Below are 72,089 nucleotides of genomic sequence, written 5' to 3' on the forward strand. Positions count from 1 at the left end.
ACACACATAGATATCTCCCTATTTTCATTTCACCAAAAACCCACATGCTATTATAGATTGGTTGATCTATCTTTCTTTAAAGTAAAGAGTCAGTAGACAAAATAGCAATCTACTTTTAGTTGTTTGTTTATTATAACATCCCCCTTTGGTTTTTTTCTTATTATGGCAATGTGCTTTGAAAACTTACCCAATATTAACAATGTCATTCAAATAAAAAAAATAAGTGAGTAGATTTTTTCAAAGTACAATGCCATAGTAAGAAAAAACAGAAAGTATTGTACTACACTGTTGTAATAAAATGAACAAAAAAATATTAAACTTTCCTCTATCCGTCCTTCAAAAGCTTTGCCGAATACTACCATAGTGTAAAATATAAATGAAGATAAACGAAATATAAAACCTGCTGTTCCATTTTATCATATACATGATTAAAAGATAACTTGAAAATGAAAGAGAGATAAGTAAAGATCTAAATGTGTTAAGTTTACTTTAAAATCCTTTTTTCTTCCTTTAACGGACTTGCACTCTAAATAGGTAGATAAATAATAACCCATGTTACCAACTAATCTTGATAAAAGTTTCATCTACCCATTTTTATTTAACCAAATAATGGAAAAGTTCCTAGTTCTCTAAAATAACTTACATTTAGCACCAAAGACTTGCCTTTTCGATAGTAGTGCATAATCTTCAAGTAAAAAAAACCACTATTTAGTTTACCTGCAACATTTAACTATCAAAAACTTATATATAGATTTTTATATTCTTAATCTTTATAATAAAGATATTAGATATCATACACAATCATTGTTTTTTTTTGTGTAAATCCACTTACCCATCCACCTGAAACATAAAACGATTCATATTATAAACAAAACCAAAACCAAATAAAACTTTATTTACAAGGGAAAATTCATAATTTACTAAAACTTCAATTGGCAAAGACATTAGCAAGCATCCACAAGTTCAAAGATTGGTCCCATGAGATTGATACCATGGTAGTAGTTTCTAGGGTTTTAGAGAGATATTAAAGAGTGTTTGGGGTCATTATAAAGATGCTAGTGATGGTGGTTGAAATTTCACCAATATTAAAGGCATTTACTGTGAGGATACTGCATAAACATCAATATCGGTTAACATGAAAACTTAACAACAAATAGGAAGTAACAAATGGTATCGAGCCATGTAAGAAAGTGACAGAAAAATGATTAAGGCAGATTTTCAGTGTAGAATAACTCCATATAACATGCTTACTTAGATAGAGACCATAATCGAGAATGTGAAGAAACGCCAATTGAAAATAAAACATAAAATTGATTTAATCTAACAAAGCTAAAAGATAATACTAACCTGATAGGCTTCAAATAGTAATAAATTTCAAACCCCTGCAAAAATAAAATATAAACATACCAAATGGGAAGGTATTCAATGTTTCTTTTGAATCCGAAAAATTAATTAATGGAACATTTTAACAGCAATTTGATGATTTCTAGTGAGGAGCGACATCGAAGATGCGACAATTGATATGACAACTATTGTCACACCCCCGAACCAGACGGCGGAAACGTCCGAGGGCTCGCGTGACTTAAATTGAAATATCATCACAATGAATATACATGAAACATAACATAAACATCACCATGCATTAATACATTACAACTGACCTTGTTCACATCAAGTACATTGTCTAAATATTACATATCCATAGCATAAATTTTTTTGAGAGTCACAAAACATAACATCCTAACACACTTGGTAATTTTCTTCAGCTTATCTGTTACCTGAGAATACAAGTTATTTTGAAAACGGTCAACACATATAATGTTGGTGAGTTCATAAGCAGGTTTGATATGAAAATGTTTTGTGTAGTTTGTAAAACCCAGAAAATCTGATATTTTCTGAAACGACAATTGTTTACGAAATAGGTGTGATGATCCATAAGTATATGCGTGAATGATTTCAAAACATGTAAAAGTAGTATGTTTCTCATAATGAATTCTTGTATTATAGTTATCGAAAGTAAAAGTGAATAATGTTGTTTCCCCGGAAAACCCGATGTTTTCCGATATAAATAGTATGATCGTCTTGTATTATTGTATCGTCACAACGAATGAATATGATTTCCCATGATTACTTAGATGGTATTGGATCTCTATGTGAGTCGTTATAACCATGCATAATAATGACTATTTCATCTGTCTTGACATTCTAGTGAAATTCGGTATTGAATTAAGATTTTGTCACCCTAGACTGGCCGAGTCTAACTGTAGCGAACAGCTTAGGTGTGGAGGAGTCACCCCCGTATAGATCTATACACAAACTCTCGCTCTCCCTCCAGGAGACTTTGATTATAACTACAAACTACGACCGACACTTATTGGTGTCGCCCGTTATTACTCACTAAATCCAAATGAAATTGAATAACCTTGTTTAACAACCTCATTTATGTTTACTTGAATAAAAGGTAAGCCTAACAGACGAAGAGAAGAGGACTACGGGGGCCCACTAATCATGTATGTTATTATAGGATGTCGAGTATGCGACGGACACATTAGCCCATCACACATATGATTGATTTGGACCTTACTAGCAATGCAAATGGGCCACTACGACCCAATAGCATGTAAAAGCCATTGAGGGTCCATTAGGCATGTAATTGGGTCACCTGAGGCCCAATAAACATGTGTAATTATATTAGGCCCAATAATCATGATATTGGGCCACAAAGGCCCAATAGCACGAATAGAAGGTATTTGGGCCCAACCATTGAATCGCTTATGTTTTATCGAGTTTAAGTTCGTATTGTTGGTATTTGTTGTATGCTAAATGTTTATTCACAATGTTTTTAAAAAATATCTTAACGTTTAAATTATAACGAAGCTTTAGTTATATATATATATATATATATATATATATATATATATATATATATATATATATATATATATATATATATATATAGAATCATGCGTTATAAGCTTGATATTTTTAACCCAAACATTCATAATTGTTTATTTGGCCCAAAAACATTTAGATTGACCATTTTGGCCCCTTTTTCTTTAAAAATGGCACTTTTAGTCCCTTTTTATGAAAATTGACATTTTTGGTCCTTAAACCATTTTTCTTGACATTTTCCACCCAAACTTTATTTGAATAGTAATTTCAGTCCAAAACTATTGCATTTGTCATTTCCAGCCTTTATTTGTAAAAAGTTTACATTTTTGGCCCAATTTCCATAAGTTTTACAATTTTGACCCCAAAATCAAAAACTTTGCATTTTTAGTCCAATTTGGTAATAAAATCATTTTCAACCCCTGAAATAGTTTATTTACGTTTTAGACTCATAGTTTGTTAATTTTTACATTTCAGCCCCTCAAAACTTCATTTTTTCGCAACCTTGGGCCCAAAAACTCGTGAGGCCCAATTTAAAGCCCAATAAGCTAAAATTTATGTTTTTGACCCTTTCGGAAGTATTATTTTCATAAAAATCAGCTTTTATACAAATAAATACCTTATAACCCTTATAAAACCGATAATTATCAATTTACACCCAATCTTTGTTATTTTTGTAAAAAAGACACTTGTAAAGTTCTTTGGCTTTGTTTTTCACTTTTTAAGCTTAAGGACCCTTAGATCTATGATGTATGTTGTTTATTATGTTTTTGTTTATGATTCTTTCACCCTTTTTGCTATAGATCTCGAAATATCACAAGTATTACATATTATCACAACAAAAAACTAAAGAAAACACACATAACATGCAAACACACATAGATCATCACATAATACTTGTATTCTCCCCCAAAAACAAGTAAAAATCGAAAACAAGGGGGTATGAACTCACCTTGCTTAGTTGTTTCGGTTTTGAAGAAGATGTGAAGAAGATTTTTGGTCCTAGCAACACCTTGATGTGGATCTCGAACTTGAGATGATTCTAGGAGTATGATTACCACAAATGTTTAAGAGAAGGGATCTAACATGAGAAAAGAGTTATATAATTCTTGGATATGTATAACTTACCAAGAAATGATGATGTTATTGTGAAAATCCTCTTGATACACAAGCAAAACTTCGAGATTTTGGAAGGAGAAGGAAGAGAATACTTGAGAGAGTTTGAAGGAAGTTTGAAGGTGTGTGTGTGTGTGTTTTCCTCTTGCTTTCAGCCGAAGAAGAAAAAGAGAGGGGGGAGAGTTGAAGTGATGGGTGTATGGATGCATGAGAAGTGAATGGTTATATGTTGTGTAATAAAGAGGTGGCAACATAAAGTCAACTCTCTAAATCTCATTTTTTTTATATATAAATATAGTTGGGCCGAAAGGGAGAAATGAGAGAAGTGGTTTGGGCCTTTAGTGCTTGAGTCTGATAATATGAAGCCCAAATTGATGGTTTTCGGCCCATTGGGACCTTAGGAGGGTTTACGGCCCAATCTTGCATAAAAGAATGGATTTGTGGCCCATTAGGATTAATTGGATTTGTTATGGCCCAACAAGGCCCATTAAGGTAAACCAATTCATTTGGGGTCCATTATGGCCCAAAATGTTAAGTTTCATGAAAGTGGGTCCAATTAGGGCCCATTTAAGGGTCCTAAGCCCAAAATATTCAAATTGGAAGCTTATTGGTCCATTAGGCCCAATAAGGAAATCCTAGTCCATAATGGACTTAAACCAGGATTTTGAGGGTTTCCAATCTTTTGTTGACCATTTGAAGTGTTTATATAGAGTGTTTGATGAAATTTTGTTGTCATTGAATAAACATCATGCATACTTTCAAGTTTTGGCCACAAATGTTACTCTTGTTAATGTTTACAAAAACCTTAGAATTCCTAGTTGTGACAACTATAGCTTGAAATTTCACAGTTTAATCATTTTTGACTCGACTGAAGTTTAAAAGAGAAGACAAACCTTGAATTTAGGTTGAGGGTTTCCAAGTGATTGCATTGGCTGTATCATCCTTCCGAGATCAAAACCCCCCATTGGAAGGCTAGGGTTTTAAGTTGTGCATTGGTGGAGAGATTGTGGTGAGATGGTGGTCTGATGGAGTGGCGGTGGTATGGGCAGGGCATTCGGTGATGCCAATGATTGTGTTTTTAGGTTTTCTTAAGATTTATCGACGATTTATAGGTGGACGCCATGAGATTGTATGGGAGATCAATGTTATGTTAATCCAGGCGAGATTTCAGATGCGGAGATTGGGTAGTGGAGTTCTTATGGGCTCATATTGATCGATTCAATTGGTTTTTTTGACCAATTCAATTGGCGACATTGAAGGAATACAGTTTCAAGTTTGACCGATTGATTTTCTGATGCGGTTTAAATTTGATTTTTGTTGACTAAATAAGATTTTGATGCATAAATTGTTTGTACAAATTGCAGTAGAGCTTGTACCTCTTAAAATTCAGCATTTAAGGCTAAATGTTTATTAAGGTATAAAGATATATATATATATATATATATATATATATATATATATATATATATATATATATAGATCCGGTAAGAAATTTTTTTTGGTAGGAAGGTAAGAAGTTTTTTTTCTACATATTTTTTTGACGAACAAAAATAAATGAATCACTAGATGATTCATTTGTAAGATGATTCACAAGAAAAAATTCCCAAAAAAACATCTTTATGACTCATTTTTAAGTAAATTAAGAAAAAATTCACTTTTATGACAATTTTAGTGAATAACAACAAAATCATTGTATAAATGAATCATCGAGATGTTTTTTTGAGAATTTTTTCTTGTGAATCATCTTACAAATGAATCATCTAATGATTCATTTTGTTTGTTCGCGAAAAAAATATGTAGAAAAAAAACTTCTTACCTTCCTACCAAAAATTTCCTTCTTATTTGATCTTAACTCTATATATATATATATATATATATATATATATATATATATATATATATATATATATATATATATATATATATATATATATATATATATATACACACGAAGTCCTTTCTTTATTATATACCCATCTTTATGTCTTTTTAGTGAATCTTAGTGTTTTTCTTCTTTGAAATGAAGGTTAACCTCACTATGTTGCTGATAGTGTCATGTTACATCTCTATGTTGCTGGTAAGATGACATTTTGTTGCATGTTGTTTATAGAATCAGATATGTATCATCATTTTGTTATTGGTAATGTTTTTTCTCACATGGAATTTCTCTTTTTGAAGATAATAAGTTGTTTGTGTCCAAATTTCATCCTTTAGCTTGTGTTGTTATTTTCAAAGATTATAAATATGATATCATTTTCTAATAACAGATTAAAATGTTTGGTGGCATTGGGAAAAATGACAGGAGCATGATTGGATGACCCTACAAGGAATCAAACATCCTCTTACATTTACAGGTCACAAAATGTACTTATACTCTATAATAGCAATAAACTTTAGATTATTTGTTTATTATAGTATTCTACTTTAAAAGTTGGTTGCTATTCCATAGGATGTCATAATAATAAGCTTATATTTGAAAGTAAAATTATGAAATTGTACATAATGTAAAAACTTATCTTTTGTTACTTTGTTGCATCGATCCTGGGGGTACAACCTAAAAATATATTTGCTAAGCAACCACTGAAAATAGGTTATGAGTGATTCTTCTTTTTATGTTGAACTTAGTTTATTATAGTTTTTTTCCTATTAATTGTTATATTATAGCTAAATATATCACAAATGGATAGAGAATGTGATTTCTAGACTATGATATTTGAACTCATTCATTTTTTGTTCAACTGCCATGGCATCATGTTTTATTCTTTTTGTCTAATATTATTTTTGTAGCATCATGTTTTATTCTTTTTGTTTGATATTATTTTTGTATTTTTCACCCGCAGATTAAAAAAAAATGGAGAAGAAATTATGCTTTACTGATCTATTTTCTAATGTGTTGTCTCACATGTTGATAGGAGTTGAGGAAAGATTGAAACTTTGGAAGTGTTGCCAAGGGATGAATGATAGTGCTCAAAAGAGACCCTTTGGTCTGTTATCAAGTTCGCGAAATCATTCTTGCTAAGTAGTGCAGTGGATTCAAATGCGCCTACACAACATATTTTTCGGTTAGATAATCAAATTCTTAAGCATGTGGTGTTGGTTTTTGAAAGTGAGTAAGGTTTAACTTTTTATTATTAATTTTTCTTATTGTCAGAATTTTATTTAATGGGTATTGTAGAGTTTTAGATGAAAAAAGTTTGTGGTGGGATCATAAGTGGGCTGCTTTTTTGGCAATTGAGATTATCTGTGAATATTTAAAACAACTGAGGAATATACTAACTGTGAATGTGGTTTTATTTAGGTTTAAGGACCAAATATCCTTCTACATTTGTGGAAATTTGTGTTCCTTACAAACATATTATATTCTTATGTTCACTCATAAGTGTGTATATGCTTTAAATGGACAATGCAACGCTAAGAAAATCAAACATGATATTGGTGAAATTTAAACGATTAAAAGTATAATCAAATACTTATTATTACATATCACAAATGCGATAAATAAAATATAAAGTATAAACCATATATTTTCAACTGAAAATAGTAATATATTTTTTCTTCTAACTAAAAAAACTATACATTTTTACTTTCAATTAAAAAGAACAACATATTTATATCCTTTAACTACATTAGACATATACTTTTATTTTAAATCCAAAAAGAAAGGGATTTACATTTTAACTCAAACAAAAACATAATTTTATTTTTAGCTCAATGTTTTGTACAATTTTATTATTATTATTATTATTATTATTATTATTATTATTATTATTATTATTTTACAAATTTATGATTATAACTATCTTTTGTTTTTTAATTAAATGTCTTTCACATATAGAACACATTCTCGGATATTCAAATAAATTTATATATTAATTTTAAATGATCAATATAAAAGTTTAAACAAAAGTTATATCTTATTAGTTTAATAATATTTTGTAAATCTTTTACCCGTGGTTTCCATGGGTTGTAACCTAGTTTGTTTTAAAGGCAGACAAACTAATAGTCTTTCCATGTCTACTACACAAAATCAAAACATAAAGATAAATAACGCAAGAAACAATTTCCCTACAAATAACAAATAACATTGAAACTAGAGTAATTTTTTCAGGGAGATGTCAAGTATAATGATGATTTAGGAGACTTGTTAATAGAAAAAAGTGGATGTGTATTTTTTTGCTTTTTGTAATGTACATGCATGTTGGAAGCATCCAATCAACCATTCATACATGAAAGGTTTATTGCATTTAATTTAAGCATTCATTCATCCGGTCCATAAAAGTCCTATAGTCATAACTCTCTAACTCTCTATTTTGAGTTCATTCCATAAATCCCGTCTTTTTTACTTTTATTGATGTCATAAATTCTTCATTTGGTCTGTAAAGGCCAACATGAAAATTTCCCTCACTTAATCATTGTGACTCAAAAAAGTAAAATGTAACACCCATACTTTTCAAACCCAAAATTTACTGTGATTGTACAATATTGTGGTAATAAATCACAGTACAAATAAGGTCTTACAAAAACCTTTCCAAATCTTATCAAAGTTTATAAACATTTGGTGTTACACTATAATATTAACAACCAAAGTGAAAGAGAAGATTTTACAACCTTCTTTAAGTCCATCACAGTCATTCACCGACAACGCACTCTATGCTTCAACTTTCATTCCTGAGTAAGTTCAAAACATAACCTAATTATACGACATAACCACACAAAAATGACCTATGTTGTAATAGACACCTTCCAAATAAGAGTTATTTATCAAGTTGATTTATTTTAGTTGGAAGAAATGGAGTTTTTATGATTCGTGGCGTGAATTTTATTTGGTGTGGCGCGTGGCACGTTAGTATGTCGCGATGCAAATTAAGTGATAGCCGCGACATTGAGCATCTATGTACACAAATTTCTAGATCTTAGATTATGGGCCCTATATAAAGGTACCAACATTTAGGGTTCTCTCTTATCATCAACGTGCACCCCAAGATCCAAAATTTAGCCTCCTTGTGCATTTTTGAGAGCGTGTATGTGTGTTTAAGAGATTCTTGGTGTTGAAGAAAGTTCTTGGAGCATTAAGAAGCCATTTTCCAGCTGAAATTTCCATCTTTCAGACCCATTATAAGCATTATGAGTCATAAATTTGTCTGTTTTTCACTAAATTTTTCATAAATCTAGGCTTGGGAAGAGGTTTTTGTCATTTGGTCCATTAGACTTGATGTTCTTAAAGTTTGAGGAAACTCCAAAACCATGGATGGGTTATAATATGATTTCTGGTCATTTAAGAGTAGAAAAGAGTGTGCATGTGCTCTCTTTGAGCCATGCATAAAATCTTGGCCATTATGGGAAATTTACAAGTTAAGGTTTTTGATTGGGATTAATTGAGCCATATATGTGGATAAAGTTGGAAAATCTATCCATTAGACCCTTGGTTGATTCAAATCTATAAGTTAAAGTTTTTGTCTTAAAGGATTAAGCACTTAATTGAATAAGTGCATCTGCCTAAAAAGCACAAAACAACCATGAAGGGGTCACTACACGAGGTTTGAAAGTGAATCTCCGTTGTTTTGTCGCCGTGTGATTGTGACGCGAACTTAAGTTGGGTAAGGTCGCGGTGCGTAGACCGTTGAATTTGACCAGTAGACCTTTAACCATTGACTTTAACCAATTGACTGTTGAGCAGTCTGACTTTTGGTCAAACTTTGATGGACCCGAGCTACAAAGTGAGGTTTGATTTCTATTTGATTTAGGTTGTTTGTGTAGTTGGTTCTTTTGAGAACTCATGTGAGTTTGTGATTTCATCTCTTCATATTTAGGTGAGTTTTCTCACAATACTATGTGTGTCAGTATATATCATTTTTATGATAAGATGTAAGTATTGTTAGTGTATGATTATAAAAGTAGACTAGATTAACTTTGTGTGTATGTTTATTGCTTGATTGTATGATGCTTATATTAATCATGTTTGAGGGGTTGATGGTGGAAGGATGCTACCTTATGAACCTAGATACCTACTATTGATTACAGAACGATGCTAGGATGTGAGTTAATTGTTGATGACATAGCAGTGTTTGGATATGAATCAATTGTTGATGACGGAACGACGCCAAGATGTGAGTCGGATGTTGATGACGGAACGATGCTAGGTCGTGAGTCGGGTGGAATGACACGAGGTCATAAGCTATTTTTTGTATGCATTGTATGTGTATTGAAGTATGTGGTATCTTGGGAAACTAATTAAGCTTTGTTCTTAAAATTGTTGATTAAATGTTTTTAGGTAAGTTATGGTGTCATGGGGAAGGGCCCAACGTGACTGTACCACATCTGTATTGACATTGATTTTATAATTTAGACTTCCATTGTTTTTGTGATAGTTTTAATACAGTTTTATGATATGTTTTTGAGATGATAAAACAATTTGGTACCTTAGTCTTTTATGAAAAAATGGTTTTGGATATTTTACTTATGTATTTTTAAAAGAAAATTTTGGTTTGAAATTTGGGACCTTACAACTTGGTATCAGAGCCTTAGTTTGAGGGTTTTGGACAACCATTATGTGAGTCTAAACTCAAACTAAGATTTAAAAGATCTTATAAACCTTTTTGAAAAGTAAATTTTTATAAAAGTTTTGAAAGAAATTGGTTGGGTAGAGAATATGGAGTCGTTCTCATTGCATGTTCTTGTCTGATTCTTGCTTTGAGTCTGTGAACATTGTTCTCCAATATAACTTAAGTTTATAAAAAAAGAAATATGTGATACATACAGTTAGTCGATGCTAAAAAGAAAGTAATTCCCAATATATCCATATTTATTATATATGTTGGTATATCAATTATTAGAAATGTATGCTAGAATGTAGGATAAGGATATGCTCAATAATTTCATGTTAGAATTGTCTGAATAGTAAGGATGCCTTGGTGCCTTATGTGTTGCTTACCTTATGATACTCGAAGTCCATGCTAATATTGATATGTTGTTAAGTGTATGCTAAAAGGTTGTATGGAATTAGGATCAGATAGACTTAGAATTCTACCTTATTGCATGTTCTTGTTTGATTAGGGCCTTAGGGTTGTGGAATTTATTTGAATGTTTATCTCATTCTTGATTACGTACAACTACGCAATCATAAGATGACCTGCCGATATTACCGATATTAGCAAAAGCTTATTCCATGATGAGGGCCGTATGGAATCCTAATGTATAACGTTTGCATTTTTGGGCTAGACATTTAAAGTATAATAATAATAATTATACATTTTATCGAACAATTAAAATCGTTGATTAGAGTAATTGTTCTTCATATGTGTTGTGAGAAATAAATATTTATCGTATACACGTTAAGTGGACAAATATTAGGATTATATAATATTTGTAGAAAACCTTAATATAAAATTTATCGTTGAAGCGATAAAATATATTTAGGATAAATAATCTTAGCGAAAGTTGTAATAGTCGTAATCATGAGCGCGTGTGTCACAACTAGCATTTTTGCTAGGAAATTCTACTCTCATGAAATCATTCACCTAGTGTAATAACTTGTACTCTAAGAGAATATCATACTCTATGCTCGTTCAAATACATCTCATGTGTTCAGCTAAGGGCTGAAAACCCTAAGGATCCCGGTTTAAGTCCATTATAGACTAGGATTTCCTTATTGGGCCTAATGGACCAATAAACATTCAATTCAACTATTTTGGGCTTGGAAACCCCATTTGGATTCTAAATGGACCCAATTCATAAATCTATAACATTTTGGACTATTTGAGCCTAGAATGATTCATTCTAACCCTAATGGGCCTTATTGGGCCATAGCTAATCCAATTAAACCTAGTAAGCCATAAATCCATTCTTTTATGCCATTTTGGGCGGTGAACTACCCTAAAGGCCCAATGGGCCGAAAACTTCTTTATGGGCCTCATAATTTCGAGCAAGGAACAAGACAAGGCCCAAGTTTCCCCATAATTGCAATTCTCGGCCCATCACTAAAAAAAGAAATGGCTAATTCTCCAAGCCATGCCACCTTATTTTTATTTGGTGGACAACTAAGCATATTACACCTCAAAAAACTAAGTCATCTCATGTTTCCATGCAAAATCATCTCACTCTCTCTTCTCTTTATCCCTTGGCCGAGAGCAATTACACACATACACACACAAATCAAACAGTCTCTAATAACACCCAAGAACATCCTTTTTCCTTTCCTCTCAAATTTTCGAGATTTTGAGCATCTTCAAGAAGGTTTTCACCACCAAAAATCATCATTTCCTTGGTAAGTCCTTACATATCCAAGTTGTATAACTTCATTCTCATGTTAGATCACTCCTTCTAAACAAATCTTTGTGATCATACTCCTAGAAACCTCCTAAGTTCGAGATCCACTCAAGAAAGCTTGCTAGGACCAAAAATCCCTTCATTTCTTCTTCAAAAACCGAAATATCAAGCAAAGGTGAGTTCATACCCCCTTGTTTTCGGTTTTCATATGATTTTTGGGGGAGAATGCAAGTAAAATGTGTAAATCTATGTGTTATATGCATGTTTTGTGTGAATTCTTAGTTTATTGGTAAAAATGTGTTAGATCTTAGCAAATCTCGAAATTTTAAGTAATATTGAGCAAAGATCTATGAACTATCACATTATATACATCACATTATATACATCACATTATCAAGCCAAAAGTGATTACATGTTTAAGATACAAAATATTTCAACAAAAACCTTGTTAAATGTCAAAAATGTCAAGAAAACAAAAGATAAGGGCAAAAAGTGACATTTATGTTTTTATAGGGACCAAACAGGTCCTACTTGTATAAAAAGGGATTTTTATGATAAACATACTTTCCAAAGGGCCAAAAATGTAAATTTTAGCTTAATGGGCCAAATTTTTGGGCCTCACGGTTTTGGGCCCAAAATTGCGAAAAAATGAGGTTTTAGGGATTAAAAATGTAAATTGGCCAAAGTTTGAATCATAAATGTAAATAAACCAATTTTTGGGGTAAAAATAACATTTATTCCTAAATTGGACCAAAAATGTAACTTTTATCAAAGATTGGGCCGAAAGTGACAACTTTTACAAACAAGAGGCTGAAAATGCAATTTTCTGCAAAACTAGGCCATAAATGTCAAAATATAAAATTTTGGATTAAATTTGTGAATTTCTAAACATTTGGGACAAAATTGCAAATTTTTATAAATTATGGACTAAAATGTCATTTTTACAAAACTTTGGGCCTTAATTGAAAATTTGTAGGATTATTGGCCAAAAATGTCATTTTTACAAAAAGAAAGCTTTTTATCATCAATCTAGTAAACCTCGAGCTAAAACAAACAACGGAACAAAACAAATGAACGAAATACGTCGATAACTATTTATTGGACCTAATAGTCACGTTACTTGGCCATTAGGCCATAAGGGCCCATTTAAGTGTATATTGAGCCCAATGTTTTCCATGACGTGTTTATTGGGCCTTGCGACCCACTTACATGTTAATTTGGGCCTAAGTTATGGATTACATGTTTATTGGGCTCTTGTGGCCCATTTACATGTCTATTGGGCCTAAATTACCCTCTTACATGTTATTGGGCCTTTGTAGTCTAATTACATGCTAATAGGGCTTGGAATGGAAATTTCACATGCCAGTAGACTGTAACTATACCTTTGCGTAATCATTAAACTTCGTATACTTATATATGTACCTTTCGAATACGAAAACATACCACATATACGTAAACATTAAACATAGTACAAAAAGGGGTTGAGAATCTAGTGAGACATGTTGGTTGGCACCTCTGAGTGTACAATCGTAGCCTGTAGTTATAATCAAAGTTTCCTGGTAGGAAAGCGGGAGTTTGTGTATAGATCTATATGGGGTGACCCCCCACGCCTTAGTTGTTCGCTACAGCTAGACTAGGCCAGTCTAGGGCGACAAAATCTTGAGCAATACCGTCATTTGGAAAAATGCCAAGACGGGCAACCTATTCATTATCATGCATGGTTATAACGACTCATATAGGGATTCAATACCAAAAATTTAACCTTTCGAAGATAAACTCTTCGATTGTGTCAATGCAAAACGACTTATTTAACGATACAAGAATCTAGACATTGTTATAAAACAGAAAATATCGGATTTTCTGGGGAAATTATTCATATACATTTATCATTTATTCACAATACAATGAATCTAAACTACACCCATACAAGTTATAACTATGAAATTCACACATGCATTTATACTTGATTTTCACATAATTTTCAGACAATTTACAGAAAATATCGGATTTTCTGGGTTTTTACGAAAGATACAAGACTTTTATTCAACCATTCTTATGAACTCACCAACATTATATATGTTGACCGTTTTTAAAATAACTTGTATTCTCAGGTAACCGTTAAGCAGGAAGGATATGCAAGAATGTATGGATTTATTTTGTGTAACATCATCTATCGTACTTTTAAAAACTTGAAACTATGTAACTTATAACAATGTACTTGATGTGAACAATGCTAGTTGTTATATGTAATGTTGGTGATGAATGTGTTATATTTCATGTATATTCACTGTAATGATATTTCAAGATGAAGTCACGCACAAGCCCCCGGACGTTTCCGCCGTTTGGTTCGGGGGTGTGACAGCGTGGATATAACGAACACTTAAATCTGACTTCGTATGAGAAAGTTATGAATTTTCTAAGTTTCGCGTTCAAACTAATACGACAACCTGTGTCATAAAAAGTGAATCGAAAATAGGTTGCTAATTAGCCTAAGTGGTCTAAACGAAAATCGCAGTAATCATAATTAGGAAAACATTCATATAAAGAACGCCTAAATCTGACTTCTTATAAGGAAGTTATGATTTTTCGAAGTTTCGAGTGTGACACAGTACAATAGTGTGCGACACAAAAATCGAAATAAAAATGTTGATTGTTAGCCAAAACAATCTAAATAAATGTTGTAGTACTCTTCAATATGAATTTGACAATATAAAGTATAACACCCCGTTTCGGAAATAAACCCTAAATTCGGGAATATATTTTAAGTATTATTTTATTCCGATAAATGAAATTTAAATAAAGGGTTTAGTGAGGAAGGGTACTTTCAGGGTTTGTTGTGTAAAAAATATTTGAGCATGCGGCTAAGGATAAAATATTTGGACTTATTTTGTAGCTATTGGGCTTAAATTGAAAGGATTTTGGAAGCTAAAGGCTGAATGATAATTTGTGGATCTATTTTGAAAAAAAATTAAAGAGGAGGGACCAAAAGCATGTTTTGGCTTAATAGTTTGAAAATGGACGGGCATAAACCCGTCACCTCCTCTCATTCAAACCCTAACCTTGCTTCACTTCTTTAGTCGCCACCTTATCACCCCTTATCCTCCAGCCGTCGTCCTTCCATTGTTGAAGCCGGAAGCCGCCGCTCCACCACTGTCGACGAAAAAAAATAAAAAAATACGAAAAATATAAAAAACAAAAAAAATATAAAAACAAGTTTAGTTTTAACTAAAAAATAAAAAATAAATGAAAATAAAGAAGTTAAAAAACATAAAACCGAGTTTTGGACATATGATGTAATTTTTTGCAAATTATAGAGACTAAATTTGAGCTTTTATGACTGATTTTGCAAAAAAATTAATAAAGTTAACCATAAAAATCTTTAAAAGGGCTAGAGTGATAACTCTATGTCCCATTTGTGGCCAGAGTAAAAAAAAAAATTAATAGAACTTTTCTCAATTAGGTGTAAAAAGTATTGTGGCTTTTACGGTATTTTTCCTAACAACGTCATTGATATATTTACAAAACATATATTTATAAAGATTTCAAATATATTGTTGTATCATAGGTAACGCTCGGAATATGCATCTATTTATATATAAGACAAAGGTCAGATAAGTCAAAGTGGAAGGAGTTATTTACTTATCCAAAGACTTAAATATATACAGACTAAATTGCCAAATTGGTCATTCTCGTTTACCAAAAAGTGCATTTTGAGTACAATTTTTTTTTTCCGTATTGTTAGTCCAAAACTGAAAATATCATAATTTTGATTACTCGAAAATTTAAATGCATTTGAAAATACTATTTTGCTCTCCTAATTTTTTTTTCTATTTTCTTTTACTCATTTAAATATTTATATAATAATTAAAAAGAATAAAAAAAAACTAATAATCTCTCTTTTAATATTCCAGCGCCGTTCTCTCTTCTCTTTACTACTGCAGCACCACTGCCGCCGGTGATGGAGTGTTGACGGAATCATCCCACTTATGACATCCCTTTCTCCAAGGTCAATCAAAATAAAAAATAATCTGTTAATATAATAATATAAAATTTACAATTGTGAGTCACGATGCCAAATTTGTATTTGTTTGTTTATAAAAGTCCTCTTTAAACAGTGTAAATATACACGAAAACCGAAAGAGAAGAAAGAAATGGAGAGAGTTTGTGTAACAGGAGCAGGAGGTTATATCGCGTCATGGGTTGTCAAGCTCTTGCTCTCCAAAGGTTACATCGTCCATGGCACTGTAAGAGATCCAGGTAAGATTTTTCATTCAGATTCCTTCCTTCTACTATGTATTTACTTTGATTTTGGTTTTAATTAAACTTGTAATTACTTGATTGTTTCCCTTTCTGCTGAAAACGGATGAATATTGTTTATGATACCTTAGGCGTTGGATGTTTATTTACTAGCTATTTCCTACTTTCTGATCGAAATTCTTCACCAACCGACCTTTATTCATCCTCATTCATCGGCCATTCGCTGGAATCCTCTTATTCCTAGTTAGGTTTGTAGTTTATGTTGAAAAATTAGGCGTTAAGTGCTTGGGATCTATCATCGCCTGCAGCAGATTATGCTAAAATTTGATGATCGGGTGAAAAATTATGCCCAGAAAGATTTGCCTTAATATTGATTTGAATCTCCCTTGGTCATGCTCCGGTTATTTTAAATTATAGTGGTCGTGTTGAACAGGATGAACCATACTCAATACAATAATTTTTATTTTAAATTATAGTGCTCGTGAATTTTGGCAACAGATTAAAAAAGAAACATGTCAAGCATTTCACAAATCTGGAGTTATGCCTATGGAGTTATTTTAATATATTTTGATAAAAGTAGGCCCACAATGAGCCGGTTCTATGGAGAATAATGATATCCACATTTTGTAGGTGCCTCTTTTTAGCACAAAGGATTTCTTTAAATAAACCTAACAATTTTTATTTTTATTTTTAAGAAAGAGCATGCTTTTTTTAGCTCACTTTGATTTTCTTACATGACACAAAGTTACTTGACCTAATTTCCATAGGGGTAGGTAGTGGCTATCAACTATATGATTGAATGAGGCTCAAATTGTAAAATTTTGGGCTTCATTTTCTATGAAAAAAGTGGTCCTTTGGAACACTAGGTGAAAATGTTGATAGCTAATAATAAAAAATTATGTTTGGTAAAAATCAGCTATAAGCTAGACGTGAAGTATAAAATGCCATAAAATGATATGTAAAAAATATTCAATATTATCAGATAAATACATAATAACTTGATAGATTTCGAAATACAACATTGAATGGAACTAAATATTATAATTATTAGATCAATAAAAATACATTATTATTCTTACATATAACACTAATTCTTCATACTTATGAAAAATCCTAGAATAAAATTAAAAGAAATGGTAATTTGAAAACATGAAAATTTATGACCATTACTTCTACTTGAACGATTGTACATTTGTACTTGTATTAAGAGGGTGTTTGGGAGTGCTTAAAAAAGTCTTTATCCAAACATTAGTTTTAGCTTATACATGTGTAAAATTGGTAATAAGTTAAAAAGCTTCTTAAATAACCTTAGCTAAAGACCCTCTAAATAAGATGAAAATATGCAAGTTTTTCAAGTATAATGTTTCTTCACGACTTAGAGAAATGGAAAATTTAAAATTAGTAATTTAGTATCAAATACAGGCGGCATTAACTCTAAAGAAACGAACTATTACCCAAACACTTTAAAAAGCAAGCAAAATTATAAATCGTCAACTTTAATTTTTTTTCCCAAGTGGAAATTCAAATATCATCTCATTTAGTCTACACTTATTACACGGGCGGCTGGCGGAACATGACTATACAACATAGTGACATCAAGTTGATTTACAACAAATTATGTTATATAAACACTTTGGACCTAAGTTGAACCATTTCAATTTTAAAATGTAAATAAAAAAATCACATCTAACTAAACAAGTTACAAAATCAAATAGTTGTTCAAAGTTAAGACAAATACAACTACAAATGCAAATCAACCGTTTAAGGGGAATAAACTTTTTATAGTTAATAAAGAGTATCTTAAGAAGAATTTTAGAAATACTCCATAAGCTCGTTTAAATATTATTATGAGTAGCCTAAATACTTAGATGATATGTTTTGTCAAACATTTACATCTTTAAAAAATTCGAAAAATAAACTAGTTGCAGCGTGCTAAACCTATTGTGTGTGTGTCTATTTATGTTATGTACACTTAACCGCTTTATTCAATAATGTTCCATTTTACTCTACATTATATTTAACCTTTCAAGCTTTATTAGTTTTTTGAATAATTATTCTTTTCTTCATTTTAATCTCCATTATTAAATATTCATATTGGTAATGGTCATATGATATTTCAATCAATTTTTAATTATAACTATATACATAATATTTTTATCAACATTTTTATTTGGAAAAAAACAGCCTTGGCATATTACATCTACTTAACTTCCTACGTATTGAAGTATATTAATTATATTTAATATTATGTTTAAGTAATTTTTAATTTTATAAATATCACACATGCTAAAAAGATAACAAATTAGATTAGGGGACTTTATAAAATATTTCAAAAAGATAAGGGTAAATTAGTAAATTTAAAAAAAAATTATAAATGGGCAATGATTGGAGAGAAAGTTTAAGTTAATAACTTTTTATTTGATATAGTTAGTGGAAATGTGATGCGAACAGAGCAAAAAAAAAACTTTATACATGAGGTTGATAATCGGAGGTTCTCTAAATTAACACTTTTACATCTATTTTTAATTTTTTTTTCCCATTTTCTACAATCCATTTTATTATTAGTTGATCATGCTTATTTAGATTATTTAATACCACAAAATCACTTTTAAAAGGTACATTCAAATTTTGCTAAGGATAAAAGTGGTAAACCAACCTAACATTTACATAAATTTTAGTCATTGTCATATGTTGTTAACAACAAGTCAACCTGGTACAAACTGTACAATTTTATAAACTAAAATTAAAACGTGTGAGATATGTTCAAAGTTGCATAAACTATATTCAAGTTGCCTAGCGGTAAGGAGTGATCTTCTCAAATGATTTTCACAATTTATTTTAGAACATTAAACTTTATACAACCTATAATTGTATTTTTAAAATTTTCTTAAAAATAACTTATTTTTTCAGGTAATGAGGAAAAAAATGGTCATTTGAAGAAACTTGAGAATGCTGGAGAGAGGTTGCATCTCTTCAAGGCCGATCTGTTTGATTATGAAGGCCTCTGTGCTGCATTTGCTGGTTGCACTGGGGTTCTTCATATCGCATCTCCTGTTCCTGGTACACTTAAGTTTGATGATCCTCAGGTAATCTCTTTTTCTATATTTTTAAGTGTGAAAATGGATCAACTTGGGTTGTGTGCCATTGCTTATGGTAAAATAGAAAATTTTAATTAGCTAAAAAGGAACGAGGCAAACAGGTTAAAAATCAACAAATAACGTAATTAGATGTTTATACATATATATCAAATGGGGTTACATATTCATTTAAATGCTACTTGCAATTTAAATAATGTATTGACACTAATGACATAAAAGTGAAATGATAGATCCTTGTTGAATCTATCATATACCCCAAGCATTCTAACAGATTCCAAGCAACAAAACACTCAATAATACCAGAAAATTAGGATAGAATTCCCATTCATTCGAGAGGAATGGGACTCTCCAAAAGAAGAGCAAAGTTCTTTACAAATCAATTCTTAGCTCCCGACTCCCTAAAACAAAAGGACTATTTATACTACGACTACAGAGAAGACAAAAGAGAATAACAACCAACATAATCATGTGCTGACCCCACTAACAATTGTTTCCACCCATGATTGGCTGCAGACTCACTAATTAACAAATAAAAATAAAAGACCAAACTACCCCTTTGGCCAAATACCAGCAAAGTTGGGGCTTATCATGAAAACACGAGGAGCAATATATTTTTTTCGTACCAATATAAATGCAATATTTAACATAATACACTGTTTAATCAGACTATTCGACCATTAATTGGATGTCTAAAATAACCTTTAACAAATATGACACATGGAGGTATATTGTAGACTAAATTAAATTCTAGTTTTATTGTGGGGCAAAATGTTAAGTTTAAAACCAAAGATTTACCAGTTAAAAAGCCTTTGGCCTAGCGGTATAAGAAGTGTTGGAAATGTGTCCCTCCCTTTAGAAAAGGTTGCAAGTGCCCCTGCACAAAAAAAGTTGCGAAAATCACCCTATTTGATCTTCAAAAATGGCTGCATCTTCATTTCTTGTTATATTTTTATACAAAATATATTACTCCTAAAACTAATCTATTCCTTACAAAAATAAATATAGAAAACTAACTATTTAATTATTACATACCATATGAATAAATAAATACAAGGTTTGAGTACTATCGTCGACAAAAGGTGTAGATTTAGGAGTATGATTAGATGGTTGTGTGAGTTAGGTGTCGTTTGTTTTTTCGACGCGAAAATGCATGAAGCCCGCGGACCACCTCTGCAATCCTCTGTAACAGAAGAGGGGGACCAAACGGCTGCAACATGTAATAAAAACTCTGTTTGTTTTTTAACATCTGCAGACTGTTGCAATAAGTTAAAGTAAGGTGTGAAGAGGTTTGAAGCAGAGGGTCAAGTGTTACGCCACGCAGCACACGCACAACAGTTTTTAAGTCAGAAGTCTTTTGAAAAACAAACAGCTACGAAGGACCAAGTGCTGCGCGGCGCAGCAATAAATGGTCAGAAGTGGTTTTTTAGAAAAAACAAACAATATCTTAGTCGTTTTGAAAAAAAAAAACCCTGAAAGATTACCAAAAAGTAAATATCACGTTACTAATACTATAGACAACCAAAAAAGTTGTATTTATTTTATGATTAAATAAGTATATAATCTTTTGTTTAGTATTCAATAACATGTACTTTATTTAACAAATAACAGTTACAATAACATTTTTCATGACTTCAATTATTGTCGTCGTAAGTTCAACGAATGATATAGGTACACTCTTATCGGTGTGGGGAGCTTTTAAAAAGAGAATACACATCATTTTGCAACAAAACTATTTCTTGACTTATAATTGTGACCTTCTACATCTAAATAGTTGTGAAAGAAAGTGATGGCACATTAAGATTTCAATGTGGACAATTTTATAAAAGTTAGGACTTAATGGTTTCCCCAATCTTTTTAAGTCATTTTGTCAACATCATGTCAAATCCAAACATACATATATAGGTTACCGGATCAAGTCATGTTCATATTAAGTTTGTTAAATAAAATCTTAAATACACTTGTATAATGACAAAATTGGTAGGACCTTATAATATTCTTGTATTATTACAGACGGAAATCCTCGATCCAGCTATAAAAGGAACACGAAACGTATTGAATGCATGTTTGGAGGTTAAAGTAAAAAAGGTTGTGGTTGTTTCCTCGATGGTTAGTGCTATGTTAAATCCTGAATGGCCACAAGGCCTTGAAATGGATGAAAGTTGCTGGGCGGATGTAGAATATTGCAAAACCAACGAGGTACTTATTTTGTTAAACTTATTATTTTTTATGTAAATAACTTATTTGACATTTTTTACTATTGATTTTAGAGATGGTATGCTTTATCCAAGACTCTAGCCGAACGTGAGGCTTTGGAGTATGCCAAAAAGGTTGGATTGAACGTTGTGACTATTTGTCCATCAGGTACCATTGGGCCAATGTTACAATCAACAGTAAACGCTAGTAGTTTGCTTCTCTTGAGCTACATAAAAGGCAAGTGCTTTTGTTTGTTAACAGTTAGCATGTCATTTTGGCTTTCGACCTCATAATACTTTAAAAATCAAATAAACCAATTTCGAAGTGAAAATTGTAATGGATGCAAATGTCGTAGAAGAGATGGACTGTGAAAAACATTAACTTTGACTTCTAAAGTGAAAAGCATAGAAATAAATAGTTTTTTGACTTTTAAAGTCGAATAAACTGCTTTTAGAGTTCATAAAATCAGTTTCTAGTAGCTAACAGTGAAATTAAAAACTAACGATGAAACTAAAAATTAAAATTTTTATGACACAAATTTAATAGATGTTTTGTGATGAAACTAAACATTATGAGTTATATGACATAATTCAACAATATAGATGGCATGATTTTATTCATTATCTCTTTGAAGATCTCGACGGAAGAAGTGATGGAACAAAAAAGACGGATGATGCAGAACGGGCTGTTGTAGATGTACGTGATTTGGCCAACGCAATTGTCTTGTTGTATGAAAAACAAGAATCCGAGGGGAGATATATATGCTCTTCATACTCTCTTATGACAAGGGAGTTTGTTGCAAAGGTGCAAAACATATTTCCTGACTATGATTATCCCAAAAAGTAAGTTCTTTCTAGCATTTTATGGTTTTAAATATAGCATATCATTTATATGTAAATATCTTGGGTGTAACTCCTATTATGACTATGTGGGGTCCATCTATGCTTGAATTTTCTACAAAAAGAATATTTTTCTAACAACCCCCGAGTCAGCCTACACTTCCATGTCCCAAAAAAAACCTAAATCCATATTTTCACTTTGAAAATTTGTTTATTTAACTAGCACAAGAGTCATAAGCCAAATCCATATTTTCACAACAGCCTGAATGGTGAGTAGCATAAAAGTCATTGCCCCAAATTAGGCACATTACATGTATGAATTTCTTCAAATATAATTTTCCTTTTCTTTTATATGTTTTTGAGGTCCTCATATCAGGATCATTGTGGTGATAAATTTTGCTTGTGGAATTACAGTTTTACAGAACCAAACAAAACTGAACGTGCGATATTCAACACGAAGAAGTTGTTAAATTTGGGATGGAATTACAGGCCATTGGAGGAAACCATTGTAGACTCGATCGAGAATTATGAAGAAGCCGGTTTATTGAATACAGATGGCATATCCCTTAACATAAAGTTTTGAATCTTCTCACATCTTTATGTTCGAATTCACAGTTTTATAGCGTGCCTAAAAAAATAAATGAAACAATATCCTTATTTTATGAATAATAACTAAATAACCTTTTGAATCCTAAACCATAGGGTGGATGAGCATGGGACAATTTTTTTTTTTTTTTTTTTTTTAATATTGTAGACTTCTTCTAGATTGTAGAGAAAGGTTAGCATATGACTTCTAAAGTCTTAATAGGATCCATGTGAAAAGAATTCTATTTTTCTTTACTGTTTCTAAGACTTTCTCTCCAATTTTGAATAATTCCTATAAATTGTGAAATTCAAAGCTTAATCATTTGTATTTATTTTTGAATGTCCAAAGTGGAGTCTTGAGTAGTTTCTTAACTAGAAGTGAATTAAGTGAAGTAGCTGCAAACATACATTTCCATTGACGATCTAGTCTTATTCAATAAATACTATATTGTACAAGAAACACAACACAATTGAAAATTATATTGTAATTTGCAGTTAACAAAGTCACCAACAATAAACATGAACTAGTGGGGATGCCCATGATTATAGGGACCAAAATTGTAAATAATGAAAATTATAAACTATAGGAACTGAAATTATAATTTTTGAAAGTGAAAACTACACGGACCAAATCTATAGGGACTAAAACTATAACTATTTTCAATTTACAACTATGGACCAAAACTCTAACTAATGCAAATAATAAACTATAGGGAGCTAAATGTAATTATTGAAAAGGATAACTACAGGAACTAAAATCTTACTTATTGAAATTTAAAACAATAGGGACCAAAACTGTAATTATTAATCTAGGGGACTAAACATATAACCTATTCCATTATACCAGGGGCCATTTCTGTAATTACAGCAACGCATGTTACCATGTTAACATGAATCACAGTCGATCTGCGACAATCCTCCTTAATGCTAAGGGGTATGGTGAGGGGCTATTTGTCAAGATCTGAATTCTTAAGATCTGAAAAATTAAGAGGTCTGAATTTCTAAAAGGGTCTGAATACTTAAGATCTGAATTTTTAAAAACTGTTTGGTTGGATCCTCTGAATTACAGATCTGAATGATAAAAATGATCATTTTACCCTTATATATTATCTTTTTGTTGAATCCAATGTTTTTATTTATAAAATAAATGAACTTCTTGTGAAGAATAAAAATATATATAAAAACCATATAGAATCCAAATTAAACATAAATAAAAAATTAGCACATAACATCAAGAATTAACACATAACATAAAAAATCAGCACATAAAGTCATAAACAGCAAAAATCAGCCATTGGAACTCATTCATTCACAAGAGGTAACAACCCAAACAAAACACCATTTGTTCTTCTTCTTTCACAGCTAGAGGCTGTTGGAACAGCCCATGACCACCGTACCAGCCTCATCCTTCTCCTTTGACAGTCGACAGAAAACCCACAAACACCCCTCCTTCCATTGAAGACCATAACCCAAATACCCCCTATTCGCACAATGTTTCCAGTCGACCCCTCTTCTCCACCTGTTCACGATGAACACATCAAAACCAAACATTCCATACCCTCCTTTGATTTCTGTCAAAACAAACAAAAAAATGAAGCTAGTCGCTACTTACCTTGCCCAATCAAAGACTTCTTTTTGGTCTGCCTTCGTTTGCCCTACGCGACCGGCCAAAGACCGGAGACCCCCTTCCCTTCGTTTTCTTCTGATCATATTTTAGACAACAGGGAGCATCTTCTACACTTGAAATTGATTTCCGTTTTCACATCTCAGAAAATCGCATTCATATTTGATACAATAAACTCACAACAATTTTCGATTTCACACCATGAAGACCCATTATCTCAGTGGGGGATTCGACTCAGAGCTTGGCTAAGGTTTGATTTCAGCAATGGGATGGTGTGCGACGTCAGCTCTGGCGGTGCGAGGGCGTCGCCGGTGCTCTGTGACTTCAAAGATGCAGAGACAGAAGAGATGGGGGGTTGGTGTTCGATGGGCGGAAGAAGAGAGACGAGGGTAGAGTTAGGGCAAAAAGGAAACACGTTCTTTTTTTTCCTTTCAGATGTGCCTTTATGTCTGACCGAATAAGATTATATTTTCAGATTCGGATGCAAATATAAGAAGTAACCAAACGGTCTGAACCAAAAAGATTCAGATCTGTCTCTTATTAAGAGGCATTAAGATGCTACCAAACAGGGCCTCAGCCTACTCAAAAAGTGACGCCACATCAGTGACATATCACCTCCACTACCAACCTACTACCAACCCACTAACTCTTGGAAATGGTTACCACTCCACATCATTTTTTCTTTTTATTTTTTTATTTTTTTTTACATTAGAATAATTTAAAAAATAATTATTAAACAAAAATAAAAACATAAATATTAATTAAAAACATTTTACATTAATTTTAAAAACAGAAATTTAAAATCTACATTACTTAAAAAAACATAATCATTTAAAACCTAAATTACTAAAAAAAACATAGACAATATTACTCGTCGTCCTCCTCATCGTCATCCTCGTCGTCATCCCCGTCGTCGTCATTGCCACCGTGTTGCTGGAATTGCCTTTGCCATATATGCTCAGTCAAATAATAACGTAAATTGTGATGTGTTTCACTGTTTTGTATTTCCAAAAGTCGTGTGAAGTATGCAGGGCTGCCGACTTGTATTACTGCAGGCGGATTAAGAATATCTTCCGGATTATACATACAAATAGTCCTACCCTCTTCTTCAATTATCATGTTATGTAAAATAACACAAGTAGTCAACACCTTCGTCAATTTCACCCTATCCCATGACTGTGCCGGATGTTTGATAATGTGCCACTTTTGTTTGAGGACCCCAAACGCCCGTTCCACATCCTTCCTTGTCGATTCTTGTGCCAACTTGAACAATTTTCGTTTTTCATCGGCCGGAAATGAGTACGACTTGACAAACGTAGCGTACTCGGAATATATCCCATCACCAAGGTAATACCCGTAATTATATTGATGTTCATTCACAACGAACGGCATGTTTGGTGCTTTACCCTGCAAAATATCATTAAATATCGGAGAGGCTCTAAGCACATTCAGGTCGTTGTTTGACCCCGCCATACCAAAGAATTCATGCCAAATCCATAGGTCATGTGATGCAACGGCCTCTAGTATAATAGTCGGGACGCCATGATCACCTCGTGTGAATTGACCTCGCCATGCATTGGGACAATTTGCCCACTCCCAATGTGTACAATCAATGCTGCCAAGCATTCCTGGTAAGCCATGTTTAGCTTCATGTGCGACATACAACTGTTCGATATCATTTCTAGTTGGATGTCGCAAATATATGTCACCATAAAGCTCTATGACATACTCACAAAAAAGATAAGCACATTCTCGCCCAGTCCTCTCGGACATTTTCAGATACTCATCTGAAGCATCTACTGCTATGCCATATGCCAATTGTCTAAGGGTTGTTGTGCATTTTTGTAGGGTACTAAAATCACGTTTACCTCTTGCATCCCATCTCAATTGGAAAAACTCAGAATTGTTTTCCAAATCTCTAGAAATACGTAAAAATAAATTTCTACTAATACGAAATCGGTCTTCAAATTTTGATAGGTCATACAAACTGTCAGGGGCAAAGTAATCACGTACCAAAAGCTCGTGTGCCGCCATACGATCTCGAACTATCAAAATTCTATGCCTCTTCTCGGTATTTGAACTTTCGCCTCTTTGTTGCACCCTATTGCGTGCCGCAGACAACAACGTGTGCAACACCAAGTCATCTTCATCAGAGCTATCATCATCGGATGAAGAAGAAGCAATCGAACCCGCAAAATTATTCATATCTATGTTTGAAAGAGGGAATAGAAATATGTTTGTGATGTGAATGAAAATGTGTTTGTTTATGTTGTGTATGTATTTATATATGTGTATTAAGTTTTTTTTTTTGATTTTTTTTTAACTTGGTAACGGTCAAAAGAAAGAAAAAAGAATGGTCAAAAAATGGTCCACCAATCGCATCACTCGTCTTCGTCCGTAGCCAGCCTCACGCCACAAGGCACCTACGTGCGCCTGGGGCGATGTTCACGCGTAGGTGACCTTGCCACGTAAGCCCCACGCGTAGGTGCCTTAACTCCATACCGTATAGCCTAAATGAAGGTTTTTTTTGACACTTGTTACACTCTCATTCAATTTGCCAAATGTCATTTTGTGGTTATTTTGAATTAATTTTTTTCCACATGTCATTTTATGAGATTTTCTATTTTATTAAATTCCATATAATATTTTAATGTAATAATTGCAATAAATGTAGTAATAAATGTATATCAATTTTATTAATCAACTTGCCTTTTAATTTTAAAATCCCCAAAATTAAAGCTCATTAGTTTCTTTTGTTTATTTATTTAAATTATTTGTTTAAATTTAAAAGATAAAAAAACATTTTCATTATAATAATTCATTATTTTTCTTATTTTCTTATAAATTCAAAGTTTTCAAATATTTTGACCTTTATATTTAACTTTTTTTTTAAATTTACCCATGTAATACATGAGTCTCACGACTAGTTATTAGTATAGTATAATAAACATCTTGTGTGTTATGCATGTTTGTAATTATACATTTAAAAAGTCATTGCGAAAATATAAAAACTTAAAAATATGTTTGAATATACTTTTTTAACCATGTTTTTTTGTCACAATATATAATCGTCATTTACAAAATAAAAATTATATTATACATATGTAAACCCGAGTGAGATGACAAACGGGCAACAAGCTGCGCCGCTAAACCTTTTTGTATTGTAAAACTAATTCTTTTAAAGACTACATCCATAAATTTAGGGAATATAACATTGATGTGTATGATACGTTGTACTCTATTATACATTATAATTGTTTTATATAATATCTAATTTACTTGAAATATTTTTTAAAAAAATTGTTTTTAACAAACAAATTACAAAAGTTGTCTTGATGGTTTGCTAACTTTTTTTTGCTTGTCGTCTATCAGGTTTGTCTTAAAATTATCGTTTTGGTATTTTGACATATTTTGGTTACTGTATTTTATCTTTCAAAATTTTCATTTTCATTTATTATTTATAATAATGGTGCTTGTCATCATATAAAAAATGAAGGCTTTGATATACAAAAAAAAAGAAAAGAAAAACAACCTAATTTTATTCTTTTGCCTCTAAATATATTATCATATCAATATCTATTTATTTCTTACATTATATAACAAACAATATTAAACTAATAATTAATAATTATTCATTGGTATTTGAATTTGTTAGTTAACAACTACAACTCGTAAATAAGACTAACAAATTCTAATATATAAAATTAATAATAGCTTATGCAAGCTCGTAAATGAATTATAGAACAAAATGGTTATAAATAAAAATTTAGACTACAAAATTATTGGACCAATATATATATATATATATATATATATATATATATATATATATATATATATATATATATATATATATTACATTCATTCAACTTACAATTTTATAAATCAATTTTACAACATTGTAAGTAAACATTAATTAATATTTACAATTTCATAAAAGCACCATATGAACAATAAGAAAAAAATACCAACAAATATGTTAGCTTATACAAATTAATATCTTTGAATATTATAATTACCTCTTTCTTTTCTATATAAAAACATGCATCCCAATATGAAGGTTTGTATTTTCCTAGTCATTTTTCTCTCCATATTATTCTACAAACTCTAGAAATATGATATGCATATGAACAATATATAATAAGGACAATTAAGTACCATAATTGAGAAAAATCTTGATTTGTAGTAGCTAATTAGTTGAAAGTTAATATATAAGTTAAAAACTCTTTTGCAACATCCCAAAAATACAGTCCAAAAATTTCGTTTTTAAACCATTAATAAAACCATAAATATCTTCTTCATATAAAATCATAAGTCATGTATCACAGTCACATGTCAAAATATATCAGAGTATAAACATCCCAGGTTAAACAAATGGTGTGTGCACTGCAATCTTCCCGAGCTCCTCTTTTGAAAACTGAGTACCTGAAACCAAAACTGAAAACCGTAAGCACGAAGCTTAGTGAGTCTCCCCAAGCTACCACATACCATTTACACATAGCATGCAACTAGGAGATACGGCCCTCGCCCACACTCGTGGAGATACGGGCCTCGCCCACACTCCGCTAACCGGGAGATACGGGCCCCACCCACACTCCGCTATCTAGGAGATACGGGCCTCGCCCACACTCTACTATCTCTGAGGTACGGGCCTCGCCCATGCTCAGCTACTTCGTGATACGAGCCTCGCCTACACTCGACTATGATGAGATACGGGCCTCGCCCACACTCAACTACTAAACCCAACATACAAGTATCACACAGACAACATGTAAAGCTAGTCTACTGTTCATACATCATAATCAACTACTACTATGAGATACGCGCCTCGCCCACCCTCAGCTACTACGAGATACGGGCCTCACCCACACTCTATGAGATACAGGCCCCGCCCACACTCACTAGTCATGAAAATACATACAAGCTCTAAACGAACAACAAATATCACTAGCATATAAATATATAGCATATCAGCTATCTATGAGATACGGGCCTCGCCCACACTCAACTACTATGAGATTCGGGCCCCGCCCACACTTGCATTCCTAACAACATATACAAGCATCACACAGACAACAAGTATAGCAATCCAATAATCTGACTGATATCTATACTCAGATAATAATGAGATACGGGCCCCGCCCACACTCAGCTACTAACGTATCACACATATACGGGCCGACCTTGGTGCCTTAGACCCGTTCCTACTGGAAGAGGACTCACCTCGCACTGCTGAAGTCCCGCGAATAAATCCCGGGCTGCTGGCTGACAGATTATCAAGCTGTCAACATCCAAACAAATCAAATTACTAATTGGATCCCAAATACATATCCATAAGTACTTGCTTGGGTAAAAGACTATTTTACCCCTAAATTAGCTTGATTCAAGCCCAAGGCCCAATCTAGAGGCCCAATAGTATGATAATCAACTAAAGCCAAACTATGGCCCAATTTTCTGAATTGGGCCCAAATCCTTCACCTGGTCTTACTTAAAAGGCCCAAAAAATTATTTGGTCCAAACACTTGGCAATCCCATAGTCCAATACCTCATAATCTTCAATGCCCAATAATGGTCCATCTATGGCCCAATTTTCCAAATTGGGCCCAAGCCTGTCCAATGGGCCTTATCCTATAGCCTAGTCCAATACTCTAGTCTTTATACTTATTCCTGGATGGTCCATCAATAGTCCAAAACATCTAGGTCCAACAGGGGGCCCAACTCCAAACCCAACAAAATTAGGGTTTTCACATGAAATGATGATTAAGGTTAAGTGTTCTCACTTAAACCATTAACGACTTACCCTATTAAGTCCATTATTCCTATAGGTCATCATACAATGGAGTCGGAATGAGTCACAACTACAGTCCACCGGTCCAAATGCGGGTCCCAATAGGCCCAATCCATCAAACTCACAATTAGGGTTTTCTAAACCCTAATTAGGGTTTCCAGCCCAATAGTGAACCAACCAAGCCTAACATTAAGCTTTTAGGCCCACTAGGGTTCTACTAGGCCGGGCACCACCCACTGCCACCTCGGGCGGTGGTGACCGGTGGCGGCTCACGGCGGTTCACGGCGGCAGCCGCCATTTCCAATGGTGGTGGTGATGGTTCCTGCCCTAGAACCGCATAAAAAATTTCACACATGACATACATACCCACACAGCCACCTCCTACGGTGGTTGGTGGTGGCAACCACCACCTTGAGGTGGTGGCGGTGGATTTTCGGTCAATAACTCGCTATTAACACCTCCAATGTCGTGAATCACCCAACCACTCGACCATTTTTATAATCAGCTACCTCACAGGTGGCTGCCGTCACCGAAAAAAAGGCAGAAGATGGTGGCCACGAGGTCACCAGCGGCGATAGCGACACCCCACGACGTCCCACTCACAGAAACGAAGAAGGAGAAAGAGAGAGAGAGAGAAAGAGAGAGAGAGAGATTGTGTGTGTGGCGAGCAATTCTTATCGGGGCTCCTCCTTGCTCAAAACTCGCACAACAACGAACACAACCTGGTTCACCGGTCTCGGTGGTTCCTTGGTTGCACAGCGCACCTCCGGCAGCATGGTGTGGTGATGCTCGTCGGCGGGGCAGTAGGCGGCCTCTTTTCCTGATTGGAATAGCGAGAGGTGAAGAATTGGCGGCTGGTAACACACGCATGACGGCTGGAGAACAACATTTAGGTTTAGGGTTTCTGGATGCGTCGTGGGGGAAAGAATACGGGTATAACCCGTGACACATTTCAAACATTTTCCCATTATGCCACTATTAGTCCCTCCTCCCAAAATCATTTTCAATTTAAATCCGAAATTACCTCTTTTTGCCCTTTTCTCCAAAAGTCTCTTCATAATAGGTCCTTAAATTTCCAAATCAACCCCTTAGCATCTAAAATCTCTTCAAATGAAGTCCCATAAATTACCATTTAGTCTCTGCCTTCATAAATACTTACAAAACTAACCTGGAACTTACACTTTTAACCTCCAACTTCTAAAATTCTTCATAATTTAGTCCGGGACTTACAGTTATTAATTTATTTAAATAAACGGGGCGTTACATTTTTAGTGGTAGTGATTAATTAATTGAAAGTTGAAAAGTTGTTGGAGTTTAAAATCAATATGATGTAAGAAAAATGGTTATCTTGAACCATATTGATTTGGAATGACCTGTTTTATCAGATACTAGGTGAATACCCGCACATTACGCAGAATACAACAATATATTTGAAATCTTTATAAATATAAGTTTTTTAAATTTATCAGTGACATTGTCAGCTCTTATAAAATAAATCTTATAATAAGTTGGTATAACCATTGTTTGTTTTGAATTATATGATAATGTAGACATATTTTAAAATTCTATAATCCTAATTGTCTTAGTGGTTTCTATCGGTGGGTTACTCATAAATTAAATTAAATATAATATATGGTTTAAAAATATTTATAGTTGTTGTTATGATTAATTAATTTTAAAAAGTTTATTTACTTAATATTTTAATTTTTATCATTGTAATTATTTAAAACATCAAACATTGTTTTTGTTTTTAAAGGTAATAATATAATTTTTATATATAATGTTATTTTTAATTATTGTTTTTGTAAGTTACTTAAAATAACGTATTTGAAAACTCTTAATTATTTTAATTTGGTTTCAGATATTTAACTTTTTTAAAATTTATTTGATGAATATTGTTAGTTTCTTTGATTGTAATTATTTAAAACAACAAACATTGTTTTTGTTTTTAAAGATAACATTATAATTTTTTTTATATAATATTACTTTTAACTATTCTTATTGTAAGATGTTTTTAAGCAACTTATTTGAAAATTATTAATGATTATAAAAAGTATTCATTGTTATTTTTATTAATTTAGGATTACAATATATGTTTAACACTATAATTTATAACTTTTAACTATTTATAAGATAGTTTCTCGATTTTTTTTCAAGTTTAACTGAAATTTTGATTTAATTTAACCGTTTAACATTATATTGAAATTAATAATTTAACTATTTTGCATAAAATCATAAATTATACAAAAGTTGTGACTTTAAAATGATAATTGTTCACATAAGATAACATATCTAAACTAATAAGTTGACTATAATATGTTAAAAAGTTAAAGTCATAATTTTATAAATAGAAGTACAATATAATATTTTAACAATATAGTTTAGTTAAATTATGATTAAAATTTAGTTTTTGCATTCATTTAACATTATTAACCAAATTATAATAACTATTAGAAAGAAATTGAAAAGTCATGGAGGTTTCAAATGCATGTGATGCAAGTAAAAATGTCTATTTTACAAGTATACTAGGCGAATGTGTGCGTTGCGCAGGGAAATAATTATGTAGTTTAATATGGTTATATATTATGGTAAAGTAAATAGTTAACATTCTTTTTTAAGCATATGCGTGATTGAGAAGTTATCATTTTAAAACAAATAAGATGCTAACATAATGCAATTAACAAAATTATTACATAATAATTGATATAGTTTAATATATTCTGAATAGGATGAACATAAAGGTTGTATGCGATTAAATAGTATGTATATTTTTTTGATTTTTAAATAATTTATACTAATAAATAATGCAAAATTATAATTAGTTTAAAATTGTAAATGTAATGTTTATGTACACATTAATATCTAATGTAATTATTTGATAATTGATTAAACATGGGTTCTCATTTATGGTCATATGCGTTTAGTTTCTTAAGTAAACCTCACATGTGTTGAATCATATTTTTTGAAAAGTATTGAAATAGGATTAGAGAACCTACTTATTGCTTGCAATGTTTGGTAATTTAAGACATCTAATTTCGTATTTTTTCATTGTAGATTTTGTAGAACTTTTGAATTTCCGCCATTAAATCTTTATGCTCGAGTTTCTCATTCATTTTTAAAGGTTTTAAATATTTTTTCATTCTTGGAGTTTTAGATTCTTCAAGAATTGTGGGTAGACCTCCTGTTCTTGCATTCTTTAGTAAGATCGAAACAAATATAATTCTGGAAACCTATCTGAAATGCAAAAGTTTTGATATTCTATCTTGAGACTTTAACTTCTGTAGAAAATTTTGCCTTCACCGGCCAATGATCGGACAAAATGGATTCATTTCTAGGGTATAGTATTTGCTTTAGTTCATCCCTAGTCCATATTATCCTATCACTCCTGTCATATATTCATAATCTGTTTAGAGTATTTGAAATTGTACAAACTAAAGGAGTGGAAGTTATGAATGATATAAATGGATTTAATTACCATGCAGAAGGAGCAAACTAAAGGAGTGGAAGATACGAAATGAATGATATAAAAGGATTTAATTACCATGCAGGAGCAGGTTTTGTTTCATCCTTCTTGCCAAAATTCAATTTGGGAACATATTTATAAATACGTAGGAGCAAAATCAATTGTTCCTTCATGCCATGCTCTAAATTTACCATCTATATTTCCATTCGTATTTTTAAAATTTTAGTTATATAAAGTGTGTGATGTGTTATTAATTACTTTGAAGGTGAAAAGGTGTGGGATTTCAATGCATGAGGTGTTAGGAAAATTGTGTGGGGGTTTCAAATGCATGAGTTGATTGGAAAAATGTCTCATTTATAAGTATAGTATGATTGGAAAAATGTCTCATTTATAAGTATATATATATATATATATATATATATATATAGAGAGAGAGAGAGAGAGAGAGAGAGAGTGTGTGTGTGTGTGTGTGTGTGTGTCACACCCCCGGACTAGACGGGGGAAACGTCCGGAGGCGGGTGACTTCATTGTGTAGTATCATAACAATTGAATATAAATGAAACAGAGCAATCCAAACATCATACATTGAGATAACAAACTTACATTGTTTACATATTGTATTTGTTCTTCGAGTTACACAAAAGAGACATAAACAGAAAAATCCCAACTACAGCTAAATGTTCTTGCATCTGCGTCCCTTGTTACCTGCTTACTAGATCCCTGAGAATACAAATCGTTTTGAAAAGCGTCAACTAAAAAGTCGGTGAGTTCATAAGCATTTTTATATAAAATCGGTTACGCTTGTTTAGAATCGTTCTTGTTGTACTTTCAGAAAATCCGATATTTTCTATGAAATCGTTTGAAGCCTTGTTTTAAAAATCATGGATATATGTGTGCATGTCATTACTTTTGTTCATCCTTATAAGGAATGATTTTGAAAAGTAGTGAAATTTATAAATCGAGCTGTGTTCGAGAATAGTTCTTTTGAATAGTAATAGTCAACCGTTTCCAGAAAATCCCTTATTTTCAAAAAGAGAATATGGTTGATAATCTTGTTCCTCTTATCGAGTAAAATTGAATGTGCGTTCTAGTTTATCGTTATCGAAATCGTAGAAAAACGTTTTCTCTAGAAAATCCTATATTTTATGCTATAAAATATTCGTAAGTTCTATTTCCAACTGTGTGTATGTGTGGGTTAATTTATCGTTTTCGAAAATCGTTTACAAACGTTTTCCATAGAGTCCTACGGTTTTTAATTTGTAAAATAGCAGTATTACGACTCTATACTTGTTAGGAGAAAGAATCAACATGACAATTGTGGACTTCCTACGCGATGAAAAAGGACAGTCGACGCAACAAATGCGGACCATCACCTATCATGTGTAGGACAGTCAACACAATGTGCCAAAATTTATTTATGAGGTTTTCCTTACATAAATTTCTAGGTGACATAACATATTCTAGTGAGTCGTTATAACCATACTAATTTGACGGAGTGCCTGTTTTGGCGTTTCTCAGGCGCCCTCGGTTTGGAAAAGACATTTGTCACCCTAGACTGGCCGGTCTAGCTGTAGCGAACAGCGAAGGTGCGGGGTGTCAACCCCGTATAGATCTATACACAAATTCCCGCTCTCCCTCCAGGAGACTCTGGCTATAACTCCTTACAGGACTTTAGACGTACACTAATATTTTTATATTTAGGTACTTTTGAGATTTTGTCTGACTAGAATATTAACAACCGTTCGAGCAATCGTTCGAGATCCATTATTTGTTAGATAAATAATGATATTAGTGCTCATTGAATAGAAATATCGTTCTCGTTCCATATTGTTAGTTGTACTTGTTAACTGGGTATCCTTGTTCGTTCCATTTCGTTATTGAAAAATAAGCCATTTTAGTCAAGAGAAAAAGTGTCAAGTTATAATTTGTGTAAATTAATAACTGCAGGTTATGACACGCATTTTCTGTTTTATGACATATAGAACATTACTTATGTTCCTGAAGGTTTCACGACAGCAGTTTATGACATGCAATTTATTTTGTCATGAAAGCTTTGTTTTCATATACTTTTCTTGATAAAATTATTTATATTAAATAATTATAAATAATCACAAATAGTTTGTTAATCTGGTATACAAAAGACATGAGTATGACATAATATTCCAAGATAACCCTTGTATTTATGTTTGGCCAAAAATGATCCAAAATATTATTATTTCCATACTTTAATCATTTTCAAAATACTTTGCCCAATAACTTGTTTAAGCAAATATTGAAACGAATACTTATAGTTGTTGTTATAAAAATTCGTGACTTATACTTGGTAACATACTAGTTCTTGTTCCCAAACATGATTTGTGAAATATAATCCAAACTCTTGAGGCTTAACCAAAATCTCGAGTTTTTGGACTATTTATAAGGGTTTTCATACTTAAGCACATGTAAGATGGCATGCATACACAATAAACAATTAGATCGTGATTTACACAAGGCTTTGACTTGTATTCTCCCCCAAAAACAATAAAAACTTAGAAAAAGGTGGGGTATGAAGCTCACCTTGAGTTAGTTTTGTGGGTGATTTGATGAAGTGTTAAGGAGCTTCCAAGTTCCAGCACTTGAAAGGTTCTTTGAACTTTAGAATATCCTAAGAATAACTTTATGTGTAAATATAATGAAATCTTAGGAATAATGTGGAGAATAATTAGTCAAAGAAGATGAAACACTTACAAAAATCTGGGAATTTTCCTTGAAGGAGTGGGACTTGAAGCTTGAAGGAGTTAAGAGTACTCTTAGAAGTTTACTGGATGTGAAAGTGAGAAGTAGAATTATGGGGAGGAAAGGAGGGAGTTCACGTATTCAAGAAGGAGAGGATAAGGGTGACATGACACTTGCTTGGAGGACTGGTGTACAATGCTTGGTTACCCATGGATATTTTGTGTTTAACTGGGTTTGCATGGGAAATGAAGAATTTGCATCACATCATAAAGTCAACCCTTATCTTCTTAGAATCCCTTACAAATCTTGGGTATTATTTTATATAATATGTTTAAAATAATCAATTTTGGCATAAATTAGGGGTTTAAGGGGTCTAAAATATGAAAAACACGAGTTTGGAGGAATTCCCGACGTCAAAATGCCTCAAAATGAAGAAAAAGTCCGAAATAGTCCAAAATCCGGAGCCAAAAGGTGAATTCCGGAGTCATATGACAAATTTCGAGGCTCCTCTTAGAATTCCAGAGTGGGGTTGCAAGCTTGCGAGGGTCCGAAGTGGCTGACAAGGGAGTTCCGGAGGTACTGGTGAGTTCCGAAGCTTCTTCTATTTCCGGAGCACTCCTTCGGATGCGAGGCCAGTTGATCCGGACCGAAGATGCGAAGGCCGGCTAGAACTTCCGGAGTAGGCCTTCAGGCGAGGTCTTCCGGAGCTTAAGCCTTACGGGGTCATGCGAGAAGGTCCGAAGCACATGTGTTCCGAGGTGAGAACCTTTCCGGTTCCTTAGGAGGTATCCGGACCAAGAGGGTTCAGGAGCAAGAGGGTTCCGGACCAAGAGGGTTCAGGAGCAAAAGGGTTCCGGACCAAGAGGGTCCTATTGGGTTTCCTCTTCCGGTTTTGAGCTGTTTTCGACTGAGGAAGGAACTTAGAGATATTTGAGAGAGATTTGAGATACGTGGAGAGATTTGGGAGAGATTTCACATACTTGGAGAGATTTGGGAGAGATTTCACATACTTGGAGAGATTTGGGAGAGATTTCACACATACTCGGAGAGATTTGCATTCTAACACTACATGGCTCATTAGGAACTCATATTGTACACTTAAATATGTTAGCACAAGTCTCACCATAGTCATTTCTTACATGAGGACGGAATTTCCTAGCCAAAATGCTAGTTGTGACAGAGAGAGAGTTAGGTTCATGTGTTTTCAGTAAGTATTGTGTGCCTCTAACAACCATTCAGAATCAAGCAAAAATAAATTCAATAATAAATCATAAAAGGGTATAATAGTAATCCAGACATAATTATTTAGGGTAAAAATTAAATCAATTAATATTCCGTTATAGCATTAGGATATTACTTTCACAAACCCTATAAACATATAACCCATTGCCTCTATTCTCTAAAATTCGTCGGCCACAACATCTTCTTCGTTTAATCGTTGGCCAAAGAACATCACCGCCCCTCTTCACCAAAATCATTCATCAAATATATGAATGAACGAATCATCATCTATCCATACCTGTTTAATTAGGGATTCTTCACCTCTTCCCTCCTCATCATCAAAATACGATTTGTTAATCACTAAAGTTTTTTGAATCCATCATGTTTCATCAGTAGCAATATGTTCGATCGGTTTCTTAAACTCTCATCTGGAAGATTTTATCGATCATCAGAAAGCTTACTCACAAAATTTAAACCAAACAAGGGCTACCATTTTAGATTCCTAAAATCTTGTTCATCCAAATGGCAACCAAATCAGAGCATACTCCATTCCCGACTCAAACTCGGGCTGCGACTCCGACTTTGGCTTTCATATCAGCAATAGGTAAATCGATTTTTTTCCTGTTTTTCACTATTTTGAAATCAATACCATTTCTTTGTTTTTTGTTGTTTAGAAATGAATAACATTTTGGGTAGAGTCAAACGTAATGATAATTATTTTATATGAATTTTGGCTTGTTGATGATAATCCCTAACAAGTGTTTGTTAAAATGTCTGAAAGAGAATCTAAAAAATCTAACCATGTGGTATGCATTCTGTTAAAATTAATAGCAACACATGTTTTATGTAATATTCATATTCTTATAGAATGAACAGCTTTTTGCATTCAAATATGGAAAATAATGAAAACATGGCGAACGATAGTTTATTCTAAGAGAATAACGAGCAATGCATGTTATTAGAACAAAGTACAATTATTTAATGTCAACTATCTTCTATGAGAATTTATAGTTTTTATTCTTTTAGAATGCTCTGAATTTTTTAATATTTGAAAGTTGATTATGTTTTCTTTGTGAATTTAGGTTTTGAAGATGCTGCCATTGATGTGGAAAAGGAAAAAAACATGGGAAACGAGAGTGTATTTTTGTAGAATGTATTATGTCAGAATGTATAAAGTGTTTCTTAATAATAATATTCTTTCAGAATAGATTAGTGTTTTTGTTAGATTTTGATGTTTTTTTTCCTTTTTAACCATTTTTAGGTTTAATCTTTAAAAATAAATGTAATTCTTAAACCATTATTAGTCATATTTTTTTAGAATGAACGTAACAATTGTTTGTAGTCTTATTCTTTATGAATTAATGTAATTACAGATTCTTAGAAAATAAAATCCGTATTTTTTAGAAAATGTTATTCTTGATAATATGTTGTATAATTCTTTAAACATGTTTATGATAAAAAAAATATCTTGAATGGAACCATATTCTACAAGAATAAAATCGAAAATATATTTACTAGTTTATGGTTGACTTTTGGTCATTCTGACAAAATAAAATCGGTTATTAGTAAAAATTATATTAGAATTTAATTGGAATTAATTTAAAATATTCATATTTCTAAAAATAAGGGAATTAATTATCCCTTAAAATCCGAAAATTTCCTTTTTTAATATAGTTTAATTGACCAAAATGCCCTTATGCTAAAATTTGTGTGATTATATGGTACATGTTATCCTATTGTGATATCATAAATCCTCAGATCATGATCATTGATTCTATTCAATCTGCTGATCCAGATTTGTGCATATGGGGTTAGGTTCAAATGTTCATATTTGCCTACCATTCTTCTTTCTTTTCCTTTGATACATGTATCTATCATCCCTCCTATATTGCAATTCATATAAATTGTTCTACATTACAAATCAAGATTATATGAATTTGCAAGACAGTTCTTCACACTCTGTTACGAAAAAAAAAGACCATCTCAGCTCTGTAAAAAAATTCATGCTTCCATTTCCGGTTTGATATGAAACAAACCCCTAAGTTTTTTTCTATAGAAAATTTTATGGTACATGGATTCATTGTACTTTTACGATACAAACATGAGCACTATTAAGTCTTTTTGTCGCAATCATAAGAAATCTGAGTACCATCCCTACTGTTTATGTTGAGTCCTGAATGGTCACAAGGCCATGAAATTGACGAAAATTGTTGGACCAACATAGAGCACTCAAAATTCTACCGAATGAAAGTTAATGTGAGATCAATTATCAATCCAACAGATCTTGTACTCAATTGTCCAGCCACAAAAGAAAAACCAATTTCTCAAAATCTTTTGATAACTTTAATGTTGATGAACAGATTGAATTTTGCATTAGTTTTGGAAGTTGATGTGACGTCACATCACTTTATGAGAATTATTTCAAGCCTAGAAATGTTCAAGCTACCCTAGAGAATATTCATAAGTTTGTTACGGGGGAAAAAGCCTCATTGTAACATCCATGAAATTTTGAAAATTTTAAAAATTTTACATAAATCCAAAAACCATCATTTATTACATATTGTTTTCAAAATGGGTTTCACATCAGAGTTTTCCACAGAAATCATAAAACAAAATACGAGGAGGTGCACGATCAAGCTTTCGCCTTTTGCGATCATCTGAGGTACCTGAAACATAACCAAAAACTGTAAGCCCAGAGCTTAGTGAGTCTTCCCCAAAATACCACCACATAACATAACATGCAACATCATGCATGAATGAGCCTTCAACCTGACTGGACTGCCTCGCAAGGCCTTCAGCCTATCTGGACCGCTCCCGAGCCTTCGACATGACTGGACCGCCTCGCAGGGCCTTCAACCTATCTGGACCGCTCCCGAGCCTTCGACATGACTGGACCGCCTCGCAGGGCCTACATCCTATCCAGACTGCTTGTCGGCCCTTCGGCTTGACTGGACCGCCTCGCAGGCCTTCAGTCTATCCGAGCCGTCCTTGGTCTGTTGGCTTTCAGCACAAAGCAAGACCGCCTCAACCCAACCACACACACACACACACATGTCGACGTATACATAACTTATAAAGACATAATCAATCAACATGCAAGCACATATCATATAGATCAATAAGTATAGCACCATCCTATCTTTTTAGGATACCGATCTAACAGATCATAACAACATAACAACACCCTATCTACCAGGATACCGATTTAACAGATCATAACAACATTCAGTCCTAAGATAACCAGGATAGCAATCCAAAAGGGCCAACATTGGTGCCTTCGACCCATTAGTACAGTGAGGAAAACTCACCTCACAAGTAGCGCTGAACCGGTAAAATCCAACTCCAAAAACTCAGATCCGAACTCAAAAGCCTACAACCACAACGTGACCATTTCTATCAAAACCCCAAAATACCCAAAATGCCCTCAAAGTCAATCTTGGTAAACCATGGTCAAAGTCAAAGTCAACAGTACTCAGAGAAGCGGGAAAAACCGGAGCCAACTCGCCGAGTTTTCAGGACAACTCGTCGAGTTCCTACAGTATCTAGAGAAACAGGAAAACCCGAGCCAACTCGCCGAATTGTCAGGATAAATCGTCGAGTTTTCCCAGTCTTAACATATTCAACCCCTTCTTAGCAAATCTAATGCCTCAAACTACAGATCTGATTCCCAATAGATGAAATACCACGTAAAGTTGCTAACTTAACGTCCATGCATGCCACAAAGAGGCTCCAAGACTCAAGGAAGGCTTAATAAGGGACCTAAAGCATGAAGGGAGCCTAGATCTAGATAAAGCTTGAAACTTTAAGCCCAAAGAGGCCACAAAACGTCAAGATCTGAAGTTATAACTTCATAACATGCTCAATCCAAGAACAAACCCAAAAATGAGCCAATATGACAACAAAGTTTCAAGGAATGAGATCTAAGCTATAGATAAGCAAGGTGTCGACTTTATACCTCCAAATGACTGCAACAAGAGAGAAGATTCTGGATCTATAACATCCTTTCCACACAAACCACTTCAACCTTCAAGCTTCTTCAAAAGAACACCAAGAAAACACTCTTCAAGCTCTCACACACATAAATATGGAAGAGAAAGCACGAGACTAGGGTTTCTGGACATGGAAGACGGGTAAGGAGGCCACCCAAAGGGGTATAAGGCCTTTAAATAGGGTGCAACACCCTAAAAATTAGGGTTTCTTAATCAGCCACCAACTCGTCGAGTTTTCCTCTCCAACTCGTCGAGTTGGTCCAAAAAGATCCGCAACCCAAAGACTTTCAATACGTCGAGTTGAGGCCATCAACTCGACGAGTTCCAAGGAAAATTGCCTTTTTTTTTAAATAAAAATTTCTCATACCTGGAAATCAGGATGTTACATTCATATTTCAAGAAACATGTTAAGGAGAATGTCAAAGGAAAAATTCAAGGATCAGAGATGTATATTAATAGTCCAACAAAAAAGAAACCGTCAATTGAAAAACATATATGAGGAAAGTTTGTTCTAAATCAAGTACTACAATCAAATAAACTAAAAAGGCCCTGATATAAACCACCATGCTAGTCCTTTGCAGTGTTGGATAAGTTAGAATTCACACAAGTTGTTAACACTAACACAATCTATATTACTCGAGTGTAATATGAGAAATTACATCACTCTTCATTTTTGTTAAACATACTCTGACTGTTTGATGTGCTTTAAACTAGCAATGTTTTAAATTTATAAACTAATCTACCAATACTAGACTGCTACACACCTTAGGCTACTGAACCTAATCGTGTTATAGTACAACATCGGTAAAGACCAAGTGTCAAACTCAAAGGGAATATGTATGAATGCCTCAGAGTATTCAATTTAACAATTAATTTAAAAGGGAATATGTATGAATGTCTCGGAGTATTCAGTTTAACAATTAATTTAAAAAGAAGAAAAGTAAATGGGTAGATTTGTTTTAGTAAATAACCAAAAACAAAATTTAGAAAACCAATTAAAGCAAACAAAGCAGAAAATTGAATTTGGATTAAGATGATAAAACTACTTTCACTTAAATTCGATTCACCTTTTAATTATGGTGAATTCGCAGAAATGCGATGGATTTAAGTTGTTGTCTACCGATTTCTATTGTGGTTATCCTCTTGGTCAGATTCTGTACATAACTATTTCCTAATACGATATGTGCAAAAAAAATGTTATTTTTCAAACTTCATTTTTTTTTATTATGTCGTTTATTAGGACTTGTTTAGTTGATATCCATACAATAAATTATTACAGAAAAAACACATGCTTCATGCTTTCCTTATATGATAAAAAATGATTTGCATGAAAAACCGTTTCAACCTTTTTCATAGAGATATAATTAATCGATATAGACCTTACCCGATAATATTGGAGCACAAAGGGCCCGGTCTTTGGCCCAAGCCCGATATGGATTGAACGTTAACGTGCTCAGTCATCAGGCTAGCCGCCGGCTGTTATCAAGCAAATTCTCAACCGGGCTATACCTGGGCATTTTGCAGGCCATTCAACATATATCCATTCAACCCGGTTTATTCATATCCAACCCGATTGAAGCCATATCCAACAGGGTCCGCCTACTGCATGCTCCAAGCCCCCCAGTCACTCTCATATCCCCGTCTACTAATTACTCACCACAACACGACGATAATCGCCATTATAAACACACAACAGTAGCAGCCCTCTTCTTAAAATTTTCAAAAGCTCCTTATAAGTTCACTCTTGAAGAACAGATTTATTCATGGAGGGCACGATTCGTTGCGGGGCGAATTACGTTCCTCTTTCCCCAATCAGCTTCTTGGAGAGATCTGCTGTTGTTTACCGAGATAGATTATCAGTTGTTTTTGGAGATCATGTGAAGTTCACTTGGCGAGAAACTCGTGAACGATGTGTGAAGCTTGCGTCATCTCTCGCTACTCGTTTTCAAATTTCTCGTGGAGATGTTGTAAGTTTATCAATAACTTTTTAATCGTTTTACTAAAATTTCCTGATTTCGTGCTCCAATTGAATGATTTCGTTCCGAATTTCTGTTATGTTCTTCTGTTTACTAATTTTATGCTTTGGGTTTGTTGATTCCATGTTCGATGTTAGTGATTTTCTTTCGGATTGGTGTTAATTATGGTGTTTTAACTAGATAAGGCTCTGTCGAGCATCTTTAGTTGCTTTACCTTTTTCCGGAAACTACTTTTCGAACTGATGAAGCGGTGTTCTTGAATTCATGCTCCATTGATCGATTTACTTTTTGATTGCTGTTAATTACTGTTTATGATCTGATTCTTAGCATAAGTTGAATGGTTTCTGGTAATCTGGTTAATCGATCACTTTGCATTGCTCTTATCTGTAACTTTAATTGTGACTTTTTGAGGACAAATATCAGACAATTTCATATGTTTAATTAACCCAGCATTTTTGTTTCTTCGATCTTATGCAATTCCAGGCTTTATTTGTCAATTTAAAAATTAAATTTCTCTCTTTTGCATGTCAAAATATACAATCCTTGAGCAGTTGACTTTTTGTTCTATTGGAGCTTACCATCTAAAAAATAATTAAATATGAATATAATACGCAAAGCCTATTTAGATTATTATATTGTTTTTTTACTTGATCTGAGATCTAATCTTGAAATTACCATTGCTTCCGTTGATTAAAAAAGTCAACTTCTGAAGAACTCAACTTTTCCTGAATCAACTTAAGGTTGCGATATTGGTTTAGGACTAAATGCTCAAAATAACAACATGCTTTCCCTCATGTGTGCAATATAACATCCTACTTTCAATTATTTCTGTTACAAAATTGTAATTTACCTTTTCTTTTCTTATCTAGGCATTATACTTTGAAAATCTACCCCATTATATTATTATACTTTTAATCTCAATTTCTCTAATAGATTATATTTTCCGAAAGATACCTCTCTATAACAGTGAAAATTGCTTTGTATTTGTATAACATTGCAATATTTTGTTGGATTTTCAAAAGTCAATGTTCTAATAAGAAGGAAAAGAAACTACAATGCTGTAATAAACAAATCAATAAAATTACATTGCTATTTCTTGCATTTAACCCTGTTATTTTCCAAACAGGTAGCTGTTTTGGCCCCAAACATCCCAGAAATGTACGAACTCCATTTCGCAGTTCCAATGGCTGGTGCTATTCTTTGTACTCTCAACATTCGTCATGATTCACCAATGGTCTCAACTCTGCTTAAACATTCAAACGCCAAATTACTCTTTGTTGATTGCCAATTTCTCCAAATCGCCAAGGGCGCAATCGAAATTTTATTAAAATCAACAACTTCAGTCCCTCAACTAATCTTGATCCCGGATTCCGGCGAACTTTCCGGCCACCCGATTCCGGAAATAGTCACCTACAACAATCTTTTACAAATGGGAAGTTTAGATTTTGAAATTAAAAGACCGAAAGACGAGTGTGATCCAATCGCGCTTAATTACACATCGGGAACAACATCGAGCCCAAAAGGCGTTGTCTATAGTCATAGAGGAGCGTATTTAAACGCATTATCAGCGGTTTTACTCAACGAAATGCCATCAATGTGTGTATACTTATGGACAGTTCCCATGTTTCATTGCAACGGGTGGTGTTTGACATGGAGCACGGCGGCACAAGGCGGCACAAACGTCTGCCTCCGGTCAGTCACCGCCAAGGCTATCTTTGAATCGATATCGAAACATAAAGTAACACACATGGCCGGAGCTCCGACGGTTTTAAACATGATAATCCACGCGCCGGCGGCTGACCGGATCCCGCTGCCCGGAAAGGTGGCGGTGATGACCGGCGGTGCTCCGCCGCCTTCTCAGGTGTTGTTTAGTATGGAAAATCTCGGGTTCGATGTGTTTCATTCGTATGGGTTGACCGAGACGTATGGGCCCGCAACCGTGTGCACGTGGAAACCTGAGTGGGATAATTTAAATAAGGAAACACAAGCGAAAATTAAATCCCGACAAGGAGTGAATCATTTGGGATTGGAAGAAGTTGATGTTAAAGATCCGGTGACTATGAAAAGCATCCCATGGGATGCGAAAACAATTGGTGAGGTTATGGTTAGGGGAAATACTGTAATGAATGGGTATTTAAAGGATACGAAGGCAACACAAGAAGCGTTTAAAGGTGGGTGGTTTAGAAGTGGGGATTTAGGGGTTAGACATTCGGATGGATACATTGAATTGAAAGATCGATCGAAAGATATTATAATCTCTGGTGGGGAGAATATCAGTACGATTGAGGTGGAGTCGGTGATTTTCCGGCATCCGGCGGTGCTTGAGGCGGCGGTGGTTGGGCGGCCGGATGATCATTGGGGGGAGACGCCGTGCGCTTTTGTGAAGCTTAAAGAAGGGTTTGAGTTAACTGGTGATGATTTGATTGTGTATTGTAGGAAAAATTTACCGCATTATATGGCGCCGAGAACGGTGGTGTTTGAGGAGTTGCCGAAGACGTCGACTGGGAAGGTGCAGAAGTTTGTTCTCCGGCGGAAGGCGGTGGAGATGGGGAGTTTGGTGAAAGGGAAAAGCAAATTATGATTTTTGTTGCGTTGAATTTTGTGGTGGTGATATTAATTGAATAAAATGGGGTTCGTTGCTGTCGAAGGTTGTAACTTGTGTTGTATCTTTTATACTATAAAGAGTTGGTATATAATAAAATTTCAAATATTCCTTTAATAAAGATTATATCTGTCCAAGCTAATATTTAAATATTAAATATATTTTTTTATCAATTTTTAAAATATCATATTTACCAATAAAAAAAAAACAGTTACAACATTTTATAATCATTTAAAATCACTATTTCTTATCAATTGATTATTATTATGCTCTTATTATAAAACTAAGTTTCAAATATCATCTATGTCCCTCGTAAAGTAAAAGTTCAAAATATTATATTTATCCAAATTATTTTTTTAATCAACATTTTACCCGAATTACTTTTTAATCAACTTTTTATCCACAAAGTTTAAGAAACAAAAAAGTTTCTCCATTGCTAGTTGCCATCAGTTGCAATTAAGAAGCAATAATAGACATGCAAAATGAAAAAAAAAAAAAAGGAATGATATCACTCATGCAAGAATTAGTATTATTTATACATCGCCGTAATAGCAATCGGAACAGTTATCAGATTCCATAAAAGGACTAAGGAGGATAAGTAAATCCCCATAGGATTCCATCAAAGCTTCTCTTGTTTTCATAGGTTTTTTGTCTTTCAAGTTTCAACTAAATGGGCAAGTTACTACCGAGGAAAATATGGAATTCGACTCCTTAACAATTGTGGTTCCATATTGCACATCGACCATAAAGAACACAAACTAATAAAACGCAAGTAGTTGGTTTTAGTTTCTATTTATCCAAGAATTTAAGAAATACAATTGGAGCCTGTGGTTTCTGATTATCATATAGACTAAGAAAGGCAACTTGGTAGTTTTGCTCTGAATTCAAGCAGTACAATTGGAACAGATTGTTTTTAATATCATTTCCTGCTGATGTCCAAAAAAAATGCAAAAATCATGAAAACCAGTTACCTAGAATCTACAGACCTGATAGGAGGATAAGTAAATCTGCATAGGATTCAATTCAAAAAAGCAGAACGGTAATTGAAGAATGTAGAAGTAGCCATTGAGAATTAATCATAAAACAAATTCTTAATTCAATAACAGTATGACACCTGTGAAATACAACCATTCACGTTATCTTACACCTTTCACTATCCTTCCTTGCGTTTATTTTAATTACAAAACATGCCCCATCCACGTACTAGTGGAAACTGAAAAGAATATCTTACCTGAATAATCTACAAATTTACAAATTCTAATCAAATTCAATCAAAGAAAACCTAGATATCATCAAATTGTTGATAATTGAACGCTAATCACACAAAATTCGTCCGGTTGGCTGCTTACCGAGATCAGTCGATGCTATAGAAGTGTTCGGAATCGTTGTTCGTGATTCAAACCCGACGAAAAGTTACGGACTTTTTACTCGTTCTCAATTTATGCGTCTTCGTTTTCCAACGGTCCTTCGTCGAATTTGACCGCATAATCTAGAGGATCATACTGGAACTTGGTGGGTTGTCGATTAAAAGTTGTAACAACGTGAATTTTCAAAACAATTTTTCATTTTTCAATCACAATAAAAAAATCCATTTAATATTCTCAAATCACAAGTATCAAATATCATCACAATAAACATATCCCAGAATCTCAAAACGTAATCCTCTGCCAGTGTGTACAATTCATGCCGGCGCCTTCCCGTGATCCTCACTAGTACCTGAAACACACAACACATCAAACGGTAAGCATAAATGCTTAGTGAGTTCCCCAAAATACCACATACTGCACATATGCCACTCAAGGCTATAACTCTGTAAGACCCTCTGGTCGATGTGTCTCAGTGGGACCCTCCAGTCTCATAACTCGTTGGACCCTCTGGTCCGGTCTAGCTCGTTGGACCCTCCGGTCCGGTCTATATAATACATAACATACATACAAAGCACAATAATCTCAACATACATAAAACACATAAGACCCTCCGGTCTGCACATAGATACCACTCTAGGTAATGTATAGTGAGAAGACTCACCTCGGGTAATCTCGGAAAGTCTCGAACTCGAAATACGGATCTAGCCTCCGCCTATTCACATAAATAAATTACTCTATATCAATAACGGCTCTCACAGGCTGGATAAGCCTATTACTATGACCTTTAGAAGGGAAAAAGACCATTCTACCCTTCTATTGGTCCAAAGGTCCACTTGTTGACCAAACCCTAAAAGTCAACGAAAGTCAATAGTCAAACTCTGACCAGACTCGTCGAGTTCATGCGACGACTCGGCGAGTCCATGCGTGTTCTCAAACTCCTCCTAAGGCCTCACTCGACTCATTGAGTCACCCCTTCAACTCGTCGGGTCACCACCGGTCACGAATCGCGGGGCAAACCGGTTCGACTCGTCGAGTCTTCTTCATGGACCCGACGAGTTCCTCCATGAACACACTCAATCGACCTTCTGAGGTCAGATCTGCCTTTCTAGATTGTAGATCTAACCTTCTAGCACTCAAAAGTCACGTAAAGGTTCAAACTTTACGTCCATGCATCGCATATATTGTCAAAAATGATGAAATAACCTTCTCAATGGAACCCTAGGCTCAAAACCCTCATAGGACAGCATAAAGCTGAATGGTTGGGACTCATGAGACGTCTTAAAGTCCAGATCTAACATCTACACCACATTGGAACACCACATGCTTCATATTCCAACCAAAAATGATGTAAAGAAATCCTAGATTCAAAGTAATCTAGTATGAATACAAAATGGGTACGAATTTATACCTCCAGAAGCAAATCTCAGGTTGAATAGCAACAGATCCAAGCCCCTCCACTGATCTAGCTTGAATTTCCCCTTCCTTCTTGCAAGAACACACCAAAAGGATGACAAATTAGCTCTTCTCTTGCTCTCTCAGCTCACTAGGGTTTCTTAAGGGTGTAAGTGGCCGCCAAAGGAGGCCATAAGGGCCTTTAAATAGGCCTCAAACCCGGGGAATTAGGGTTTTCCTCTTTAGCACCGACTCGTCGAGTCAGATACCCGACTCGTCGAGTCCAATCGCGAAAACGCGTTAAAAGAACTCGGCCCTACTCGACGAGTTGAGGCACCAACTCGTCGAGTCCCTCCAATAATTCAAAATTAAATAATTAAAATAGCATACCCGAAAATCCGGATGTTACAATTCTCCCCCACTAGCATTAGACTTCGCCCTCGAAGTCTTCAGTCGATAATAACTCTTGGTGCTGCTCCGGCATTTCCGACTCCGGCTCCCAGGTCAACTCGGACCCTCTACGATGCTGCCACTGTACCTGAACCAAAGGCACTTCCTTGTTCCTTAAAACCTTGACCTTCCGATCCAAGATCGCGATCGGCCTCTCAGCGTAGTTCAGGCTCGCATCCACCTGAATATCCTCTAATGGAACTACAGCCGTCTCATCGGCGATACATTTTCTCAACTGAGACACGTGGAAAGTATCATGGATCTGGCTCAACTCCGCAGGTAGCTCTAAACGATAAGCTACCTTGCCCACTCTGGCAATCACCCTAAAAGGCCCAATATATCGAGGCCCCAACTTGCCCCGCTTCCTAAACCGGATTACCCCTTTCCATGGGGAAACTTTCAGAAGCACAAAATCCCCAACCTGGAACTCAAGCTCGGATCGCCGTCTGTCAGCGTAACTCTTCTGACGGCTCTGAGCTGTCTGCAATCTCTGTCGGACCTGCTGAATCTGCTTGGTCGTCTTCAGCACTATCTCAGTGCCACCCATGATTCTCTGCCCCACCTCTCCCCAACAAATGGGTGTACGACACCTCCTCCCATCTAGAAGCTCAAAGGGAGGCATACCAATGCTCGAGTGATGGTTGTTGTTGTAGGAAAACTCAGCCAGGGGTAAGTATGTGTCCCAACTTCCTCCGAAATCCAAGACACACGCACACAACATATCCTCGAGCGTCTGAATCGTCCGTTCACTTTGTCCGTCCGTCTGCGGGTGGTATGCTGTGCTGAAATGTAGGCGTGTGCCTAACTCCTCATGAAATTTCTTCCAAAATCTGGAAGTAAAACGCACGTCTCGATCGGACACAATCGAGATCGGCACCCCATGCCGAGACACCACCTCTCTCATGTAAATCTCGGCCAACCTTTCCGCAGAAGAGCTCTCACTAATAGCGAGGAAGTGAGCACTCTTGGTCAATCGGTCCACAATCACCCATATAGCATCTACTCCACGCGCGGTCCTTGGTAACTTAGTGATAAAATCCATAGTGATCTGTTCCCACTTCCACTGGGGAATCTCTAGTGGCTGCAAAGGACCGTGTGGATGCTGGTGCTCTGCCTTGACCTGACGACAAGTCAAACACCTCTCAACAAACCACGCAACATCCCTCTTCATACAAGGCCACCAATAATCTTTCTTCAGGTCCAAATACATCTTAGTGGCCCCTGGATGGATCGAGAACCTCGATCTGTGCGCCTCTTCCAACAGAGTATCACGAGCCCCGCCCGTGTAGGGTACCCAAATCCGCCTATGATAGGTCATCAGTCCTCGACTAGCTGTGACAAACTCAGATACCTGCCCAATCACCCGCTCCCTCTTGCGGTTCTCAAGCCGCACAGCTTCTGTCTGGGCCTCTCGAATGGTATCCAATATCGGGGCCATCACCGTCATCCTCAAACATATATCCCGTATCGAGGCACTCTCCGCCCTGCGGCTCAGAGCATCGGCTACAACGTTAGCCTTGCCCGGGTGGTACAAGATCTCACAGTCATAATCCTTTACCACATCTAACCATCTCCTTTGACGCATGTTTAGATTGGGCTGATCCATCAAATACTTCAGACTCTTGTGGTCCGTGTATATGGTACACCGAACCCCATACAAATAATGACGCCATATCTTGAGGGCAAACACCACAACCCCCAACTCCAAGTCGTGGGTGGGGTATCTTGTCTCATGAGGATTCAACTGCCTAGATGCATATGCTATCACATGTCCCCTCTGCATCAGTACTGCACCCAACCCAGAAATAGACGCATCTCAGTACACTACAAAACCCTCCATTTCCTCAGGGAGGGCTAACACCGGAGCTTCGCATAATCTCTGGCGAAGAGTCTCAAACGAGGTCTGCTGCTCAGGACCCCATACAAATGCCACACCCTTCCGGGTCAATTTGGTAAGAGGAACAACAATCTTAGAGAAATCTCTGATAAATCTCCTATAATAACCGGCCAATCCCAGAAAACTCCTAATCTCGGTGGGGGATCTTGGCACCTCCCAACTCATGACAGCCTCAATCTTGGCCGGATCGACCAATATCCCATTCTGATTAATGAGGTGCCCCAGGAACTGGACCTCTCGTAACCAGAAATCACACTTGGAGAATTTGGCATAAAGCCTCTCCGATATCAGCACTCCCAAAATCTCTCTCAGATGCTCCTCGTGCTGCTCCCTGGTCCTCGAATACACGAGAATATCATCGATGAACACGATCACCGATCTATCCAGCATAGGCCTACACACTCGGTTCATGAGATCCATGAACGCTGCCGGTGCATTGGTGAGCCCAAAAGGCATCACCACGAACTCGTAATGCCCGTAACGAGTCCTGAACGCTATCTTCTGGATATCCTCATCCCGCACTCTCATATGATGATATCCAGACCTCAAATCTATCTTGGAGAACCAAGATGCTCCCTGCAACTGATCGAACAGATCATTAATCCTGGGTAAGGGGTACCGGTTATTGACCGTTAACTTGTTCAACTCCCGGTAATCAATGGACATCCGGTGTGAACCATCCTTCTTCTTGACAAAAAGGATTGGCGATCCCCACGGCGAGCTACTCGGTCGAATAAACCCCTTCCCCAGCAGCTCCTGCATCTCTGGCGGCGCAAGGCGATAAGGCGCTGCTCCCGGAACCAAATCGATGCGGAATTCCACCTGCCTCTCGGGAGGCACACCCAACAACTCCTCGGGAAAAACATTCGGGAACTCACGCACTATCGGAACATCATTAAGTGAACTCGGCCTTTCGGCGGCCACTCGCGTATCCATCACATAAGCTACAAACCCGCTGTAGCCCTGCTGCAAACTCTGTCTCGCTCTGGCAGCCGAACAAAATGCTGACCCACGTCGGGTACCCTCGCCATATACAATCATCACTCCCCCACTAGGGTCTCGTATCGTCACCGTATGCCACTCGCAGTCTATAACCGCCCCAAATCGGCTCAACTAGTCCATACCCACTATAATGCAGACGTCCCCCATGGCATTCGGGACCAGATCTATCGGGAACTCAACGCCGAAGATCTCGAGTACACACCCTCGAATCACGTCAGTAGCATACACCGCTCGCTCGTCAGCTATGGAAACTCGTAGAGGTCGACTCAATGCCTCTCGTCGAATACAGATGTGTTGACTAAATGCTAACGACATAAATGATCGACTCGCACCCGAGTCAAATAACACCAAAGCAGGTACATAACTCACAAGGAAAGTACCTACGCATATCATAATATAAGCACAATATTTAGAACTCAGTAAAATAAATAAAATAATACATACCAGCCACGGCATCTGGTGCTGTGCGGACCTCCTCCGCCATCAATTGGAAAGCTCTACCACGAGCCTTCGGAGCCTCGGACTTCACCGGCCAACTATCAGTAGCTCGTGCAGTGGCAAGGGCAGATCCCTGAGCTGACCGTCGTAGCAGCTGTGGACACTCGGCCTTCCGGTGGCCGGTCTGGTTGCAGTGGAAGCAAACCGAAAATCCCTGCGGGCAATCCCGCGCAATATGCCCCTCCTTCCCATACTTATAACACACTCCAGTCCTGCATCCACCCTCATGGCTCTTGTCGCACTTTCCACAAGTGCGGCCCTTCGGACCTCCAGACCTCGAATCTGCGGGTTTTTCCCGCTTGGCTGCCGGCCGAGACTGTACCGGCCGCCTCTCCCTCCTCTGAGACTCGGCTTCCTCCCTGGCCTGGGTCTCCAACTCAATCTCCCTCTTCCGAGCATTTGCCTGGAGCTCAGCAAATGTCCGGTATGATGAGTTCGCCACGAACTCACGAATGTCCCTCCTCAGTATGCTCAAATATCGACTCATGCGTGCCTGATTAGAAGACACGTGCTCAGGGCAAAACAACGCCCTCTCATGAAACATCCATGTAATCGCAGTCACGGACTCCGTCCCCTGCTTGAGGGACAAGAACTCCTGCGCCAACCGTTCCCTCTCCACCGGAGGAACATACTCATCTCGGAACATGGTGGTGAACCTCTCCCAGGTCACCGATGTAATCTCTGCAGAGGTGAAATCAGCCGTCACAAATTTCCACCAATCCTTCGCTCCCAAGCGAAGCTGGTTCAAAGCGAACCGAACCCTTAGATGCTCCGGACAAGAACAGGTGTAGAAGCATCCCTCAATGTCTGAAATCCACCTCATCGTGGCTATCGGATCCCGAGTCCCATCAAACTCTGGTGGCTTCGTGTTGCTGAACTCTCGGTACAGCAACGACTCACCCCCCTGTGGCCTCGCGGCAGCAACAACTGTTGTGGCTGTAGCAGCATCCGCCTCGGTAACAGCAGCGTACCTCTCATCGAAAGTCTCAATTAGCATGGTCTTGATAGACCCAAACATCTCCGGAATGGCCTCCCGGATCGCTGCAGCCACCTCGTCATGAATCATCCGACGAATCTCCTCGTCGCTAACGCCGCTGCCCCCTGGTTTGTGGCGTGTCCCAACCATGATGGCTCTGAAACATAACACAAAAGATATTAGAGACCCGATCGAGTATACTCGCACTCGATACTCAACCCTACTCGTTCCTTGGTACCCAAAGGAATCTTACTTGGACTGTTCATCGATCCGGTGTCTCCAGTAGTACGGGCCCTATACTACCTTCCACACCGCATCAGTATTCAACCCAAGTCCTCCTCCTTGGATCCCAGATCGCAAGTACTCTTCTAAGCACAGGCTACTCTCTAGTAGACCACTCATAAGCTTCTCGCTGCTACCTACTCACTCTCGAAGCATCTCATAGTAGCAGTAATCCCCTAGGATAAGGCATCACAATCAGGCCACTCTAGTCCTAGATATGAACACCTAGCCTACTCTAGCATGCATAGCACAACACATAATATCACATAATGTAAGGGTATTTTGGGAAATCACCGTTCGGGCGCTGGCTGATCGTACACACTGCTCCGTTCTGCTTGTCTCAAAATGTTTTACTTATCGGAAAAATTGTTTATTTTATGAAAATTTCTCTCAAATCCTCAGTTTGAGTTCAGATACACCCGAAGGTGCATCCGAATCCCTCAAACCAAGGCTCTGATACCAACTTGTAACAACGTGAATTTTCAAAACAATTTTTCATTTTTCAATCACAATAAAAAAATCCATTTAATATTCTCAAATCACAAGTATCAAATATCACCACAATAAACATATCCCAAAATCTCAAAACGTAATCCTCTGCCAGTGTGTACAATTCATGCGGGCGCCTTCCCGTGATCCTCACTAGTACCTGAAACACACAACACATCAAACGGTAAGCATAAATGCTTAGTGAGTTCCCCAAAATACCACATACTGCACATATGCCACTCAAGGCTATAACTCTGTAAGACCCTCTGGTCGATGTGTCTCAGTGGGACCCTCCAGTCCCATAACTCGTTGGACCCTCTGGTCCGGTCTAGCTCGTTGGACCCTCCGGTCCGGTCTATATAATACATAACATACATACAAAGCATAATAATCTCAACATACATAAAACACATAAGTCCCTCCGGTCTGCACATAGATACCACTCTAGGTAATGTATAGTGAGAAGACTCACCTCGGGTAATCTCGGAAAGTCTCGAACTCGAAATACGGATCTAGCCTCCGCCTATTCACATAAATAAATTACTCTATATCAATAACGGCTCTCACAGGCTGGATAAGCATATTACTATGACCTTTAGAAGGGAAAAAGACCATTCTACCCTTCTATTGGTCCAAAGGTCCACTTGTTGACCAAACCCTAAAAGTCAACGAAAGTCAACCCCAGTCAATAGTCAAACTCTGACCAGACTCGTCGAGTTCATGCGACGACTCGGCGAGTCCATGCGTGTTCTCAAACTCCTCTTAAAGCCTCACTCGACTCATTGAGTCACCCCTTCAACTCGTCGGGTCACCACCGGTCACGAATCGCGGGGCAACCCGGTCTGACTCGTCGGGTCTTCTTCATGGACTCGGCGAGTTCCTCCATGAACACACTCAATCGACCTTCTGAGGTCAGATCTGCCTTTCTAGATTGTAGATCTAACCTTCTAGCACTCAAAAGTCACGTAACGGTTCAAACTTTACGTCCATGCATCACATATATTGTCAAAAATGATGAAATAACCTTCTCAATGGAACCGTAGGCTCAAAACCCTCATAGGACAACATAAAGCTGAATGGTTAGGACTCATGGGACGTCTCAAAGTCCAGATCTAACATCTACACCACATTGGAACACCACATGCTTCATATTCCACCCAAAAATGATGTAAAGAAACCCTAGATTCAAAGTAATCTAGTATGAATACAAAATGGGTACGAAATTATACCTCCAGAAGCAAATCTCAGGTTGAATAGCAATAGATCCAAGCCCCTCCACTGATCTAGCTTGAATTTCCCCTTCCTTCTTGCAAGAACACGCCAAAAGGATGACAAATTAGCTCTTCTCTTGCTCTCTAGGCTCTCTCAACTCACTAGGATTTCTCAAGGGTGTAAGTGGCCGCCAAAGGAGGCCATAAGGGCCTTTAAATAGGCCTCAAACCCGGGGAATTAGGGTTTTCCTCGTCAGCACCGACTCGTCGAGTCAGATACCCGACTCGTCGAGTCCAATCGCGAAAACGCGTCAAAAGATCTCAGCCCTACTCGACGAGTTGAGGCACCAACTCGTCGAGTCCCTCCAATAATTCAAAATTAAATAATTAAAATAGCATACCCGAAAATCCGGATGTTACAAAAGTCTTGCTACGGTTGAACGGCAGTATGAATTTCTTCTACCTTAGACCTGCAACGAAACACATACGGGGATGAGTAAGGTTTTGACCGTTCCGAAAAGTAACACCCTATTCCCAAGTCGAAATTAACGAGGAAAGCGGAAAGAAAAGAAGAGAATTGGAGAGAAAGAAGGAGTTCCTAAGTTTATTGTTTGGAGTGATTTGGGAAGAAAGGAAAGGAAGTCAGAGCTTTCTTCTCTCCTAACCTTCCTCCAAATTGGAGAGATTTGGAGAGAAGAGAATTTGTCTTTAATAAATGAATATTTTTTTGTCACTTTTCATATCTTCATTCAATTTGACAAATGTCATTTTGTGGTTATTTTGAATTATTTTTTTTCCATATGTCATTTTATGAGTTTTTCTATTTTATTAAATTCCATATAATATTTTAATGTAATAATTGCAATAAATGTAGTAATAAATGAATATTAATTTCATTAATAAACTTACATTTTAATTTCAAAATTCCCAAATTTAAAGCTCATTAGTTTCTTTTTTTATTTAAATTATTTGTATAAATTTAAAAGATAAAAAACATTTCCGTTATAATAATTCATTATTTTTCTTATTTTCTTATAAATTCAAAGCTTACAAATATTTTGACATTTATATTTATTTATTTTTTTAAATTAACCCATGTAATACATGAGTCTCACAACTAGTCATTGATAAACCGAAAATCCCTATGATTACCAAACTACCCCCTGTATATTCACGTACATCATAGAAAAAAAATCGCTGCTTCTCGTCACTCGTTCCTCACGCAGCTTCGTGTTTAATAATCCAAACAAGAGTTCAAGCTTCCATTATCAGGTTTCATTCTTTTCTTTGATTTGTTGTTTATGTTTCTTATACCTGATACTATTTTTCTGGACACACAATGAACAGAAGATAGAAAATCCTAATGATTACCAAACTACCCTTGAACCCTTATTTTGTTTTGATTTTTTATACACAATGTCATCTCTTTCTCGGTTATTATAATTATTATTTTTTTTATGTTTTTTATCTGTTATTTTGTGCAATTTGGGTACTGATTTGGAAATTATATAATCAAGAGGTAAACAACCATAAATGTTGTCTAGAGTAGTAATTTTTCCTGTTTGCCATTTCTTTTTTGCATGTCTTTTTGTGTGTTTGCCCATATGGTGTTGTTCCGTATGAGTTTGTTGGATACTAGCCCCCAAAAGTACTCAGTACCATATACCACCACACACGTAAGCCTGTTTTTATATAAAACAGATGCTTAATTGTCTCCATGGTAGTTTTTGGTTATGATAACAAGGTGCACATGATGCTTAGCATATGGATTTAATGGATTTTTCTAACCATTAGCCAAAAAGGAGATGCAGTTTCTAGTTTTCATTAACATGGTTCGGTTATGGTTTTCATGGAAAATCGAACCATTATTAACCGAACCGAACCAATAGCCTTAATAAACCTATAAAGAAAATATAAATATTATATCATTTATCTTATAAAGAATGTAGATTATTAAGATTCGCTCTTTTAAAAACTTAGTGAGATAAAAACAATGTACCCATAGATTAACCAAAATTAACCCTTAATTAACCGATTATAACCAAAACCGAATAACGGTTAACCAAAAAAAATAGAAACTGACTAGAAATGCTATATTGATAGTTTGATACCTTGTCCGACATCACAAACTTCATCATACAATTGGTAACATTTTCGATGGATAGTGAGCTACAAACACCCGCTTAATTTGTGAGAGTCGGGCAAAGGCAAGTAGTTTATCTGATTTGCTTGTTGATGGCCATTCTGACACATCATGCCCTTGCCAACACAAACCGTCCCAAATTACCTTCTAGAAAACTTATTTTAAAACGGCGACATATACGTAAATAGTTGCTACACGACCTTTCAAACTGTGGTCAATACCTTGAACTTATTAGTATGAGTAAGCAGACTTCTAAGAAATTGTGCACTATCTTACAACAAGATGGTGGTCTTCGAGCTACTCAACACATGTCCTTTGAAAAGCATGTTGCAAGATTTTTGCACATTGTCGGCAATGATTTTAGAAATCGATTTGGCTCTTGGCCATACTGTCGCTCTAAATCCACTACAAGTAGGTGCTTCCATAAAGTTCTCCGAGAAATTGTATCACTAGAAAGTCGTTATATTCGACAACCAAAAGGTGACGTTGTACAAAAAGAAATTCAAGAAAAAAAATGATTTTATCCTTACTTCAAGAATTGTATAAGGGCAATTGATGGGACACATGTCCGTGTCAAAATACCTAACAAAGATGCCCCTAGATATCGTAGTCGCAAGGAATACCCTATGATAAATGTCTTAGTTGCTTGTGCATTTTATTTAAAGTTTACGTACATTTTAAGTGGCTGGGAGGTTTCGACATCAGACTCAAGAATACTAAAGAATGCACTCAATATAGAAGATAAACTAGTAATTCCAAAGGGTAAAATTTTAATAGCAAAATTACTCTAATGTTTAATCGAATTTTTAATACATAAATAATTACAACTTATTCATAGGCCGATACTGTTTGGTAGATGGTGGTTTGCCTCATATATTGAAGTTTTTGTATTGCATTTTACTTAGTTTGTATACATTTATGTTATTTTTCTTAACAATAATTATATATGGGATTGTGTGTCACAGTCAAAGCCTGAGGCAATTTCATTGAAGTCCAAAAAAAATACCAAACTACAATGAAATGATAGCTTTATTTGAGACATATAAAGCTTCAGGGGTGCATGCTGAAACCCCGAAAAAGAAGAATGCTCAATTGAATAGGATTGGGGATATCAAAGTAGAAACAATTGAAGAAGTGGATGACTTACTAGCAAGAAATGATATAACACTTGAGAAACAATAGAAAAATGATGATGATGATGATATTCAAGTGTTATCTCCTACATGCTTTTCACCGGTGCAAAACTCAAGTTCTAAGAAGTACAAAAGTAAAGAAAAAACAAGGAAACTTGAAATTGAAGATGAAGATGAACCTAAAGCTGGAACTGAATCTTTTGAAAAGGTTATTATGAGTGCAGTTAAAGGTGTGGCTTCTTCTATGAGGGAAGGTAACAAAATCTTCGAAAGCTCTCATCATCGGGTGTATACTAGTGATGAAATTTACAAAGAGTTAGAGCCGATGGATTTGAAACCCAATGAATTTGCAGGAGCTCTCATGTTTTTGTCGCTAAATTAATCTGATACGGAGACATTATTTAGAATTTTCGTCATCGGGCGTAAATGACTTACTTAGGATGATAGTTTTTTGATTTTTTTTGATCAATTTGACTTCATACTTTTTGGTTTTTTGTTTGAGTTCATACATTGGAATTTGTTTGGTTCTTCTTGCATTGACTTTAAATTGGTTTCTTATGAATTTGTTTGATTATTCTTGCGCTGACTTCATGTTATGTATTAGCTTATGCATTTTGGGTTTATTGACTTCTGTTCCACTTTATATTGGTTTTGTTTGAAAAAGTAATACAAATGAAGAACATACTAAAATTGTGATTAATAATGAATTATGCATTAATGATTTTTTTATAAGTAATCATTTGAAAAAAATAAGTAAATAAGTCACTTTTAGCCCCTTAATTTTGTATGTTTGTACCTTCCACCACTAACTTTGTAAAATGTCACTTTTATCCCCTTAATTTTGAACACCGACATTTTCTATTGCTTTACCTTTTGTACCTTCGTATGTTTGTAAGTTTCACATGTTTGGTCCCTACTCATTCCTTATAAATTTTTAAAAAAGTGAGGTTCGGTCCATATGTAGAAAATGAATTTTATATATATATATATATATATATATATATATATATATATATATATATATATATATATATATATATATATATATATATATAAAAGTTGTTATGAATAGTAAAGTTTTAGGTTTTTAGACTTTTGCCACTAAAGTTTTTATTTTAAGTATTGGCCACAATACATAGTTCTAGAGTTTTACATTTTTGTCCCAAAATTTTGTCATTTTAGACTTTGGCCAGAAATAATGTTACAACTTAGCCATAAACTTTTTGATTTTAGATTTTAGCCATAAATCTTTCTTGTTTTTGCATATTTGATCCCTAAACTTTTGTATGTTTGCACTTTTTACCACTTACTTTATAAAATGTTATTTTTAGCCCCTTAATTTTGAACACCCACATTTTCCATCGCTTTACCTTTTGTACCTTCATATGTTTGTAAGATTCACATGTTTGGTCCCTACGTAGAAAATAAATTACAAGAACGGTCCTCGTAATTCACATATAATGTCATTGTGCATAATTATATTTACAGGAATGGTGCATATGTTTAAAAAATTACATAAATACTCATTCCTAATAAAAAATTTTAAAAATGTGGTTCTGTCCCTATGTAGAAAATGAATTACAAAAATCGTCCCTATGAGGTTTTTTTCTTAGAAACGGTCTCTGTAACCTATTTGTCTTCTTGTAGTTGGATCTCCAAAAGCAAAATCTTGTCTGCCTCCCTCGCAAAGCTGGAAGAGGCATTTTCTAGTTATAAAAATATTAAAATATATTAAAAAAATAAATTTAGATAAATATGATATTTTGAAAGATTATCAAGGATATATATGATATTTAGATATTAGGTTGGATAAATATAAGATTTTGATACCAAAACCCCAACTAAAACCCCTACTGAAAGACTTTTATTAATAAATAGAAATGTAACGGACACTCCAACTCTCCACGATTCATACCAAAACCCCTACTGAAAGACTAAGATACAAAAGACCGACCCACACCCGAGTCAAATAGCAAAAGAGCAGGCTAAGAGTTCACTAAGAAGATAACTAACAAAGTCATAAACATAAGCATACCATAAAATAACTCGACATGATAATAAATAGAAATATACTAGTAACGACGTCCGGCTCCGCTCTAGCCTCCTCCGTCATAAGCTGGAAAGCACGGCCCCGAGCCCTTGGTGGCTCTGCCCTACCCTGGTGTCCATCCGTGATCTTAGGACTGGTAGTAGCTGGTGCCTGCACATGCCTGGCGGCAAGTGGGGGTCAACGGGCCTTCATATGGCCCACTTGCTCGCAATGGTAACAAATCCTAGGACCCACAGGCGGGGCCAGCTAACAACAGCCCCTTGCATAGTTCCCATCCTTGGCATATTTCTGGCAACCAGAAGAAGAAGATTGGCAAACCCCATCATGAACCTTGCCGCACTTTCATAAGTGCTACCCCTTAGACCTGCTGATCGTGACTCAACATGTTTGAACCACTTTTCCGTAAGCTGAGACAGAACCGGAGCCTGACGCTGCTCCCTCGCATGTGTCTCAATCTCAATCTATCGCCTCCCCACTTCCTCCTAGAGCTCAACGAGGGTACTATATCGTTGGGTGGATACGAACTGTTGGATGTCGGTCTTAAGCATACTCAAGTACTGCTTCATTCGAGCCTTCTTTGAAGTAGCGAACTCAAGACAAAACAAAGCCCTCTCTGTGAACATCTTGGTGATCTCTGTCAACGTCTCAGTCGATTGCCTCATATCTAGGTACTCTTGGGCCAGTCTCTCCCTCTCTACGAGGGGAACATACCTCGTGCGGAACTTCTCCGAGAACAGCTCCCAAGTCACTGCAACCCTCTACTTAGGAGTGTAAGAACCAGTCACCAATCTCCACCAATCCTTCTTCGCCAACCAGAGAAGGTTTAGGGCACACTTGACCTTCTAGTCTTCCGGGTAAGAACACGTGAAGAAACAACCCTCCACGTCAGAAAATCATATCATCGCCACGATCGGGTACTTGAACTCATCAAACTCTAGGGGCTTCTTATTATCGAGGTCCCGGTACAGGAAAGCCCTCTCCCCTCGAATCCCCGCAGCAGCAACAACAACAGCCTTAGAAAGTGCAACATAGTGATCATCGAAGAGCTCAATCATGATGGTCTTAATAGAACCAAACAACACCGGGATAAAAGTCTAGATCATAGTAGCCACCTCAACAACAATCATCTCACGGATCTGATCCTCAGTCAACTACGAACTATCCTGGCCACTCGCTCCCGATCTAGAACCTGATCCCCTCGTGAATACCATACTGAAAAATAACGAGAATATATCATAAATTCCACAATTCCTACCATAAAACCATCTCATACAAACAGAACCCTAGGGGTTTGTGACTTCCTTGCTACACGTACGGGTTCAATGTTTCCATTAGTAGGGGCCCATACTACCTTCCACACCTAACTATATTTGTCTCAAGGATCATCACAAACTACCAAAATTAAGTACATCAGCCAGGATACACATACACCCTATCCTCACTCTATCGAGAGTGACTAAACATTCCTTATATGGTTGGATGCTCATATATATATATATATATATATATATATATATATATATATATATATATATATATATATATATATATATTCATGCATGACACTTCAACCAACCCTGCAACCACTCGTGTGTTTTAATTATACATAACACTGGATCCTATACACAGTTGAATACTTGATTCAACCCTAAGACCACAACCAAATAAGGAACATGAAGTAAGGCCAAATCAAACATTCTCAGGCTATAGAATCTTAGTTATGTACAAACATGATGCACACACTAAGCAACTACATTAATGATGTCAATTTCATACAAGAAGTTCTCTTAGTCTACCATGTGTCATGCATCATACATCAGACAATTCTATCATGCAATCCTTGAAGATCCCTGGCCTATCAATAACTTGTAGTTCTACTATAATTATCAATAACAATAACAATATGGTAACTTTAGGTATACTTCTTGCTCCGACTGATCATACACATCACATTCCTCATTAGTTGCTTTTGAAAATAGTTTTTTTGAGAATGAATTTTGAAAACTATTTTGGAATTTAGTTTGAAATTTATTTTGAAACCTTTACAAATCCTTAGTTTGAGTCTGGATTTACAAAACTGCTCATCCAGTTCTCTCAAACCAGGGCTCTGATACAAACTTGTAACATCCTAAAAATCAAAGTATAATTTTCATTTTTCCAACAAAACCCAAAAAAATATTTGTTTACAAAACCATTGTTTCAAAAGAGTTAGTCAATAATCAGAGTGTCCCAAAATCTGAATAACATAAATCTGAAGGATGTGCATGATCATGCCTTCGCCTTGCCACGGTGATATGAAGTACCTGAAACAATAAACTGAAACTGTAGGCCAAAGCTTAGTGAGTTCCCCTGAAGTACCAATACCCAACATAATAAAAACAACATGCATACATGAGCCTTCAGTCAGACTGGACCGTCGCGTTGGGCCTACAGTCTATCTGGACCGCTCCACAAGCCTTCATCTTGATTGGGCCGCCACGTACAACCTATCCGGAATGCTCTCTAGGCCTTCGTCATGCTGGACCGTCGTATCAGGCCTACAGTCTATCTGGACTGCCCTGAGTATCTTGGCCTTCAGCACAAATCATGACATCCCTGGGTATCTTGGCCTTCAGCACAAAGCAGGAACGCCTCAACCCCAACCAACCATAACACATCAAAACATATATCATAACAATCAATAGCCAACATATACATGTAGTCCTACAGATCTACCAGTCTAACACATATCGAACAATACATGTAATCATAAAGATCTACCACATACTAAGCATAACATCAATCAATATACCAGGATATCAAATCCAGTGGGTCGGCCTTGGTGCCTTCGACCCACCAGTACAGTGAGGAAAACTCACCTCTCAGTCCGAACAATAGATGAATAAATCTCTGGTCCGAATATCTCTACCCGTTACCTACTAATTAGATGATGACCAAACTTAACATATAATCAAGAAACCCAAAATACCCTTAGTTCAAAATTGGTCAAACCCTGGTCAAAGTCAAAAGCCAGCAAAATCAGTCGAGTCAACTCAGCTGTACGCGGGCGTACACAGGCTGGACCAAGTAATCGAGACATTGACCGCATTCGCGCAGTGTACCATGCCACTTGGTACACCGAATATATACGACTGGCCACCTTTACTTCTTATTAAGAGCTTAATCTTGAAGCTCTTTTGCCCATATTTCAGATCTAGACTTCAAATCACTTTCTTAACCATAAAGTTTCTAACTTTATGGTTTTGCAAGGCTAGAAAGTGTTGGGTTTTATGTACTCTAACATCCCTATGGTGCACATACAAACCCAATGCTTTGGATCTAAGTTTCTCTAATTATACATGCAATAAATATTTTCAAAATCATGAAGCGTAAACTAGCATACAAGATGATATTTGAATCATAAAACTAGTTAGAGTATTACCTTGTGTAGTAGCTTGAATAACTTGACCTCAAGAAAGCTTAGCACCAATAGTGTGATGCCTCAAATGGTTCACAAAACACCAAGAGCAATTGGATGAACATGAGAGAGGTTTAGGAGACACAAATCGGCTAGGCACTTCTTAGAACTCATAGGGACGATTTTAGCAAGCTAGGGACCATATTTATAGTTTGGAATCCTTAGGGTTTAAACTTGTAAACTTGGGCTTTTGGACTTAATAACTCATTAGCCTTTTGGACTAACTCTTCATGGACTCTCACAAAGGTTTAGTGCAATCCTAACTAATATGGATCATTAGCCCAAATGTAACATCCCAAAAACCGAGACCAAAAATTTTGTTTTAATTATATTGCTTATAAAACTTGTTTGAGGAAAACATTACTCATATCATAATAATTCATAAACCATAGTTACATGTCTCCAAAAACCATATCATCAATTAGTAATAATGTCAGAGTAAAATCCCAGAAATTTCAAATGCGGAATCATGTGTGTGCGATGCACTGCTACCCTGCCGACTCCTTCCCCTTCGACGAAGACGTACCTGAAACCAAAACTGAAAACCGTAAGCACTAAGCTTAGTGAGTTCCCCCATCATACCACATACCATACAATCATACATACTGGCGGGCAATTCTGGAGTGCCCGACCTACCCATGTCAAGCCATTCTGGGGTGCTGACCTACCCATGTCAAGCCATTCTGGGGTGCCTGCCTACCCTCCGGTCTATCTCAACCGGCCACGGGGACTGTTTCACCCCTACCACTATCACATAATAACATATCATAATCATGCTGTCACACATATCTGGGGTGTCCGACCTACCCTTCGGTCCTAATGACCGAATCACGGGACTATTCCCTCCTACTACCACTATCGCATATAACATATCATACTGGCACATAAGACACATCAGGTAGTAGCAAACCTAGACAATTATCACAAAGACAATCATCCTAACTATAACTCTTACTAGTGGGCCGACCTTGGTGCCTTAGACCCACTTCTACTGGAAGGTAACTCACCTCGATGTCGTGTAGTGTCTGCACTGTACGTGGTACGGAAATCAACTCTACTCAAGCCTTAATTCCTACACAACAATCCTTCTCAATTACCATATTATACTCTTAACCCTTACAAGGGTCACTCAAGTCCAAGTCAAAGTCAAGGTCAATCCTTGGTCAAAGTCAACTTTAGTCAAAGTCAACACCTGGTTAACTAGACTCGCCGAGTTGGTCCACCAACTTGTCGACTCCCCACGTCCACAAAAAGTCAAAGTCAAATCCTGGTCAAGTCAACTCTTTGGTTGACCAGACTCGTCGAGTTGGTCCGCCAACTCGTCGAGTCCCTTCGTCCACAAAATACTACAAACCCGTCCCCACTCGTCGAGTCTAACAAGAGCTCGACGAGTTCACCTTCAACAACACTTCAGTCAATCTTCAACCGACTCGGCGAGTTCTTCCTTGAACTCGTCGAGTTCATCTTCAGCATATGAATACGTCCAGTCTATGACCCGCCGAGTTGTAAGAACAACTCGTTGAGTCCATCTTCAAAGATTGGGAGATTGCCTTGGACTCGCCGAGTTTGTTCTAGCACTCGTCGAGTCTCATGATTCCTAGGTCCCTTAAGAGCCTAAACAACTGGGGGACCTTCCACACTATCATCTAGTTCATCGACAGAAGGGATTTGGTGGTCATTACACCACGAATCGTCGAGCCCTAAGAACGACTCGCCGATTCCATCCTTGAGCACTACTATACAGTCGATTTAAATGGGCCTTAACACATCAAAACCATAGATCTGGCCTCCTAATGTCCATTTTATACGAAAAGCCTCAAGCTTGGGGCACATGCATGGGATCTTTGGCTCAAAAAGCCATAAAAGATGGTCTACAAGGTGCATGGGGTGTTTATGGTAACAAAGTTGGCATCTTTATGCCATGAAGACCCCTAATGGCCCCAGATCTGAAGTCATAACTCCATATTACACTTCACAACCCGAAAATGGCTTAGAAAGCCCTAAATATACCAAGATCCAAGCCCTAAAGATGATTAATTACATGGAAGATCAAGATAGGAGCTTTTTACCTTAAATGAGCTGGAAATGGAACACAATCTCTGGATCTCCAGGCTCCCACTTGAACTCCCAAGCTCCTTTCCTCTTTTCAAGCTTCATAATCCATCAAAATGCACAAAATGACCTTAGAACACTCAAACAAGGCTAGGGTTTCGAGTTAGGGTTTACTCTGGATGATGGGGTCTGAGTTGAGGGGTTATAATGTGTTTTAATAGGGTGGAGACCCTTAATTTAGGGTTTCACTCAAACACTGTCTACTCACCGAGTCGGTTTCCCGACTTGTCGAGTAGACTACTTAAACTTTCCGCAGGTCACGACCCTACTCGACGAGTTGGGCCTCCAACTCGTCGAGTCCCAGAGAAAAACATAATAAATACTTGAATTAAAGGCATACCAGGAATCGGGTGTTACATGACGAATCCAAACTCATATGGATTGAACTTGTTTAATCTTAGTTTCTTGCCACCTGGCAGCACAAGGCTTACCATTGCTTCCAGTTTGTGATGCAAACAATTGAGAACTCATAGAACTAACATGTGTAGTCAACCTAACTGGAATGGGCGCATAAATAAGAATATGTCAACACGATAGGTTCCAAACCTCAAGTCGTGCGCTAGTGATAAATAATAGGTTCATTCTTGATTAGTTCGTGAAACTTTTCAAGATCTTTAAGACTCCCACTGAACCCTTGACATATAAGATTCTCTTTGTCAAGAAACATTACTTGACAATAAATATTCAAGAGTTAGTGTCACATCCAAAAATTTTATGCCAAATTTAAACTTTTTCAATCATAAATAAAACCAAATAATATTTGTTTACAAAATGTTTTCAAATCATTATTCATCAGAGTGTCCCAATAACTAGATCAAAAGGATGAGGAGCGGTACGGTCACGCCTTCGCTTTGCCATGATCTCCTGAAGTACCTGAAACAATAAACTGAAAACTGTAAGCCCGAGAGCTTAGTGAGCTACCCCCAAAATACCAATACCACGCTGATAATACTATATCAGTAACAAACAATCAATAACATACATACTAGGCCATCCGCCTGACTGGACCGCCCTGCAGGGCCTTCAGTCTATCTGATCCTAGCCGAGCCTTCGACATGACTGGACCGCCACGTGGGCCTACAATCTCCCCGGACCGCTCATAGGGTATGTTGACCTTCAGCACAAAGCAGGACCGCCTCAACCCAACCAACAAGCAAATAACCATGTGCGCATAACTATCATATACTGGCATATACAAACATCAAACATATCTATCTCACTAATCATCAATCATAGAACTCTCTCGTAACTAGAGTACCGACCTAGCAGGTCACTAACATACCAATCCCTACGGATCATAAGAGCATAATATACTGTCTATCCTGATTCCGATCCAACATATCATAACCACATGTAGCACATCATAACAATAACAACTTGAGGGCCGAAATTGGTGCCGTAGACCCTATTGATATAGTGAAGATAACTCACCTTGCAGATGTCGACTCGGTAGACGAACTCCAACTCTCGGATCACTGACAAAAACTCCACCACCTATTACCATAATATAATTATACCCATAAGTTCCCAACCTTTCAAGGTACCCCAAAAGCCAACTAATCAAACCCTGGTCAAAATCAAATTCATCAGTCAAGGTCAACAGTCCATGTTGACCCTAACTCGCCGAGTACCCTCGGCTACTCGCCGAGTTCACTGAAGTACCTGCCCACTCGCCGAGTCACAGAGTGACTCGTCGAGTTCCTTTGGTTTACGATTGAACTCTAAGGCCACTCGTCGAGTTTCCTTCTTGCAACTCGACGGTTACACACGCATACATAAATTGGGGAAAACTCAACCGACTCACCGAGTGGTTCATACCACTCGTCGAGTTCTATGGCAATCTTCATCGGACTTGTCGAGTTGTTAATCCAACTCGTTGGGTCCAGGCCTATCTTCATATGACTCGCCGAGTCGACCCTGCGACTCGCTGAGTTCCTTCAGTCCTTAAGCCATACAGTCTCTTTTAAGCGATGCAGTGGCTCCATATTACAGATCCAAGCTTCTAAGGCATGCATTTCACGTAAAGTTGCAAACTTTACGTGCATGCATGGCTAAAAAGGCTCTTAATGTAAAATCCAAGCTCACAATGGGGGTTTCGTACTTAAGGAGGCTTCATACATGACCAAGCTTAGAGCTTAATGACTCTAGAACCCAAGAAGGGTCCAGATATGAAGTTACAACTTCAGATCTAGCTCATATCCCACACTATCATCTCAATCAAACCATAAAAACCCTAAATCTCAACCAAATGAGGTCTAGAAGGAAAATGAAGTAAAGGTGACGACTTGATACCTCCAAATGATGCTAACTGAGGTAGAATTTGGATTCCCAGCCTTCCTTGCTCCTAGTCTCTTGCCCTCCAAGTTCTTCCTTTCCAAAAACCTCCTTTCTAAAGCTTAAGACACACAAAGATGAAGCACCACACGAATTAGGATTTTTCTGAGCTCTCAAGGACGATGGAGAGGCCAAAGGAGGCTTATTCTTCCTTAAATTGGGTGAAAAACCTCGGGATCTAGGGTTTCTTCTGCCAACTCCTACTTGTCGAGTTCCTTTATGGACTCGGCAAGTAGGCCACTAAACACGCGATCTCACCCCGCTGCTACTCGACGAGTAGGGCAACCAACTCATCGAGTAGATCTTAAAACCAAATAAACTTTCATTTAAATCAATACCTGAGAATCGGGGCGTTACAATTCTCCCCCACTTGAATTAGACTTCGCCCTTGAAGTCTGCTGAAGCAAACAATGCCAGGTAATGCTCGCGCATCTCCGCCTCCGACTCCCATGTCCACTCGGATCCCCTCCGATGTTCCCACTGCACCTTCATCAAAGGTATTTCTTTGTTCCGCAAAATCTTCTTCTTCTTCTCCAAGATGGCCAGAGGCCTCTCCACGTAATTCAGGCGCTCATCGACCTGAATATCATCCAGTGATACTACCGCCTCCTGGTCCATAACGCATTTTCACAATTGTGAAACATGGAACGTGCTGTGAATTCGGCTGAGCTCCTCCGGTAGCTCTAGCCTATAAGCTACTTTGCCAACCCTGGCAATGATCCTGAATGGCCCAATATAACGGGGACCCAATTTTCCCCTCTTCCTGAAACGGATCACACCCTTCTAGGGCGAGACCTTCAGAAGTACCATGTCACCAACCTGAAACTCCAAATCTGATCGGCGTCTATCAGCGTAACTCTTTTGCTGACTATGAGCGGTCTGCAGCCGCTGTCTGATTTGCTAGATCTTTTCGGTAGTCTGCAAGACTACCTCCGTCCGATCCATCACTCTATGTCCAACCTTACCCCAACAAACTGGGGTTCTACATCTTCTACCATAAAACAGCTCAAAAGACGGGGCGCCAATACTGGAATGATAGCTGTTGTTGTAGGCAAACTCTGCAAGCGGTAGGTGGGAATCCCAACTCCCACCAAAATCAATGACGCACGCCCTCGACATATCTTCGAGGGTCTGAATGGTTCGCTCACTCTGTCCATCGGTCTGCGGATGGAACGTTGTACTAAAGTGCAACCGCGTACCCAGTTCCTCATGGAACTTCTGCAAAAAACGGGAAGTAAACCCGACATCCCGATCGGAAACGATGGAGACCGGAACTCGATGGTATGAGACAAACTCACTGACGTACATGTCGGCCAATTTCTCAGCCCACGAACTCTCCCGTATGGCCAAGAAATGGGCATACTTGGTCAACCGATCCACGATGACCCATATGGCATCGAACCCCTTCGCCATCCTCGGCAACTTCGTAATGAAGTCCATCCTGATCTGCTCCCATTTCCACATGGGAATCTCCAGAGGCTGCAGCTTACCATGTGTCCCAATAACTAGATCAAAAGGATGAGGAGCGGTACGGTCACGCCTTCGCCTTGCCATGATCTCCTGAAGTACCTGAAACAATAAACTGAAAACTGTAAGCCCGAGAGCTTAGTGAGCTACCCCTAAAATACCAATACCACATTGATAATACTATAACAGTAACAGACAATCAATAACATGCATACTAGGCCATCCGCCTGACTGGACCGCCCTGCAGGGCCTTCAGTCTATCTGATCCTATCTGAGCCTTCGGCATGACTGAACCGCCACGTGGGCCTACAGTCTCCCCGGACCGCTCATAGGGTATGTTGGCCTTCAGCACAAAGCAGGACCGCCTCAACCCAACCAACAAGCAAATAACCATGTGCGCATAAGTATCATATACTGGCATATACAAACATCAAACATATCTATCTCACTGATCATCAATCATAGAACTCTCTCGTAACTAGAGTACCGACCTAGCAGGTCACTAACATACCAATCCTTACGTATCATAAGAGCATAATATACTGTCTATCCTTATTCCGATCCAACAGATCATAACCACATGTAGCACATCATAACAATAACAAGTTGAGGGCCGGAATTGGTGCCGTAGACCCTATTGATATAGTGAGGATAACTCACCTTGCAGATGTCGACTCTGTAGATGAACTCCATCTCTCGGATCACTGACAAAAACTCCACCACCTATTACCATAATATAATTATACCCATAAGTTCCCAACCTTTCAAGGTACCCCAAAAGCCAACTAATCAAACCCTGGTCAAAATCAAAGTCATCAGTCAAGGCCAACAGTCCATGTTGACCCTAACTCGCCGAGTACCCTCGACTACTCGCCGAGTTCCCTGAAGTACTTTCCCACTCGCCGAGTCACGGAGTGACTCATCGAGTTCCTTTGGTTTACGATTGAACTCTAAGGCCACTCTTCGAGTTTCCTTCTTGCAACTCGACGGTTACACACGCATACATAAATTGGGGAAAACTCACCCGACTCGCCGAGTGGTTCATACCACTCGTCGAGTTATATGGCAATCTTCATCGGACTCGCCGAGTTGTTCTTCCAACTCGTCGGGTCCAGGCCTATCTTCATATGACTCGCCGAGTTCCTTCAGTCCTTAAGTCATACATACTCTTTTAAGCCATGCAGTGGCTCCAAATTACAAATCCAAGCT

At 36.4% G+C, this 72,089-nt stretch overlaps 2 protein-coding genes across 4 annotated transcripts; both read left to right on the top strand.

Moving 5' to 3' along the window:
- The first annotated feature begins 16,209 nt into the window (after positions 1-16,209).
- LOC145158896 (cinnamoyl-CoA reductase 1-like) lies at positions 16,210-23,572 on the top strand. 2 transcript variants are annotated; one of them, XM_079077753.1, is made up of 7 exons: positions 16,210-16,276; positions 16,386-16,527; positions 19,438-19,613; positions 21,636-21,821; positions 21,893-22,055; positions 22,453-22,660; positions 23,072-23,572. In XM_079077753.1, exons 2-7 carry the CDS (start codon positions 16,422-16,424, stop codon positions 23,238-23,240), a joined length of 1,008 nt encoding a protein of 335 aa, XP_078933879.1. In that variant the 5' UTR covers positions 16,210-16,276; positions 16,386-16,421; the 3' UTR covers positions 23,241-23,572. The 2 variants fall into 2 exon arrangements, with proteins under 2 accessions (XP_078933879.1, XP_078933878.1); XM_079077752.1 differs by lacking the exon at positions 16,210-16,276 and having other exon boundaries at positions 16,291-16,527.
- A 19,885-nt stretch (positions 23,573-43,457) lies between these two features.
- On the top strand, positions 43,458-46,741 carry AAE1 (acyl activating enzyme 1). 2 transcript variants are annotated; one of them, XM_079077756.1, is made up of 2 exons: positions 43,458-44,013; positions 45,149-46,741. In XM_079077756.1, the coding sequence occupies exons 1-2, from the start codon at positions 43,806-43,808 to the stop codon at positions 46,597-46,599; spliced, it is 1,659 nt and encodes a 552-aa protein (XP_078933882.1). In that variant the 5' UTR covers positions 43,458-43,805; the 3' UTR covers positions 46,600-46,741. The 2 variants fall into 2 exon arrangements, with proteins under 2 accessions (XP_078933882.1, XP_078933880.1); XM_079077754.1 differs by having other exon boundaries at positions 43,459-44,009; positions 45,145-46,741.
- The last annotated feature ends 25,348 nt before the right edge of the window (positions 46,742-72,089 follow it).

This window comes from Lactuca virosa, chromosome 2 (genome assembly GCF_052849685.1).
Source record: "Lactuca virosa cultivar CGN04683 chromosome 2, Lactuca_virosa_CGN04683_v6, whole genome shotgun sequence".
Classification (NCBI taxonomy): Eukaryota; Viridiplantae; Streptophyta; class Magnoliopsida; order Asterales; family Asteraceae; genus Lactuca; species Lactuca virosa.

Coding starts and splice junctions, on each gene's coding strand:
- AAE1 (XM_079077756.1), top strand. CDS start 43,806: ATGGAGGGCACGATTCGTTGCGGGGCGAATTACGTTCCTCTTTCCCCA. Junction 44,014..45,148: donor TTCTCGTGGAGATGTTGTAA/GTTTATCAATAA, acceptor CCAAACAGGTAG/CTGTTTTGGCCCCAAACATC.
- LOC145158896 (XM_079077753.1), top strand. CDS start 16,422: ATGGAGAGAGTTTGTGTAACAGGAGCAGGAGGTTATATCGCGTCATGG. Junction 16,528..19,437: donor TGGCACTGTAAGAGATCCAG/GTAAGATTTTTC, acceptor TTATTTTTTCAG/GTAATGAGGAAAAAAATGGT. Junction 22,056..22,452: donor TCTCTTGAGCTACATAAAAG/GCAAGTGCTTTT, acceptor ATCTCTTTGAAG/ATCTCGACGGAAGAAGTGAT.